Source organism: Cucumis melo, chromosome 9 (genome assembly GCF_025177605.1).
Source record: "Cucumis melo cultivar AY chromosome 9, USDA_Cmelo_AY_1.0, whole genome shotgun sequence".
Taxonomy (NCBI): Eukaryota; Viridiplantae; Streptophyta; class Magnoliopsida; order Cucurbitales; family Cucurbitaceae; genus Cucumis; species Cucumis melo.
In genome coordinates this window covers 14,038,505-14,110,593 of record NC_066865.1, presented here as the reverse complement: position 1 = coordinate 14,110,593, position 72,089 = coordinate 14,038,505, and the positions used below count along the sequence as shown (strand labels likewise).

The window sequence follows — 72,089 nt, the reverse complement described above, 5'->3', positions numbered from 1 at the left end:
CCTAAACGGTCTATAGTATATGAATAAAGGTTGGGTGCTTTATTCTAGGGACATTGTAGATGCGACCCGCTTTGTAGTTAGTATAAACGATGTGATCCTGAATCCACTAGTAGAAATTTGGGTTTTAATGACGCAAAATTTATGTCATAGAGACTTTCGACGACATTATTTTTGCGTCATTGAAGCTACTGTCAAGAAAGACTATTTAATGACACTTTAGAAAACATGTCATTAAATATGCTTAGATGACATCAAAATTGTGTAATTAATACCTATACCTTGATGCAATAAATATGTCACAATTATATATAACTTGACATTAATATATTGTCATCAATACCCTTACATTGACGCTTTATATGTGTCACCGTTACCTATACCTTGACACCAATATATTGTCATCAATACTTTTACATTGACACCTTAAAGGTGTCACCATTATTCAAATATATTGTCATTAATACCCTTATATTGACGCTTTAAATGTGTCACATTTATCTATAACTCGACATCAATATATTGCCATGTTCAAATTTTTCGTTACGCATAATTTTTGTCAAGAAATGTGATTTGATGACGCTGTTTTTGTTTAATAAAGACTTATATGTCAACACTTGTTTGGCATCATTATTTTTCAATTTCCATGCAACACATATTTTTCTATCATATATTTCTCCTGTAAAAAAAATAAATACTAAATTTCAACATTACTCACATATATTTAGAAAGAATTTTATATTGATAACAAAAATATTGTAAATTACATTGTCGGTAACAGTTTTTATAATAATCCAAAAGATAAATTAACTGTAATATTACATGTATGTGTGACCTAATCTAATCAAACTGACGTATAAATGAACTTGATCAATATCATGGTCCACAGATTCTTCAACTACCTGCAAATTTGAAAAAAATGAACCTTAGCCAACATTCATTACGGCAATCACGAGCTTCTAAAAAAAACTAATTAGCTCTATATCATCAACCTGGAATGTATGGTGTATCACTGTACAGAGAACGTCACATTATTTTAGAAAACATTTGGGAGAGAATAAATTGTTAGAAAATTCATGGTGCACTCCTTTCCCATTGTCTTTATTTGTAACATGATATCGTGCTACTTGTTACTAGTTGGAATGATTTTTGTAAAATTCATTGATAGAGGTTGTGTTCTTATCCTTTTCATTTTTTACAAATGAAAAGGTTTTCTGTTTCCTATCAAAGAATATATATAAATGTATATGCAACACACACACCAAGGTCGACGTGACAAGAGAAATAAAGTCATTAAAACATTATATACTCTTTATCCCTTCATCAAAAATCAACTGTATATGGTGGGTATCAATTTATTAGATAAATTGTGTGTTGAACTAAAATGGACATGTTATGGTTTTGACCATAAATTAAGTGTAATTATGTATTAATTATTATAATTGATCGGGGTTTTATGGCTTAATATGCATGATAAGAGGTCTACGCGATTGCTGAGCATGTAAACGATCGTTGAACGTCAGGGTTTTTAGGTGAGCGATCGTTTATAAAGGTGGGCGATCGTTTAAGCGCTAGCAATACGCGTACCTTACGCGATCGCTTAGCGGGTATACAATCGTTTCAGCGCTTAGCGTTACACGTATCTTACGTGATCGCTTAGTGAATGAGTGATCATTTAAAAGGTAAATGATCGTTTAAGCGCTAGCAATACGTATACCTTACGCGATCGCTTAGCGGGTATATGATCGTTTCTTATGCAAACGATACGCGTACCTTACACGATCGTTTAACATATAAACGATGTCAAACGATACGCGTACCATACGCGATCGTTTAGCTTGTAAGAGTGATGTTCACTGGTCCATTCGATGGGCGTACCATATGCGATCTTTGAGAGGGTGAACGATAGGCTTGATACATCTCCTTCTAAGCTTCAAAACAGCACCTTCTTCTTCCCGAAAGAAATAATTACAGCCTAATTCAACTCTAATGACTTCAATAAAATACATACTCTTTGCAAAAAATAAATTAAGCCACCAAGAGGGCTAATTACAATAATTAATGCAAATTTAACAACTTAATTTAGAGCCAAATCCAAAACTAATCCATTTTAATTCAACCGTAGCAATTTATCATATAAATTGTAAGAACCCACCATATGCATATGAGTAAAACTAAACATGATCTGATACCACATGATGGAAAAACATTAAGAGACATGTTGCAGCGGAAGATTTAGAATCATGTTTTACTCTATATGCATCTAAACGATTTAGAAATTAACATCCATATGCTATGCGATGGACCTAAGCGAAGAGCATAAGAGGTAAACGATGAACTTACCTTTTATAGTTCTGAATTTCTTCTTCAATCCAAAACTTCTTTTTTGCCTGAATTCACGAGCAAGGACAACCACTAAGTTGACCTACTAAGATTTTGACCAAGAACGGAGTTGTGAGACTCGGTTTGTGAAGTAAAACTTTAAAAGAAGGAAGGAAGTGGTGTATCGTTTAGGTAGTTTTTTAGAAAAACATCATCCTTTCTCATTTTCTAATGAGAAATGTTTTATATGAAATTTACATGCAAATTATTTCATACATTTTCAACACCTAATTAATCCATTAATTCTTAATGGAATTAGTGGCTTCAAATTCATAATAATCTGCCACATTTCTCATTAACTATTAATTAATAAAGTAATTAGTCAAAGGGGCATTTTGGTCATTTGACCAATTAAGTCAAAGTCAAACTTTGACTGTTCATAGTCAAAAGTCAACTTTTTGACTTTTTATTCTTTTTTTCGTCTTGACTAATTCTTACCTCCCGAGTATGAATCCGCATTCATTTTCTTAAAATTCAAATCATATTTGAATATAAATCCAGTCAAAGTTTTGTTTTTAAAGTTAAAAGTCAACAAGTTGACTTTTACATCTTTGACCGTTTCAAAACTTTTCAAGCTTTTAAATATGAATCTATATTCATATTTATTTAAATCATAATTAAACATAAAGCTTAAGGTTTATTTCTACCGACTTATATCTTATATATTTGTCGGTTTCTCTCTCTTTTCTTAATTCGAATAATTCGAGTTACTTCAACATTTTGTTCTTAGTTGAATCCATATAAGCTATTAGGGGAACCTAATGGACCTATAGATCATGGACTCCAACGATTCGAGATTAACTGACTAAACTCTTTTAGACCAAGCTGAATCAACATTCGTTAACTAAAGAGTCATTCCACTAAATACTCTTAGTTGCACTCCCCTCACTATAAATATATTTATGTCCACCTGATATAACCATGATGAGTAAGTTGATCCTTCACAGGTTGTTCGTAATTTTGGCTGGGTCAAAATACCATTTTACCCCCAAGATTACATCTTGTTCCTTAAGACCCACTAATCCACTATTGAACAATTGGTTTAAGGTCCAACCTATAAACCTGAATCCTTTTCAGGCCAATGAGAAGGTGGGGTCCCTTGTTCAAAACTTGGATTCAGTCCTTAAGAGAGCAACTTATCTACTATCCCAGAAATGGGTAGGAGTGAATTTCATCTTGCACCCTATGTCCCTAGCTATCCACTCGGTCTTATCCCTGAAATGTGAGGCTTATTGGGCCAGCGATGATGAGCTGCCTTACCTATACAGATCTAAGGACACTACCGAATGAACAGAAGTTCATAGTTAGCTCAGGTTTAAGATCAAGTTACCTAGGTCATCATAAATGAAATAGTCAGTTTATAGTTTACGGTGTTATAACAAAAAGTGACTATTTCGTGGTTCCAGTTTTATGCAAACAATTTACATAGGATGCCCCCACTCCCATGTCTCTACATGAAAGATTTAGGATTACATCATTTGTACTAACTACGGAGTGGGCCGCATCCATAGTGTTTATCCAGAATAAGGCGCCCAACCTTATTCATACACTATAGACTATTTGGGCTATTAACTTGAACTTAATCCATGTTTATGTCTCTACATAAAGTTCAAGTGTATTTGACAAACTCAATAAAATAGCCTCGAGACCTTTACTTATTGGTTTTAAGATTATAACATTTAATTTCCAACAATATGGTACAGTGACCAAAGGCCTAAATTCTTTAATACATTGCAAGTTTACACATTTTCAATCCATCATGCCTTTACTATTTATGTGTCAAAGTGTTATAAGTAGTTTAGGGTTGTGATTAAGTTCTTGATAAGAGGTATAACTTATAAGGTTATGCTTCACTTATAAGTTTTTGTATTTGTTCATTGTAATGTATCATGTTTATATGGTACAATGACCAAAGGCCTACATTCTTTAATACATTGCAAGTTTACACATTTTCAGTCCATCATGCCTTTACTATTCATCTGTCAAATTGTTATAAGTAGTTTGGGATTGTGATAAGTTCTTGATAAGTATAACTTATAAGGCTTGTCACATTAGTTGAGCTATACTCCATTGCTTGGTTAGTGATTGTCCTCAACTACTCGAGAGAGTAAGTAGCAACGACATAGCTAATGCGCGCAAGAGGGAGTTTGGAGACAAACTCCAACTTGGGGACTAAACCTCCATTATTTGTATCTTGAAAGGAGAATAGGTGTGGTGACTTGGCACTAAGAGGTTTCCACCCTTAAAAGAGCGGTCATATGAGCTTTATAAGCAATAACTTCTAGATAGATGTCAATTAATTAAGTTTTATCATTTGCATTCCGAGAGGCAAGCAAGTGTGGCATCTAAGGTATTGAGAGGTGCTTTCTATCGCATCAAGGTATACTTAGTAGATTAATCGCTTACAACGCAAAGATCTTCCTTCACACATTCTTAACAGAAGTTAGTTCACTTTCCAATCTTATCCCACTTTTTGCCACCTTTTATAGAATCTCTAATGTAGATAGTAGATTTAGTTCATCACCTTTACTTTATACTGTATAGAGTTTATATACCGCTTAAATGAGAAGTAAGCTTTATAACTAACATTTGATAGTAATTCTTTCTGTTTGACCCTAGCTTACCCAAGAAACCTATTGTTTTGCTTATACTTGAGCAAGCGATAAGAAAACTTATACTTAATAAGGATTTAGTAACTACGTAAGCATAGGAGCTTGTACCTTTTATTGCATAGCTCTGACCTAGAGACATAGTGAGCATCTCGCATGTAATGACCATGACTCGCCGTAAATCAAAACAAATTCAAACAACAAGCAGTGTCCCAAATTGCGAGAAGATGTTCTTTTTCAAAATTTGTTTATTTTCCTCACCTCGTTCTTCACACAGGAGATGGCTTCAATCCATTTTGAGACATAGTCCACGACCAACAAGATGTAGATGTGGCCACCAGATTGAGGAAATGGTCCAATGAAATCAATTTCCTAAACATCAAAGAGTTCAATCTCCAGATTAGCTGTAGAGACATTTCGTCGCAATGAGGCATATTTCCTATCCTTTGACATCAGTCACAATTGACCACAAAATTAATTGCATCTTAAAATAGAGTGGGCTAGAAATAACCACTCTACAAGACCTTTACAGTGGTTTTCTATCCACCAAAGTGTCCTCAATACGGTGCTTCATGGCACTTGGCGATGATCTCTTTTTTTTTTTTTATATTCAGAAATGGATCTTCTTAATTTCTACTCTGGCCCTAATTTGTATAAGAAAGGTTCATCCCATCTATAGAATCTACATTCATGAAACAATCTCTTTCTTTTCGAGTTGTTAAAGTCTTGGGGCCATGTTTTACACACCGCATAGTTGATTATGTTCGTATATTAGGATTCCTTTTCTTCAATACAGAATAACTGCTCATCAGGGAAGTAGTCTGTAATTTTATTTTTCTCACATTAGAAAGGTTCATTGCTCGGATGTGATAAGTGATCTGCCACTTGATTTTCAGTACCCTTGCAGTCTACAATCTCCAAATCAAAATCTTAGAGCAATAAAATTCAACTAATTAACTACGGCTGGGCATCTTTCTTCACCATCAAATATCTGATCGCAAAATGATCAGAGTGTATCGTGACTTTGGAACCAACAATGTAACTCACGTACTTTTCTATGGCAAATACTACTGCGAGTAACTCTTTTTCCGTAGTTGTGTAATTCTCTTGAGCTTCATTTCAAGTCTTACTCATATTGTATATTGGGTAGATCACTTTATCGTTCTTTTGACCAAGCATAGCCCCTATCACAACATCACTTGCGTCGCACATAAGTTCAAAGGGTTGTAACCAGTCAGGGTAATGAGGATAGGCGTTGAATTCAATGAGTCTTCCAAAGTCTTGAATGTCTGGTGACATTTCTCATCAAAATCAAAGGGCGGATGGGAGCCAAGTAGGTGATAACTTGCAGAAATACAAGTTGTTATGGGCTTTTAGGTAGAACAATGGAGCCAAAACGCAGGATAATGTGTCAAAATGTGTAGCTTCAATCACAAATTCATAAACATTAGAGAATATAACTTGCATAAGTTTTTATGCCTATTTTACCACACATTTAATGTTTTATCGCAAGATTATAAAGAAAAAAATAAAGACACAGTGAATCTTATCAGAATCAAAGGGCGGATGGGAGCCAAGTAGGTGATAACTTGTAGAAATACAAGTTGTTATGGGCTTTTAGGTAGAACAATGGAGCCAAAACGCAGGATAATGTGTCAAAATGTGTAGCTTCAATCACAAATTCATAAACATTAGAGAATATAACTTGCATAAGTCTTTATGCCTATTTTACCACATATTTAATGTTTTATCGCAAGATCATAAAGAAAAAAAATAAAGACACGGTGAATCACAAAGAGGAGTGGGTGCAAAAGCTATGTGATAAGAAGATTGTCTGACGACTAAACCTCACCAAGCGATAAGCCACATCATCACGCGATGGAGATTCACTAGTAGACAAGAATGGTAGTTGAAGTTGATGTGACTTGACAAGACTGCAATCAGCATTGACATGTTCAGAAGAATAGCAGCTTGCTGCCTAGAGTAGCCTATATAAATCCTCCTTCTTGACCATAAAAATAGCTAGTTTGAATGGACCAAAACCTAGAGAGCCTCATGTGAGCCGACGAAAAGGACTCTAGTCTTTCAGCCTTCTATAAAATCCCTTTTACCTCTTCTTCGATCAATCTTATGAGCGAGAGCTAAGAGAGAGATTAGAGAGAGAAACTATCATCTTCTTCCCCCTAACTTGTAAAAGAGCCAAGGAATGCATTTTTATGCATTCTGCAGCTTGGCTCCCCTTTTTACTTTCCATTTTGCATTTTCATTGTAATATTTAACTTTTATATTGTACAATGACCAAAAGGCCTACATTCTTCAATACATTGCAACTTTATTCTCTTTCAATCTATCGATTCCATATTGTTCATCTGTTAAAGTGTTATAAGTAGTTTAGGCTTGGGATAAGTTCTTGATAAGAGAACTAGCTTATAAGGTTCATTGCTTTTAGTTGAGCTCACTCCATTGCTTAGCTAGCACTGGTCGTCAACTGCTCGAGAGGGTAAGTAAGGATATGGCTAAACATGCACAGAAAGGAGTTTGGAAATAAACTCCGTCCTGGTGATCAAACCTCCATCATTTGTTTCCAAAAAGGAGAATGAGTATAGTAACTTGGTGTCGAGAGGTTGTCACCCTTAAAAGAGAGGTAATGTGATCCTTACAAGTAAATAACTCTAGATAGCTATCACCTAATTAATCTTTATCATTTGCATCCTGAGAGGCGAGCAAGTGTGTCATTTAAGGCACTGAGAAATGTCTGCCTTAATTAGAAGATGATTGAGTAATCGCTATCGTATTAAAGCCCATCGCATGGATTAATTGCCTACAACATGGCGACATTCCTTCACACTTTGTTTAACACAAGTTAGTTTACTCTCCATCTTCCTACCACTTCTTGTCACCCTTTACAGAATCTCTAGTATTGATAGTAGGTTTAATATACACACACATATATACTTTACTGTATTGTATATTGTATACTGGCTAGATTAGAAGTAATCTTTATAACTAAGGTTTGATAGAATTTTCCTATGTTCGACCCTTGCTTACCTAAGAAACCTATTGTTGCGCTTACACTTGGACAAGTGATAGAAAACTTGTACTCAACATGGATATAGTAGTTATGCAGGAAAGAGTGGTGCCTTTATTACACAATCTTAACCTAGAGATATAGTAAGCATCTCGCATGTGATGACCATACTCCCCGCGCAATGTAACTGCAAAGTTAGAACCTCGATGATGCACTAAGGAATTAATTTATTCTACGAAGAGAGGTTTTCGATAGGATAATTAAAGAATGAATCTTACACATCAATCGCACAAACCCATGTGATGAAACACACATAACCAAGTTCAGCAGGCTACGCAAAGGTTTGGCAATTTGGGAAAAGCCTTTGATGAATCTGCATGGAACCCAACATGTCTCAAAAAGCTCCTTAACGGCTTCAAATCAGAAGGTGATGGCAACTTACTCACCACATCAATCTTCACAGGATCCACTTCTAGTTCTGCGTGGGAGATTTTGTGCCTAAGCACAATTCTCTCTGTTACCATGAAGTGATACTTCTGCTAATTCAGAATAAGTCGTGTCTCTTCACATCTCTTTAGCACATCTTCCAAATTTTTCAAACATTTTTTGAAAGAGCCTCTAAAAATAGAGAAGTCATGAAAATCTTAACTAATCTCTCTAAGAAGTTTGAGAATATACTCATAATGTACCTTTGAAATGTTCATAGTGCGCTGCATAAGCCAAATGGCATACAGAGAAATGAAAACATTCCACAAGGACATGTAAACATTGTTTTGTACTGGTCTTCAGGTGCGATTGTAATCGACTTATAATCAACACAACCATTTAGAAAGCAATAAAATTTCTTTCACATATGCCTGTCAAACATGTGATCAGTAAAAGGTAGGGGAAAGTGGTCCTCCTTGGTTGCCACATTCAGCTTGCAATAGTCCATACAAATTCACCACCTAGTGACTATTCACGTTGAGATCAATCCATTTTCTTCATTCTTCACAACAGTATCCCCCTTTCTTTGGAATGCATTGGACTAAACTAACCCATTCACTATCTACAATAGGATAAATCACCCCCGCGTCAAAGCCATTTCATAATGTTCTTTACAACTTCTTTCATCGTGGGGTTTAATCGCCTTTGATATTGAAGATACCCGTCTACCCCTCGTCCAACCTGATCTTATGCATGCAATAGGATGATCTTATTCCTTGAATGTCCTCCAGGGTCCATCATATCGTCTTCTTGTGGCGTTTCAGCATAGTCAATAACGCCTTCTCTTCAGCAGTATTTAAGTAGTCGGAGATGATGACGAGCAGAGTGTCATTGTCCTCCAAGTATGCATAATTTAGGTGGTTAGATAGTGGCTTAAGCTCTAATTCTTGTGGCTCTTTAATTGATGGCTTATTCTTTCTATCACCTTTAGGTACTTTAGTTAATTAATATTTAATTAATTCTAATTCTACAAAAGAATCAATTCTAAATAAAAATATCTCAAAATAACATTCAAAGAGTTCAACATAATTAAATAAAATTAAGATAATTAAATTTAAAATTACTTTAATTTTTAGGGTATTACATAAACCATGCAATTCTGACACGATTTGGCCCAACTTAGGCTTAGAAAGAACCAACGACTTGGTCCAAGTCAAACCAACTCACTCAGTCTCACCTAGCTAATTAAGGCCGTACCTACTAAATTGAGTGGTTTTTGCATGATTTGATTGAACAATAAAAGAGACGAATTTCTTGAATACCGAGAAAGGCCTAAAGATTTATGTTAGAGATTCTGAAACATAGGTGTTGTCAAAACTATGTTTGTCTAATAAGATTTATTTATAACACCAAAATCTTAACTATTAACTAAAAAGAGTAGTAATAGTGACAAGTTCGGGTTCAAACCTAAAGAAATCTTCTTAATGTTTTTGTCAATATTTCAAGAATTCTATATAAAATGGGAGGGGGGGGGGGGGGGTCGAGCCAATTTTTGCAAGAAAAGTAAACTACAGATCAAAAGAAATTTGTTTAGTTTGTAGATGAAATTTGATAAAGGTTTTCTCTCAATTGATGTAATTGAGAATAGGGAAAATCTAGACTAATTTTCTAAGAATTTTGAACAAAGGCATAAACCACAGCTAATTAGTCGATTAAGAACTAATTACCCCAGAGTCTTACACATGAATCACTTCACATTCAAGCTAAAATTTTCTTATGCATTTTCACCTTAGTGGTTTCCATGTCTATGCATAGTCTAAATTTGCATTAGGTTCTTAAGGTTTATTGCTGTGATATTTTTAAGTAAGGAAGTCTACATCTAAAGAATGATTATCGATTGAATTCAACTAGATCATGCTAGAAAAGATTGAAGGAGATGTGCTTAAATTCTAAGAACCACCAACTTTTCAATGTGAGACTATGTTGCAACGCTTGGCACACCTTATCGAAATGTAAGGTTGCATCAGGTTGGGCGTTGTGGTGCTTGAGGTGTAATCGTCATAAAGGTTGTGGTGCGACGTTGAGTGACACGACACTTCTCTCTGACGTGTTCTCAGAAATTTGCGTTGTGCTCAAACGCTGTCACATTTGGGCTGCACTCAGTGACATTTTCGTAAGTATCTTTAATTTTTGCCATTTTGTACTTTTTTGCTTGGTTTTGAGTTGTTGTTGCATTGTTTGACTCTTTTGCCCCTCTTAATAGATATTCTCTACAAAACAAGGGAATTGGTGCATAAACTTTCACTATTTTTTTTTTTTGGTACTTTAACATAAAAACTGTAGCTATTCACTATTTTTTGGGTACTTTAACATAAAAAGTAAAAACCATAGCACCTTTATCGTGCTATCCATTGGGATCACCCAACCATATAAATACACACGAAATTTTCCAAAATAAGAAGTCTAGACTAGAAATACCATAATGAATCTATTTTGTATGTTTTTCTTCACTTAAGCATCATAATATGTGTGGTCTACAATTAACACAAAAAAATGTGTTATATTGTTCCGTTTAATTCAAGATCGTTCTTATATTTTATGTGCTTATTTGATGATCTCATAAGTTTTGAGCACCTTAAGAATAGAACGGTGTGTTAGTGATAAGATGGCTTACATGCATTAACTAAGGAAGAGAAGGTGGGAATTATAGTGTTGCTCCTAGAAGTAGACAGCCAGCTCAACATTGAGAAATAGAATACCTCATTTTTGTGCAAAGTGGACATCGCCCTGATGCTACCATAGAAAGTCATGGTGCTCTGAAGTGATGTTACGCACATACATCCGTTAGCGTTGTAGCACAAGTTCGATAATTATAAAAACATCATTAGCCGCCAATATATGGCTTTTATCGTTTGATCCGAATAGATTTTGAGACTTTTTCTCTCCATTTTCTTTTGGTTTTTTATCCTTTCATGCATCCAAACTTTACTTTCTTTATCTTTATATTGATTATGGGCCAAGGAGGTAATTCTAGCTTATGCATAAAGTTAATTTTTCTGAGAGTGTAACTTTTGAGATTTTGACCATTTAATTTTAATTTCGATCAAAACTTACCTGTAGTTTATTTTTTCGTATTTTGAATGTTCAAGATTATATTTTTGCTTGAAATTGTATGATCATTAACTAGGAATTGAATTTAGAAAAGGACCCTAAATTGGCTGATTGATGGTATTACTCAAATCAACCATGGAATGTGTCTTCGAAGGAACATCTTTGATAGAGAAATTGGAGACATGGGTAAGCTTCTTCATTTTCTTCACTCTTGGATACCATAGGGGAATAGGGGTATACTTAAATGAAAGGTAGATGCCCTAGGGAGTTTACTACTAAAGCTACTTTCATAAGAATTATTAAGTAGCCTTCTAACACAACCTTCCCATTGGTTAATCTTGTTTGGAAGCAGAAGATTCCCAAAAAAACAAGTCAGATTCTTTCTTTGTTCTCTTGGTTATAGAAGTTAAGCGAAAACTTAAAAAGACCCTATTTATCTCCTTTCATATGTTATCTTTGCTTGAAATATTAAGGGGATATGTTTGGAGCAAGAAGAACTTATTATATTCTTAAATTATTATAGTTTGAGTAGAATAGTTTATATTTGGGACATACATAATTTTGTTTTGAGTTATAATAGTATGTGTTTGGTGCATAGACTATTTTAATTTGATAAGAAAATAGTAAACACTATAGCAAAAAAAATAAAGAAAATGATGAAAGTTAAAAATAGTAAAAACCATAACAAATAACAAATACGGTAGCAAATTGAGAGTTTTGAAATAGTGTTTACTGGGGTTAATTAGAGACTTTTAAATAGTATTTACTTTAGCAAGCGGTGGTTATTATAGTCCAGGAGATATCTTTATCTCAAATGAGCTCTAAAAGTCTTTGGACCACCTTTGTTTTTACCTTGTGATTTTGCCTATAAAGGTTGGCCAAACTTGTTCAAAAATATTTTGGGCTGAATTGTTGTATCCTTTACAAATTGGAGGAATGGTTTTTTTTTAGGGTATTGATAGCAATCCTTTTAGCAGAAGAGGAAAGGTTTTGTAGTCGTATGCCTCTCAATCTCTTTTGTGGTACCTTTGGGAGAAAGAAATAGTAGATTTTTTTAAGATAAGTTTGCTTCTTTTCGGGCTTTTGTTCAACATACAGCCTATTGGTGGTGTATGAATTACAATAAATTCTTTTGTAATTACAACTTTTAGATGAGTTTTGACATTTGGAAATTGCTTTTGTATTAGTCGTTTGGGAGGGGTCCTCTCAACCTCATGTCTTTGAGATGTATTCCTCTTTTCTTTTGTTTGGAATATCGTGTCTTTTTATTTTCTTGCACCAAATCAATATGAAATCCCCCAATTACCTCATAGCTATAAGCACTTTAATAGAGAAGTTTGAAGGGTCCATAAGTTTGACTCGTGGTAAATTAGGTAGAAGCGGTTAATTTATTGGGTTCAAAATTAGGTGACAAATTCCATCGATCACCTACACCACATTGGTTAGCAATTCTTTTCTTTTTTGTTATTTTAGGAGCTATGTTCTTCTCTTGAAATAAAAATTTGTCGTTGTTGTCATGTGAAAATCAGACCACTTTGTCTATCTAAATTTAGATATTAACATGACTTGTCATATAATTTGTCATAGTTTTATTACTGAAGAGACGATGTCTATTGTACATGAGGTATGATCGATGTTTTCTTCTCATAGGTGAGACTTGCCACAAGCTATTATCACAGTTCGTGGCTTCAAGTTGAAGATTTATCATAGTTTATCTTGTTTGTGACTCAAAACGTTGTTATATAGTAATTTAAATATTTACCCTTTTAAAAAACTAAAAAGTAAAAAGGTTTTCGTTGCTATTTTACTCAACAATAAAACCAAAACAAATGTTTTTTTTCCTTGAAACAACAACCAAATCATATACTTAAATTTGTGCTCAAAACAAAAACAAAAGGTTCTTATACTTAAATTAAATTAAACATCACCTAATAGAAAGTATCTGAAATGCAATTGGACCGCATGTTATTTATAATTTAATCGTTGTAAAATGTGTCGTTTTGGATCCTCACCTTTGGACAAGCGGACAGTACACGGATAGAACATTTTGGCTATCGAGGTTTACCTTGAAGAATGGGTCGCTCAAGTTTCTGTCTCTTCTTCTCCGTTACTCATCCTTTTCGTCTATGAACATTTCTTCTTCTTCTTAATATACTTCCAGAATTTCCATTCTTTCAGCTCCTTTTGTTGATCAGTAATCAAGAGTTCTTCACACTTCCATTCATTCATTTCTGGAAATGGGTTTCTTCGATTCCATCCTTAATTGGCTCAGGAGGTACGATTTTGTCTTTCCCCAAAATTTTCTTGTTCTTGAATTGTGGGATTTTATATTATTTATTGATCCTGTTTGTTTGGTGGCAGAGAAAAAATTAGAAATAGTTTTACTTAGTTATTTGGGATTAGTTGGTATTAGTTTGTTGAACGAAGAAATTGTCGGTGAGTAGGGAAAGCTGCGTTTTAATTTTAAATTCGAAAATGGACCTCTTGTTTGACATTCATCTATAGTGAAGTTTCATTAGAAATTCAATATTATGGTGTTCCTTGGCCCTTCAATTGAGAATTATTATGTTAATTTGAAGTTTGGATACTCAATCATTGGAGTTGAGCGCACCGGCCGTTCAAGGTTTATAGATTTGTTTGTTAAAATTGGCCAACTGAGTCCCTTACGGATCTTATACTTGTCGCCATGTTTTTGTGATGTCACTGATATCACTCTGAAGTTCAGATTGCTTGTAGGTTTAAGTTTCTAATGCCAATACTACCTTTTTTATTTTTTATTTTTTATTTTTTTAAAAATGTCAAAAGAAAGAACAAAGTAGAATTGACTCTCGAATCATTCAAAATTTCATTTTTTTAACAACTAGGTTCATTGAAAAAAGAGAAAATATAAGGGCATACAAAAAGTCAAGCCTACGAAAATCCCACTAAAGATTGGGGGTTCCAACCAAGTAGAATGGTGTCTATAGAGTAATTACAAAAATCCATTGAAATTGAACCCCAGATAGAAACATGAAATCTCACTAGGGTCTCTCGACACGTCTGAAAACTCCAATATTTCTCTTCCAAAGAAACCATTACAGAGCACTCATCCCCACAAACAAAGAGCCCTTGGCGCCAAAGTTTTAATTGGAGTAGGAACTCTTCAATCAAAACTCTAGCATCCCTTGTGATGGTAGCCCGAGCGTAGTCCGTGTACATCATTATTTAGGTCAACAGGCCAACCACTCACAACATAAAGAATATCTGATATTAATACTACCACATCAGAACAACACAAATAATAACAGAACAAGTACTGAACTCATTTAATTTCCGTGGAGGTTGGTAGGTTGGATTTAGGCGCAGAAAATACTGGCTAAACCTTTCTTCCTTGAGGCTGGCCATAATATTGAGAGTCTTTCCGCACCGATTGAAACCATTCTTAGATACCCCCTAAAATTATAATGTTGAAGACACATTTGAGTATGTTGTTGTAGGCGGATGTTCTCTAGCAAGGATCTTATTTTGCATGTGATCTTGAAGAACAACGGAATGCAATCATTACAATTATTTTTGGTTGTTTTCTGCCTTGGATCCCAACTTTTATATGTTTGTGGGTTTTATAGCTTAATTTTTTATGTGCATATTTTGTTTTCTTTTCCATACTTCTCAAGTGCCCTTTCCACTGTTATTGCCTTTTAGTTTTGTAATGGAATCCCAAGTTTTAGCGAAGTCATCATGTTATTCTACCTTCCATTACCACGGCTTTATTGTTTTAACTTTCTTGTGAAGAAACAGAAGTCCTCTCGTCTCTGGTTTGATCTTTAGTTTGCTAGCTCTGAAGAATCATGAATTGCCTGTTGCTACTTAAATTAACCTTTTAGTTCATTCATAAAAAAATGTTTCAAAGAAATGGAGGAACCATTAATGCATGGTATTTCAGTTTTTCATATGCCTAACATTGTTGACCATCTGAAGTAAGCTGTTTCTTGCTACTACTTGAGATTTCTAGAAATTCTTTTCAAGTTAACCATCCTGAGTGCTTGTTTTTCAGCCTGTTCTTCAAACAGGAAATGGAGCTCTCACTTGTAGGACTCCAGAATGCTGGGAAAACATCTCTTGTCAATTCTATTGCTGTAAGAAAATGCAAATTTTCACATCTGTTTCTTTGTGTATGAGAATAGCCTTCTTGTTCCCTGATGGCTTTCAAATTTTGCAGACGGGGGGCTACAGTGAGGATATGATTCCAACTGTGAGTATGTTTTCCTATCAAGTTTGCTGTCGACACTCATTCAACTGAATGTATCTTGTCTCCTTAGAACTCAATGATAGAGACGTACAACCTACAGAATATCCTGTTCAAGTAAGGTCATATTCTACTGAATATATCTTATGATCTTCATTTCATATTCTGATTACCAGGTTGGGTTTAACATGCGAAAAGTTACAAAGGGCAATGTAACAATAAAACTTTGGGACCTTGGAGGGCAGAGGAGATTCCGTACAATGTGGGAGAGATATTGCCGTGGTGTGACTGCAATTGTGTAAATATCCCAAGTCTCTAATCCTTTTTCTCGTTCCATTTTGAGCTATGTTTGTTACTTTTGCTTACTACATGGCTGATTATTTTTTTTTTTTTTGTTTAAACACGTGAACTCATCAAAATTTGAACAACAAACATATAATTCACTGCATCTGGATATGCCCCCTTGGAAATAAGGGGCTAGTTGAATGTTTCTCAAGGGTATTTTTGTAATTTACTATATCCTAGTTTTATTTTCTTGTGTGTTAGGGCTTATTGTAGCATATATTCTTTCCCTTGTAACTTTTGCATTATTTGAAAACAATAAGAAAGACTTCTATCGTGGTTTTTTGTCCCTAACTAGGGTTTTCCACGTATACCTAGTGTTTCGTATTCTTCCTTTTCAATATGGTATGAGAGCATGGTGGCAACGAATAACTCTAGCTGTGATTGATGAAAATCAATGGATGGAAAACCCTATCATGGAGTCCATGACCGTTGATGATGTTATCAGTACTGCTGCCTCTGGATCTTTGGCCAGAGTTGCCAACGTTATTTAAGTCGCTGTCGACCAATACCTCAGTGCCCTCTTCCATCGCCCACGCTACCCATAGACCCTTACGCCTCTATCCTTCCTTCGCCACGTGGACCTCTCCAGTGTCGGTAGTCTAGCCGATCGACCTTCCCTTTTTATCAATCGGCCTTTAGTAGCCAGTAACTTCCCACTGCATGGCTATCTCTCAGCCGCCGCCAACCACACCTTCATTTCGACCAGACCGAAGAATATCTTTAATCCGACTATTGACAATTATCTCGAGGTGGAAAATGGTGAGTCTTTTGCCCACCACAAAAGCAGATCTACTTGCAATTGTTAAAGAGGTATTTCCCCAACGATGGTTCAATAGCAACTAGTGAATCTTCAAATGAATTTTTAGAAACAAATAGCTGCTCTCGGGGAAGCTTTTGGTGCTTCCACAAACCTAGACTCCACCTCCATGAATTCTGCCACTCCATTAGTCTTACCGATGTATTTGGAGAACTCGGTATCTGACCCCATAGGAAATTCCACATGTTTATTGGAGGGGAGAAATTGAATGACTGAAATTATTTCATATGGCCTTAATCCATTAAGATGGCTTTTATGGGGTGCCACAAATTTGGGTATTTAATAGGAGAGGTACTAAGGCCTAGACTAGGAGACCCTCAAGAGCGAATTTGGAGAGGGGAGGAGTCTTCTTCGGTTTATGTTAATTAATAGTATGGAACCTTAAATTGGGAAACCTTTGTTGTATACAGCTACTGCTTGAGACATATAGGATACAGTTCAAAAGTTATACGCAAAGAGGTAGCATGCTTCTCGCCTCTATACTTTGTGTAAGCAGATTCACGAGTGGAAGCAAGGGACAATGGATATTGCTAGTGATATATAATTAAATTTTCCTTCAACCACTAGCTTAAGCTTTTGGGTGAATTGGTGGTTTAATAGATATCACTTCATATTTTAACAAAATGTCCCTGATTTTGCAAGAGATGGATCTGTGTCGAGAGATTGTCAGGGACTACTCTCGTGAAGGTGTTCAGTACTCCAAAATTGAGGAAGTTGATTAAGTACATGATTTTCTTGCTGGCTTGAATTCCAAGTACGACTTACTTCGTGGTCGTATACTGGGTTAGGGGCCTATCCCCTCATTGATGGAGGTGTGTTATGAGGTTTGTTTAGAGGGAAATTGCCCAAGTGCAATGATCATTATGATTGTTCCTACACTGACTCTGCAGCCTTCAATGCGAAGTCTTCCAGTTTTGACTGTGAAAAGCAAAATGGGAAGTCTGTCCTAGTGTGCGAACATTGTAAGAAACCTTGGCATATGAAAAACGACTGTTGGAAGTTGCATGGTCAACAACTAAATGGTGGAGAAACGTCCGCCAAATGACAAGCATAATTTTGATAGTGCATTTATGAGTGAATCTATCGGAACTTCACAAGGCTCAACCCCTGCAGGGAATTAAGGTGATCTTAGTACTTATTTTGGAGCCATTGCACAATCAGCTAACTCCTAATCATTTAGTCTTATTAGCGTTGATGGGAAGAAATCCTGGATACTTGATTTAGGTGCTACAAAGCATTTACCTGGATCCTCGAACATTTTATATCAAATTTTACCAGTGCTGAGCTGACAATGAAAAAGTTAGGATTGCATATGTGTCCTTTGTCCTTATTGCGCAAGGGTCATATTTCCCCTTTTGATGGTCTCACTTTCCAAAATGTGCTCGATGTGCTTAAGATATCTTACAATTTATTGTCTATTAGTAAGATAATTAGGCATCTATATTGTCAAGCTGTATTCTCATCTGATACTGTTTCTTTTCGGGACTTAAGCCCAGGGAAGATGGTTGGCACTGCTCGATACAATGGGAAATCTATTTCCTTGGCAATCATGATTGAGGGATTGTAATAGAATTAGTTTATTGTCATCTTATTTTTCAACTTCTGAAGAAAGATTGTATGTTGTGGCTTTCGTCTTAGCAACCCAAATTTTCAACATATAAGATATTTATTTCCTATTTATTTGCTAAAGTGTATGCCACTTCCCTATCTTGTATTATGTATATTCGTGCAAAACAATATAGAGTCTTGTTTTCATCTCAGCCCTATAGACCTACCCAACCTTTTACCTTCATTCATAGTGATGTTTAAGGGCATTCATGAATCACTACTACTTCGAGGAAATGTTGGTTTTTGACCTGTATTGATGATTATACACATCTGACATGGGTCTTTCTCCTCATTGATAAATTTGAGGTCTCATCCTTCGAGGAAATGTTGGTTTTTGACCTGTATTGATGGTTATACACATCTGACATGGGTTTTTCTCCTCATTGATAAATTTGAGGTCTCATCAATATTTCAACAATTTTATAGGACTAGTGAGACATAGTTGAATGGTAAAATTGCTAATCTGCTTTTCGATAACGGTCGTGAGTTCCTGAATAATACCCTTCATGAATCTCTGTCCTCTAAAAGGATTGTCCACCAAAGTTTATGTGTTTGTACTCCTCAATAGAATGGGGTGGTTGAACGAAAAATCGTCACCTCTTTGAGGTTGCTTGCTCTCTCATGTTGTCTACTTCTCTTTCCTCCTACTTATGGGGGATGCAGTCCTCACTGTGGCTCATCTTATCATTGAATGTCATCTAGCATCCTCCGCCTCCAAACACCTCTTGAATGTCTAAAGGAGTTCTACCCTACCACATGGTTCATTCCTGATGTTCCTCTCTATGGGTTCGAGTGCATTGCTTTTATTCACAATCATGACCCTAACCGTACTAAGTTTGCTCTTTGTGCTCAATCATGTGTTGTCGTGGAGGATCCTTTACACTAGAGAGGTTATAAGTGTTACCATCCTCCTTCTCGAAAGTATCTCATGTCCATGGATGTGACCTTCCTTGAGGACAAACCATCTTTTCTTGTGAGCCCTCTTCAAAGGAAGAGTGTGAGTGAAGAGGTTAACGCTATTCCCTCGATTCCTACAGCTCCTACTGATAGTTTTGAACTCATCCTCCATTACACCATTCTACCAAGTCCCTTGGATAACTTACTACAAGAAGAATCTTATAAAGGAGATGGTGCAACCTATTGCTCCGCCAGGTCCGGTCTATGAATTTGAACCAACAGAATCTCAAGGTACTACTGAACTTATTAATAATAACTTGGGCGTTGAGGATGATATCGTTGATGTGGTTGAGGAGGACAAGACTAATATAATAGCTCCAGAAGAGAATAAGGTTGCCAGAAACTTTAGCAAAAAAACAGGTGGGTGAGATTAGCCCGGATGACTCAAACAAACTAGGGAGTTTGGTCCCTCTATTGACATGCCTATTGTCTCGAGAAAGGATACTAGGTCCTGTATGAAGGACTGTGTAATTACATGTCTTATAGTAATATATCGCCTACATTCATGCCGTTCACTACAAGTCTCGATGCTGCAATAGTTCCAAAGTACATACATGAAGTTATGAAGAGTCCTGAGTGGAAGACTATTGTCACGGAAGAAATTGGAGTGCTTGAGAAGAATAAGACATGAGATCTTTACTCTATTCCTAAAGGGTATAAGACAATGGGATGCAAATGGGTGTTCACTCTGAAGTACAAATCAGATGGGACCTTAGCCAAGTTCAAGGCCAGGCTTATTGGAAAAGGGTTTTCCCATACTTATGGAGTATAGATTATTCAAAGACTTTTTCTCCTGTGGAAAAGTTAAACATAGTTAGGTTTTGTGGTCTGTTGCAGTCAATGGAGAGTGACTTCTCCATCAATTTGATGTAAAGAATGCTTTCCTAAATCTTGATTTGGAAGCACTCCTCCCGTAGGTTTTGAACTTCAGTTTGACCAAGTTTGTAAGGTTCGGAAATCTCTTTATGGTCTAAAGCAATCTCCTAGGATGTGGTTCGACAAGTTTAACTACTTTTGTTAAATCTCAAGGCTTCTATCAGGGATGATCACACATTGTTCACAAAAAGGTTTGAATTTGGGAAGATTGTTGTGTTGATTGTATATGCCGTCGATGTTGTCTTGTTATGAGATGATATTGCTAAGATTACCAAACTGAAAAAGTAGATGGGCGACGAGTTTGAAATAAAAAATTTAGGGAATTTGAAGTACTTCCTTGGGATGGAGGTGGCAAGATCAAGGGAAGGAATCTCAATTTCACAAAGAAAGTATACTCTTGACTTCTTGAAAGAAACATGTATGACTGGATGCAAACTTGATAATACCCCTATGGAATTCAATCTGAAACTGGGTATTTTTGTTGAAAAAGTTCTTGCTAATAAAGAGAAGTATCACCGTTTAGTGAAAAAGTTGATTTATCTATCCCATACTACGTTAGTATTGTGAGTCAATTTATGCAGCACCCTGTGAAGAACACATAAAAGGTGTGAATCGTATACATATTTGAAAACTACTCCAAGTAAAAGTCTAATGTTCTAAAAAATTGACAGAAAATGTATTGAGATTTATACCGACTTTGATTAGGCAGGATTAGTTACCGATAGAAAGTCCACTTCGGATAATGTATTTTTGTGTCAGATAATCTTGTTACTTGGAAAAGGAAAAAGTAGGGTGTGGTCGCTAAGTGAAGTGCTGAAGCTGAATTGGAGCTATGAGTTTGGGAATTTGTGAAGAGATCTGGCAACAAAAAGTTTTATCTGATCTAGCGTGAGTTACCTATGAAATTCTTCTGTGATAATAAAGCTACTATAAGCCTAGCCAATAACCCAGTTCAACATGACAAAACGGAACATGTGTAGATTGATGGACATTTTATAAAGGAAAAATTTGACAATGACAATATTTGTATTTCGTGCATTCCGTCCAGTCAACAAACTGTTGAGGTTCTCATCAATGGATTACTCAAGTAGAGGTTGACTCTTGTGTTACCAAGTTGGGTCTAATTGATATTTACACTCTAACTTGAAGGGGAGTGTTGGAAATAAGGGGCTAGTTGAATGTTTATAGCCTCATGTAATTTATTGTACCCTAATTTTATTTTCTTGTTTGTTTGGGCCTATTCTAGTCTATATATACTCTTTCCCATTGTTGTAAGAAAGGCTTCTACCATGGTACTAGGGGGTTTTTCTCGTATGTCTTGTGTCTTGTCTTCTTCATTTACAATAATACAACATCCTTTTATCCTATTAGTACTATCTGCACCTCAAAAATGGTACCGCTTAATCATTTGCATTCAAGAAAATCAATTTTTTCCAGTTTTGAGAGATCCCAAGTTACTTTTTTCACTTCCTTTTCCTGTATTTATTGAATTAATCTCTTGCTCTTGAAGTTGAGTATCTATGGTTAGAAGAATGAATTATTCACATTTTGTTTGATGGTTAGAAGCACAGTTGAGCAAACAACACCCAACAAATCCATATTTTTTCACTCGACATGAAGAAAGTTCTCTGCAGCTATACAATCTGCAGGGGACTGCTAACTGGCTCTTGTTTTGAACTTTGTTCACACTAATTCAAAAATATAGAAATAATAGAACTCTTCGAATTTGTGAGGCCTGTAACTCGAGCGAATATTCTAGTATGCTATCAGTTTCTGACATCACTAGTTGGATTGACATGTTGATGAAGTTTTATTTTAGGGCCTTTGCAATGATAACGGTGATAACACTACAGAACTATTTAAATTGTAATTATGTGACATCTTTTGTTAACATTGTTAACTGATCAGTTGGTGACTTGATATATTTATTGGTTAAATACTAACTGATCTGAATCCGAGAAATGGCTAAAGGAAGTTAACTTGGTATAAATAGGTTCCATAGTCTATAAAAAGGATTCCTCTTCCAAAAGAGAATAGTGTATATGGGATTTTCTCTGTCTAGATATCCTCCTCTAGTTATTTGTCAGACTTATGGTTCTGGTATTAGATCAAGTAACATCTCTCTCATAAGCACATCATATCAATTTTCTTTTCACGTTAACAACAAAACAATATAGAATCACAATCAAAATTCAGTTACATTGAAAATTTTAAGAGTTTAAATACCAAACAGACAACTATCAAAGTCGAATAACTAAATCTGGATACTTTTCCTTTTTGGTTTCTTTGTTATTTGTTTACCCTTTGTCCTTATATATATTGTGGGTGCAAGGTCAGGTATATAGTTGATTCTGCCGATAGAGACAGTGTTCCCATATCAAAAAGTGAGCTCCATGAGCTCTTAACAAAACCTTCTTTAAGTGGAATTCCTTTGCTTGTGCTGGGCAACAAAATTGACAAATCAGAAGCACTTTCCAAGCAGTCATTGGTCGATTTGTTGTGAGTCTTGGATATTATATCGAGGATATTGTTACCTTATTGTGATCATTCATATTGAAATGTTATTTTAATGATAATCTTTTCGGTTGCGTGTTGCAGAGAACTTGAGACAATTCGTGACAGAGAGGTGTGTTGCTACATGATCTCTTGCAAAGATTCAATAAACATTGATGTGGTGATCGATTGGCTTATCAAACACTCGAAAACAGCAGGATGATTGGTTTTATACCTTGTATTTCTCTTGCTAAAGTGTGATGAAGGTTCAAAGCAAGCTGTAATGTGTAGAGGGTTTGAAGTTTATAAAGCTTAGCTATTCTTGTTTGTTTGTTTAAAAATATATTGTAATTCAAACATATTGTTCTTCCTTTATAAAGAACAAAAAAAAAAAAAAAAAAAAAAAGAGAGAGAGATAGTTTATGCTGTAATCTTTGTCATTATGGTTTTTGTCTCTAAACTATAGTTTTCCAATCATATCAAAATCATCGAACACTTCAGTCATTTCCCATGGTTGGAAATGACATCGAACATCAGTTACCTAATGAAATAATGAGTAGAAATCGATTAGAAGTGGGTTGTCGGTAGTGTAACTTTGCAAGTGCATTTTTTAAATTTTTTAATGCCGTGTTTGAATATGCAAGATAGTTGATGTTTGAAAGTCAAGAGAATGTATTTGATTTAACAATTTGTATGTAGGATGCAAAATTAAATAATTATTTAATGGAATGGAAGAGAAGTAATCTAGTAACAATTAGATGAATATTATTAACTAGGTTAATTTATAGAAATGTAGGTGCTTATAACAAAAAATTAAAGTTCATAAAATTTCAATTTTTTCTTCATAAATTTGGAACTTGGCTTTTGTTGTTTTTTAAGATTGTAAGATCATTTTGTTCACTTCACTTCTTTTTCTTCTTTTTTTTTTTTACAATTTATTCTTTTCCACTTCTTATTATTAATTTCTTCGTATTATTACTTCTTTTTCTTCATATTCTCACCTCTTCTTATTATTACTTTTTTTTTTCATATTTCCACTTCTTGTTTGCGATTTCTTCATTTTCTCTTTTAGAATTTCTTTCTTCTTCTTTTTTCTTCTTGGTATAAGATCTAAATGATATTAGTATAAGATCTAAATGATCGTTTTCCAATATCTAGACGATCAGTTCTAGATAGACAGAGATAGATCACTATCATTAATAGATCAATTAGACCAGGTACAATATCGTTTAGACTGCGTACAAAATCGTTTAGATTGGGTACAAGATCGTTTAGACTAGATACAAAAATCAGGTACAAGATCGTTTAGACTAGGTACAAGGGTAGAAGATCGTTTAGATTGGTACATTATCGTTTAGATTGGTACATGATCATTTAGATAGGTACAAGATCGTTTAGATAGGTACAAGATCATTTAGACTGGGTACAAGACAGGTACAAGATCGTCTAGATTAGGTACAAGATTGTTTAAACTAGGTATAAGATCATTTAGACTTGGCACAAAGGCGTTAGATCATTTAGATAAGTACAAAATCGTTTAGACTGGTACAAAATTGTTTATAATCGATTTTTCACGCGTGTGTGACTAAGGGGTATTTTTTTTATTTCACGCTGTGAGATTGTGGACTTGTGGGCTTTTTCTTTTTTCAAATTTGTTCTATACGGTGTAAATATTTTCATGTTTTTTATATTTTTGAAAAAAAAATTCTATTCATTAAGTATTAATTAAATTATTTGTTTACAAATAAAAAAGAATTTAATTAAAATATTAATAACTAATTATAGAATTTTATATTAAATACTTTTATATAGTTAACATAACATAAATTATCAATAGTAGATGTATTATTTAAAAATTTATTAAGTATAAATAATATATTTATATTCGATAATTGATTTATTAATTAATTAGACTTCGTTAATTTTTCAGGCATAAAAGTCTCAAAAGTTTGGAGATGTTAAAATACTCGTTTCAAGTGGATTTTAATATTTTCTGCATGATAATATCCTGAGTTTTAAAATCTAAAAGTCTGTGAAGCAAACAAGGATAATTAGTGTCTGATTGAAATCTCATGCCAATTCCTATGAAACAAAGTAAAAGGTGTTTGGGATGTCAGGGGTGTTTTGGACGTTCCATAGTCTTAAGTCTTTGATAGAACTTCTAAATATGTTTGTAGAATTAGAAAATCTATGTTTAAGGTTGAGAGTTGTGTAGTCTAGAATTAGAAAGTCCATGTGTTTGTGATTTTTTTTCCTTTTGTTATCTAAAAAGTATGTTCCTTTTTTGTTAAACTGCACATATACTTTTCAATTTTTTAATACACAATTGGGATGTCAACTTAAAAACTTTCACTTACATGTAACAATTTTTACATGTAACTATTGTATTTGAGGTGGATACTATGTTTACAACAAAATTGCAATGCATGGAGGTATTGTACAAAGAAAAAAAAAAGGGTTAGGTGATGAAGAGGTATAGAGCTTTTATGATACATTTTATATTAAATCATAAGTAAGGGTTTATTATGCATGAATGTTGATGTTGGTAATGCAACTAAAGTCTTGCATGCTAATGCGACCAAATTAAATCTCGCGTTTGTTAGATAATTGGATGATCATTGACATAAAGGGTGGACAATTGCTTGCTAGATTTAAGGAGGTTTGCTATGCGTTTATCATCTTAATCTTTCTATTGGCAAACTCACTGGTGCACATTGGGGTACACTATCGTTAGCGTAATCCTACACGATAGGATACACGATTTTTTTTACGCACCTCTCATCGACTTGATAATAAATTTGTTAATGTGGCATTAAGGTTTTATGTCTGCGACTACGCTCCATAAGACACGATCATCGCATACAATATGCTTTTTATGTCTCTAGGCGAGGATCATGCAATAAAAGGTACCCATCCTCCACGGTAACTACCAAATTTTCATTAAGTACAAGTTTTCCTGTCGCTTGTCCAAGTGTAAGAGAAGCGATAGATTTTCTGGGTAAGCTAGGGTCAAACATAGGGAATTTCTGTCAAACTTAGTTATAATGTTTATGTAACGACCCAACTTTCCGGACTAAGCTGAGGTCACTACCAAATACCAAAACTCGACCATTCAGCATAAAATTTAAAACGGACCAGTTACGATTCATTAAAAGCATTAGAAACATTACAAAAAGACAGTTTCGGGCCCTATTTTAAATCAATCATAAAAGTCTCAAATAAAAACTCAAGTTATCAGTTCAAAACCACAAGTCAAATATTCTGATAAAATACATAGCGGAAGCGATAAGAAAACCAGACGCGTCCATATGGCCTTCACGCGTCCTTCCTGCCTCCCGTCGGTCTGCCCCTCGCTGTGCCCTTACCTGAAAAGTTAAAGAAGAGAAAAGGGGTGAGTATAAACATACCCAGTAAGGGACCCACTACTGGGCCCGTTAGGGGACAACAGTTAACTTCCTATTCGGGGATACCCTACATAACAGTCTAGTGGTTCCGTAGAACGCACATATCAGTCTAGTGCTCCCGAAGGATGCACATATCAGTCTAGTGCTCCCCAAGGATGCACACATCAGTCTAGTGCTCCCGAAGGATGCACATATCAGTCTAGTGCTCCCGAAGGATGCACATATCAGTCTAGTGCCCCCGAAGGATGCACATATCAGTCTAGTGCTCCCGAAGGATGCACACATCAGTCTAGTGCTCCCGAAGGATGCACATATCAGTAAGGCATACTACCCCATAGATGAAGCTAACCGTTACCCCTCAGTCCACACTAAACCGTCTACAACAGTCACACCCCAACGGCATTCATATTACAATTCCGCAATAGGCTTGTCAGTCAGATAGTGAAGGTTTAAATAACTGCACCTTCAGTTGCTATACGCATCACCAGTTCGCACACCATTAGGGAAAACCCTAGACCCCAATCAACTAACCAACCAAAACCGGACTCACTGTCCTTCCCCGTCCAAACTCCATGATCAACATCCAGACCAATGATTACTACATACTGAACCGTAACTTCAAGGTCCATCAACATAAAGTCCCAATCTACAATTAGCAGTCACTGTACCTTTACATCAGACAAAATATAATAACAGTGCTTAACAGTCAACACACATACAGTTATTCAGTACAGTCACTAACGTGTAATCCCCTGTGGATTACTACGTTTTCAGCCTCGATCCGAGGTCCAGTAGTAGGAAAACCCTTACCTGAATACTCGGTTATGTCCCTCGATCGAATCCACGCTCAACGGATTAACCTAAACGAAAACACAAAGGTTTTAGTTGATGACTCTAGTAGAAGTCGTTTTAAAAGGTCCGAAACGACACCCGTTGACTTACCCAAGGAAAGGAAAGCTATCTCCAAACAAGCCTGCCGCGAGATCCGAGAACTTAAGCGTCAACTCCTTACTACCTTCAAGGGAGAAAAGTAGGGTCATATCTTATTCCAACATTCAAACTCGAATCGGATGTGGTAACATTAGGGAATTCATCAAAACAATCCTTACCGAAGACTCACCGTGACCCGAAGTGGAGGGAGGAAGGCTTAGGTGGCTCGACTCGGCTCGGCTCACTCTCGGCTCGGCTCGGCTTGGCCTCGGCTCACGGCTCGGCTCACTCTCGGCTCGGCTCGGCTTGGCCTCGGCTCACAACTCGGCTCAACTCGGCTCGGCTCGGCTTGGCCTCGGCTCGGCTCGGCTCAACTCGGCTCGGCTCGGTCTTCGGCTTGTCTCGGCTCGCGGCTCGGCTCGCGGCTTGACTCGGCTTGGTCTTCGGCTTGCCTCGGCTCGCGGCTCGCGGCTTGGCTCGAATCGCTACTCGGCTCGGCTGGATTTGCTTGCGGCTCGCGGCTCGGCTGGAAATGGTCTCGGGTCGGGTCAGCTTGGAAATGGGTCCTCGGGTCGGCTTCACTTCACGGCTCGTGTATTCCTTCCCCCTTCCAGCGACGACGGCGCTCCCCTCTGTGTTCTGTCGGCGTCGGAAACACGAGATGAGAACGGAGAGGATGCCGGCGGTGGCAGAAACGAAGAGAGAGAGAGGGAGAAACGTCGGCTGTAGGTGGACGGCAGGCGGCGCGACTTGCAGATGGTGGCTGCGGCGAACGTCCGGCGAAGCTAAGAACGCCGACGAAGATGGAGATAGGGACAGAGGACGGAGACGGAGAGGATGGAAGAGAGGTGGTGGCGGACACGGTCGGAAGGAGAAGAGAATGAAGAGGAAGAAACGAGGCGGCGCGCGGGGAAGAAGGAAAAAAACGAAGGAAAAAATGGAGGGGGGGGTCTGTGTCGCGTGGTTTAGGGTTAGGTTTAAAAATAATTATATATATATATATATATATATATATATATATATATAACTCTTAATACTTATATAATATTAATAATAATAATATAAAGTAAAATAATAATATATAATAATATTAATATTAAATAAAAATAAATTAATATTATGTAATAATAAGGTTTATTGTTTTAAAATAATAATATTACTATAATATTAAATAATAATAATAATTATAATATTAATATTATAATAAATAAAATAAATATTAATAATAATAATATAATTAATATTATATTATTATTATATCAACTTACACCAACATTTTAGATTTCCGAATAATTTACATAAAACGAGAAAATTTTTACCTCGAATTTTCGGGGCGTTACATTCTTCCCTCCTTAGGGAACTTTCGTCCTCGAAAGTTTTATTCCTCGAACAGTTCGGGATAACGGGACCTCATGTCATCTTCACGCTCCCACGTAGCCTCTTCTACCCGGTGATTCCGCCATAAGACTTTAACCAGAGGGATTTCTTTATTCCTCAACGTTTTCACCTCTCTAGCAAGCACCTCAATAGGTTGTTCAGTATAGCTCAAGTTTTCATCAATCTCTAGTGGCTCGTGATCCACTACATGGGATGGATCTGGCACGTACTTCCTCAACATAGAGACATGAAACACATCGTGAACTGTCGAGAGTGATGGTAGCAACGCCAAGCGATAAGCTACAGGGCCAATCCGCTCCAGAATCTCAAACGGCCCAACAAAACGGGGACTCAGCTTTCCCCTCCTTTCAAATCGTAAAACACCTCTCATAGGTGCTACTTTTAAGAACACCTTGTCCCCTACCTCAAATTCAAGATCCTTCCGCCTCACATCTGCATAACTCTTCTGTCTACTCTGAGCGGTATGCATACGTGATCTAATCTTCTGTATCGCTTCGTTGGTAGACTGAACTAACTCAGGGCCCATCAATCTCTGCTCACCCACCTCACCCCAGCAAACCGGGGATCTACAACATTTGCCGTACAAGGCCTCAAATGGTGTCATGCCAATAGTAGCCTGATAACTGTTATTATAAGTAAATTCCATCAAATGTAAGTGGGAGTCCCAGCTACCTGGAAATTCCAATGCACACGCTCGCAACATATCCTCTAAAACTTGGTTCAGACGCTCAGTCTGACCGTCAGTCTGTGGATGGAAAGCTGTACTAAAGTCTAACCTCGTGCCCATAGCAGTCTGCAAACCCTTCCAGAATTTGGAAGTGAAACGGGCATCTCTATCAGAAACGATCGACACTGGCACTCCATGCAATCTCACTATCTCAGACATGTACAACTGTGCCCACTTACTAGCAGTATAGGTGGATTTACCCGGAACGAAGTGCGCTGATTTAGTAAGTCTGTCCACCACAACCCAAATCACTGTAAAACCCCTCAGAGTTCTCGGCAGCCCTGTAATGAAATCCATGGACACGTTTTCCCACTTCCATTCCGGTATGCTCAAGGGTTGTAATAAACCCGCTGGCTTCTGCCTTGGTGCCTTAACCTGTTGACACACCAAGCATCTACTAACAAATTCTGCTACTTCCCTCTTCATGTTACGCCACCAATAAACCCGCTTCAGGTCCTGATACATCTTCGTACTACCTGGGTGCATGGAAAATGGGGAACTGTGAGCCTCAGATAATAATTCTGTCTTAACCGCACTATCTGACGGCACACAGAGGCGTCTCTCGAACAAAAGTCCACCATCAGAGGATAATGAGAACTCAACCGCTTGCCCTGCCTCTGCTAGGCCACGTTTCTCAACCAGATAAGGATCGTTACTCTGAGCATCAATGATCCTTTGCCTCAAAGTCGGCTGTACCGTCAACTGGGCTAACTGCATAGTAACTGCCCCCACTGACACTGCAATCTCAGCCCGCTCGAGATCCCGATCCAATGGGGCCTGTCGGGTAATAAGTGCTGCCGAATGTGATACCTTTCTACTAAGAGCATCAGCTACCACATTTGCCTTGCCTGGATGATACAGTATCTCACAATCGTAATCCTTCACTAACTCAAGCCACCTTCGCTGTCTCATATTCAATTCTTTCTGAGTAAAGAAGTATTTCAAGCTCTTATGATCTGTGAATATCTGTATCTTTTCACCATATAAATAATGCCTCCATATTTTCAAAGCAAAAACCACTGCTGCCAACTCTAGATCATGTGTAGGGTAGTTCTGCTCATGACTCTTCAACTGACGGGACGCATAAGCGACCACCTTACCCTGCTGCATCAAAACACAACCCAAACCCTTCTTGGAAGCATCACTATAAATCACAAAACTGCCAGAACCATCAGGTACAGTAAGAACCGGTGCGGTAACTAGCTTCTGTTTAAGGTTCTGGAAACTGTCCTCACATGCCTTGCTCCAAACAAAAGGAGCTCCCTTCCTGGTCAACTGAGTGAGAGGAGTAGCTATACGAGAAAAGTTCTCCACAAACCGTCGATAATAACCTGCTAAACCCAGAAAGCTACGAACCTCACTGACAGTGGAAGGTCGGGTCCAACCGGTGACTGCCTCTATCTTAGCTGGATCCACAGAGACCCCAGCCTTAGAAACCACGTGACCCAGAAAGGACACCTGCTTCAGCCAAAACTCGCATTTCGAGAACTTTGCATACAACTTATTATCCCGAAGTGTTTGCAAAACCATACGTAAATGCTCCTCATGTTTGGCCTCCGTCTTGGAGTATATCAAGATATCGTCGATAAACACGATCACAAAAGTATCTAGGAACTCCCTAAACACTCTGTTCATCAAGTCCATAAACACTGCCGGAGCATTCGTCAAACCAAAAGACATCACAATAAACTCGTAGTGTCCATACCTGGAACGAAATGCTGTCTTCGATACATCCTCATCCTTAATCCTCAGCTGATGGTATCCCGATCGAAGATCAATCTTAGAGAACACTGTGGCTCCCTGTAACTGGTCGAATAGATCGTCAATCCTGGGCAAGGGATATCTGTTCTTTACGGTTACCTTGTTCAACTCCCTATAGTCAATGCATAGACGCATCGATCCATCCTTCTTCTTAACAAATAAAACCGGCGCACCCCAAGGTGACACGCTCGGTCGAATGAATCCCTTATCAAGCAATTCCTGTAACTGTACCTTCAGTTCTTTCAGTTCTGCGAGGGCCATTCTGTAAGGGGCTCTGGATATAGGAACCGTGCCCGGCTCCAACTCTATGGCAAACTCAACCTCTCTGTGCGGAGGTAACCCCGGAAGTTCTTCAGGAAAGACATCCGGATAGTCCCTCACCACCGGTTCCGACGACAGGGATACATCGACCTCTCTAGTATCCACCACGCACGCTAAGATACCCCAAGTACCCTGACTGAGCAGTTTACTGGCCCTGATGGCTGAGATTACCTGAGGCAACGACTTTGACCCTCCTCCCTTAAATTTAAAACTGGCCATCGAGGGAGGGTTAAACGTTACCTCCTTACGTGAACAATCTATGCTGGCGTGGTTAGCGGCCAACCAATCCATACCCAGGATTACATCAAAGTCCAGCATATCCAGGACTATCAGCGTTACTTCAATCACATGGCCTGCTATCTCAATCTGGCATGCTTTCACCTTTTCCTTCGACAACATACATTCCCCGGAAGGAGTAGATACTGATAGAACATGGTGTAAGGGCTCTACCTCTAAGCGGGCATGCAACACAAATGCGGAAGAGATAAAAGAATGTGACGAACCCGAATCAAACAAAACTAAGGCGTAATGCCCCAACACTGGGAGCGTACCTGTCACTACTGTGCCTGCCTTCTCAGCCTCAGTCTTGTTGGTAGCAAAGACTCTACCCTGATGTGGAGCACCTGCTCCCTGATTCTGCGCGTTCCCCGTGAGTCTCAATGGGCATCTATCTGCTGTATGACCCTCTTGCCTGCACTTAAAGCAAGTCCTGGTCCTGAATAAGCAACGGCCCAGATGGTGCTTCCCACAAGTGGTACACAACGGCTTCCCTCTGGCAGCCTCCCCTGCCTCAAAAGGTTTCTGCTGGAAGCGGCGAAACTCACCACCTGATCTGAAATTCCGCTGTGGCACTGGAACAGGCTGCTGCTCAGCCTTCCTCTTCTGTCCCGATGTCGAACCTCTACCAGCGGTCTTAGACGAGTTAGCCCTCTCCTGTAAACTGAGATCCACTGCCAGGCGCAGTGCATCGGCATGAGAAGCGGGTCGGAAAGCTCGGACCAAACCCTGAATGTCCAGTCGGAGGCCTCTAACAAACTTATCAGCTCTGGCCGCCTCGGTCGCTATCATCTCGGGGGCGAAGCGGGACAACATGTCAAACTCCGCATCATACTGCTCCACTGTCATGTCATCCTGCTCTAAGTTCAGGAACTCCTGCCGCTTGGCGTCTCTCAAACTAGCAGAGAAGAATTTCGCATAGAAACTCTCCTTAAACTGCTGCCACGTGATCTGACTCACATCACCACCTAGCATTCTCTCTGTAGTCTCCCACCATGCAGTACCTCTGTCAGTCAACATAAAAACAGCACATTGAACTTTCTGATCCTCAGGGCATTTCATGTAACGGAATATGGTCTCCAAGGACGATAACCACATCTGAGCCCTGGTGGGGTCCTCCAAAGACCCATCGAACGTCGTGGGATTATACTTCCTGAAATTCCTCAGGTGCTTAGCCTCTGCTGACAACTGATCCGGCACAAACAGGGGCGCAACTGGTACTGGAGCCGGAGCTGGAGCAGGAGCTGGAGCAGGAGCTGGCGCTGGAGCTGGCGCCGGAGTTGGCGAGGCAGGCTTTTGCTGCTCCCGCATCTGCATAATCAAATCTCTAAACCTCTGCTCCATGGCGGCTAGGTCCGCATGAGTAACTGGCGCAGCCGGGTCAGGGGCTTGGGCTACAAGCTGCACCTCAGGTTGAACGCGTCCTGCTCCCCTTCCTCGGCCTCCTCGGCCACCCCTACGTGCACCTCTCCTTGGCGGCATTTCCCTAACAACCACCAACGATCCCTTTAGTCATAAATGGTAATTGAATTTGCAGTTTAACTTAGGTAAGGTAATGCATGTAGAGTTATACATATACTTTCATGGGAGCGTACCTGACGAGTGGCAAGGATCGTTTCAGCCATAAGGACACAAAACACAGACTCACATTATAAGCCAGTCTACAGAACCTAAAACTTAGGCTCTGATACCAACTGTAACGACCCAACTTTCCGGACTAAGCTGAGGTCACTACCAAATACCAAAACTCGACCATTCAGCATAAAATTTAAAACAGACCAGTTACGATTCATTAAAAGCATTAGAAACATTACAAAAAGACAGTTTCGGGCCCTATTTTAAATCAATCATAAAAGTCTCAAATAAAAACTCAAGTTATCAGTTCAAAACCACAAGTCAAATATTCTGACAAAATACATAGCGGAAGCGATAAGAAAACCAGACGCGTCCATATGGCCTTCACGCGTCCTTCCTGCCTCTCGTCGGTCTGCCCCTCGCTGTGCCCTTACCTGAAAAGTTAAAGAAGAGAAAAGGGGTGAGTATAAACATACCCAGTAAGGAACCCACTACTGGGCCCGTTAGGGGACAACAGTTAACTTCCTATTCGGGGATACCCTACATAACAGTCTAGTGGTTCCGTAGAACGCACATATCAGTCTAGTGCTCCCGAAGGATGCACATATCAGTCTAGTGCTCCCAAAGGATGCACACATCAGTCTAGTACTCCCGAAGGATGCACATATCAGTCTAGTGCTCCCGAAGGATGCACATATCAGTCTAGTGCCCCCGAAGGATGCACATATAAGTCTAGTGCTCCCGAAGGATGCACACATCAGTCTAGTGCTCCCGAAGGATGCACATATCAGTAAGGCATACTACCCTATAGATGAAGCTAACCGTTACCCCTCAGTCCACACTAAACCGTCTACAACAGTCACACCTCAACGACATTCATATTACAATTCCGCCATAGGCTTGTCAGTCAGATAGTGAAGGTTTAAATAACTGCACCTTCAGTTGCTATACGCATCACCAGTTCGCACACCATTAGGGAAAACCCTAGACCCCAATCAACTAACCAACCAAAACCGGACTCACTGTCCTTCCCCGTCCAAACTCCATGATCAACATCCAGACCAATGATTACTACATACTGAACCGTAACTTCAAGGTCCATCAACATAAAGTCCCAATCTACAATTAGCAGTCACTGTACCTTTACATCAGACAAAATATAATAACAGTGCTTAACAGTCAACACACATACAGTTATTCAGTACAGTCACTAACGTGTAATCCCCTGTGGATTACTACGTTTTCAGCCTCGATCCAAGGTCCAGTAGTAGGAAAACCCTTACCTGAATACTCGGTTATGTCCCTCGATCGAATCCACGCTCAACGGATCAACCTAAACGAAAACACAAAGGTTTTAGTTGATGACTCTAGTAGAAGTCGTTTTAAAAGGTCCGAAACGACACCCGTTGACTTACCCAAGGAAAGGAAAGCTATCTCCAAACAAGCCTGCCGCGAGATCCGAGAACTTAAGCGTCAACTCCTTACTACCTTCAAGGGAGAACAGTAGGGCCATATCTTATTCCAACATTCAAACTCGAATCGGATGTGGTAACATTAGGGAATTCATCAAAACAATCCTTATCGAAGACTCACCGTGACCCGAAGTGGAGGGAGGAAGGCTTAGGTGGCTCGACTCGGCTCGGCTCACTCTCGGCTCGGCTCGGCTTGGCCTCGGCTCACAACTCGGCTCAACTCGGCTCGGCTCAGCTTGGCCTCGGCTCGGCTCGGCTCAACTCGGCTCGGCTCGGTCTTCGGCTTGTCTCGGCTCGCGGCTCGGCTCGCGGCTTGACTCGGCTTGGTCTTCGGCTTGCCTCGGCTCGCGGCTCGGCTCGCGGCTCGCGGCTCGCGGCTTGGCTCGGATCGCTACTCGGCTCGGCTGGATTTGCTTGCGGCTCGCGGCTCGGCTGGAAATGGTCTCGGGTCGGGTCAGCTTGGAAATGGGTCCTCGGGTCGGCTTCACTTCACGGCTCGTGTATTCCTTCCCCCTTCCGGCGACGACGGCGCTCCCCTCTGTGTTCTGTCGGCGTCGGAAACACGAGATGAGAACGGAGAGGATGCCGGCGGTGGCAGAAACGAAGAGAGGGAGAGGGAGAAACGTCGGCTGTAGGTGGACGGTAGGCGGCGCGACTTGCGGATGGTGGCTGCGGCGAACGTCCGGCGAAGCTAAGAACGCCGACGGAGATGGAGATAGGGACAGAGGACGGAGACGGAGAGGATGGAAGAGAGGTGGTGGCGGACACGGTCGGAAGGAGAAGAGAATGAAGAGGAAGAGACGAGGCGGCGCGCGGGGAAGAAGGAAAAAAACGAAGGAAAAAATGGATGGGGGGGGGGTCTGTGTCGCGCGGTTTAGGGTTAGGTTTAAAAATAAATTTTTTTTTTTTTATATATATATATATATATATATAACTCTTAATACTTATATAATATTAATAATAATAATATAAAGTAAAATAATAATATATATTAATATTAATATTAAATAAAAATAAATTAATATTATGTAATAATAAGGTTTATTGTTTTAAAATAATAATATTACTATAATATTAAATAATAATAATTATTATAATATTAATATTATAATAAATAAAATAAATATTAATAATAATAATATAATTAATATTATATTATTATTATATCAACTTACACCAACATTTTAGATTTCCGAATAATTTACATAAAACGAGAAAATTTTTACCTCGAATTTTCGGGGCGTTACAGTTTACTTCTTTTGATGCGGTATAAATATCTATTCAGTATAAAGTATGAGTGTATGTATGTATTAATCCTACTTTTTACATTAGAGATTTTGTTAAAGGAGACATGGAGTGGTGAATATGGAGAGTGAACTAACTTGTATTAAAGAATGTGAAGGAATGTCTCCGTGTTGCAGGCGATTAAGCCATGCAACGGTCCTTGATGTGATAGGCATTCACTTCTTAACCTTCTTTTAATTAAGTCGAACAACCTCTCGGCGCTAAGATACAACACTTATTTACCTTTCAAATACAACTGATAAAGATAAATTAAGTGATAGCTACCTAGATTTCCTTATTTATAAGAGTCACATTGCCTCTTTTTTAAAGTGGACAACCTCTCGGTGTTATGATACCACACTTGTTCTCCTTTTGGGACACAAATGATGGAGGTCAATTGCCAAAATGGAGTTTGTTTCCAAACTCCTTTCTGTGCGCTTTTAGCTATGTCTTTGTTGAAGGAATGGAATTCCCAAAGCGGAAGCATATGAACGTCGTGCAAATGGAATTCAATTTGTAAAACAAAAAAAAATCAGAGAAAACAAAAGCATGCTTCTATGGAGGAAAAGGGAAAAAGAAACTAACCTTTGTAGAACTTCTGAGAAATCTTCTTCGAATCTTTTAAGAACACCATGAAGTCTTCCTCGTCATTCTCAAGGAAAGAATCAACATAGAGTTGTGGGCTTATGTAATTTTGTAGGAAAAATTTTGAGAGAGAATTCTTTTTCTTTTTGGAACAGAGGGATCGTCCAAAAAAGAGAGAGCAAAGAGATGAGAATACAGAGTGATTCTTGTATATCTCAACCATCTTAAGAGAGATGGAGAGAAGTTATTAAAATAACTCCCTCACTCTCTCTACACATAAAATATGGGAGTTATTTTATTAATTAAATATATATTAATAAAACAAAAATAATATAAATTTAATTCATATTATATCTCATATAATATAAACTTTATATTATATCATATATAATATAAGCAATGCTTTAAATCTCTCATATAACCTATAGTTTATTTATGAATCTTATTCATATTATTATTATTATTTAAATCATATTCAAATATTAACTTCTCTCATAAAAACTTTATATTATAATGTATCAAATACATTCTATTCATTGTATCATATACAATTTATTTCCTTTAATCAATTTGAACAATTCAAATTAAACCAAAATAAATTTGATTCTCATTTATCCTTATTGAGCTAACAAGGGGACCTTATGAACCTACAGATTGAAGCTCCAATGATATAAGATTAATTTATTAAACTCTTTAATTAAATTAATCTTCATTCATTAACTATCAGTCATTCCACTAAAGACTAATAGTTGCACTCTTCTTACTGTAGATACATTTTTGTGTCCATTAAATATAACCAATCAACAGTGCAATAACCCTTTACAAATTACTCGTAAGTACAGCTAGGCCAAAAATTACCATTTTGCCCATGTAGTTACATCTTTCCTTAAGTACCACTAATTCCTCTTAGTGAACAATAATTATAGTCCAACCATAATTAAACTTCTCTTGGGTCAAGAGACCCAAGAGAGGGTATGACATCACATTGTTCAAATCCTGGAATCAGTCCTTAAGAGAGCAATTTCTCTACTTACTCTATCTAAGAGAATAAGTGAATTCCTTCTTGTGTAACTGTAGTCCTAGCTCTCAAATCAGACGAATCTCCAAAATGGTAGGCATATTGAGTCGGCAACATAGGTCACTCTCACCCATGAAAATCAAAGGACCGCCTTCATAGGCATGAGTTCACAACTCACTCAGGATTCAGATCAAGTCACCTATGGTCATCTTGGTGAAATGTAGTCTCAACTAGTAACGGTGTTAATAAGAGAGACTATTCATTTCATGGTCCGGTCTTATACAAACTCTTTGTATAGAATACCCCCACTCTAATGTCTCGACATGAATGATTAGGATCAAATCATTTGTAGCACTTTAGAACAATTGTAACAACTACAAAGCAGGTCGTATTCGTAGTGTCATCAGGATACAGTATCCAGTCTTATCCATCTACTACAGACCATTTACATTATCACTTAAACATGATCAACTTGCATGTCTCCACATACATGTTTAAGTTACAGAAGATAACCTTGGATGTTAGTTTATTAGTTTTGTGAGTTAATACAACTAAATGCCAAATAAAATAAAACACTTTGTTTTATTAGATAAATAAAATTTTTGTATAATATATACAATTACAAACTACAAGACCACGAGATTTAGGGCATCAATCCCAACACTTGCTACTTACTCTCTCGAGCAGTTGCCGATAAACGTTGGTTAAGCAATAGAGTCAAGCTCAGTTGAATGCAATGAACCTTATAAGTAAAGATCTCTTATTAAGCACTTATCATGAACTTAAACTACTTATAACGCTGCAACAAGATGAACAGTAAATAAGTGATAGAAAGAAAGTGAATAAAGATGGAATGTATTGATTGATGTAGGCCTTTCAGCTATGAAGTATAAAAGTCAAAGCATTACATTTAAAGTACAAAAATGGAAAGTAAAGAAGGTAAGTCGAGCCATAAAGCTTAAATGAATTACCAAATGTGTCATTATATCAAAAAAACAAAAATGATATAGGAAAATACCTTTTAAAAAGACATAAAATGTCAACCACTTCTTTTTCAGGCTCTAACATGACCTCTTTATCAATTATACGTTGGCAAAGTCTATTGAAATATGAACATAACCTATATATTGCATGTCTTGGACCTTTTGGGAGCAAACCACTACACACCAAGATAAAAGTTGTTGCATCAACATATGAAAATCAATGAGACTTCAACCCCAACACTTTGCATTCATCTAATGATACACACTTTTAAATGTTTAAATTGTATCCTAGGCAACCTTAGCTTGTACAACCTTGAACAAAATAATTTCTTCTTAGACTACGACAATGTGTATGGCGGAGGACATACATAGGTTCTCCTTCCACATTCTTAAGGATGTAGGTTAGGACAAATTGTCAAAAGTTGTAAGTCCTTTCTTGCATTAATTCCATCTTCTGACTTTCCATTTATATCTAGTAATGTACTTGTAAGTTTTGTGTTCTTATATCGTATGGAAAGTTCTTAAGGGTTAGGCATTCTAACATTCTCCTTCAATAAGGTTCAAGTTTAAGTTCAAGTAAAAAGCTAAGTTTAAATCCAAGCGTTCTGGAGCTTCGTTAGAGGCATTGGTGCTACCAAGTCGAATTCACGTCTAGGAAAGCAAGGGAGGGACACGTTCCCGGTGGGGACATGACAAGAATTACCTCCCAAAACTGCAACAACTAGTGCAATTTATGTCCAACTTGAATATTTTGATAATTTTTGTGGAAAATGGTGAAAAGAGAAAGAGCAAGAGTCATTAAGAATCGTCAAAGGACGGAAGACTAGCGATCAATTTTCTTCAATCTACCATATTGGAAGGTTAACGAACTTGAAGTTTATGATGTATATTATTAAGTCTCAAATTATTATGGTTCAAACTATGAATATTAACGAGTTGAAACTTTGATTGTTTAGAAATTACTAATACGACACAACTTGGATGTCAATTAGCAACTAGCAGCTGTAGGACATGTTCAGCACAATGATCACTACCTGAAAAGTGAGAAAACATTTGAAAGAATAAGTTGAAAGACTTAGTGAGTGACGGTTTTATAAAACATACTTTTTTAAATATTTATGCATAAGTCCTTGGCTTATAGAAATATTGTATAATTGGAAACCATTTCAGAAGCATGAAACTTGAACTTATAAACATTTGAAAAAACATACAATAACCTTTACTTTATCATAAATCCATAAGTCGTTCTTAATATGAAATATGGGTGTTGGTATACCACGCCGTCAATGATGCACTTCTCTCAATATAGGTACAATTTTAAATGTATCCTTCTCCACATAGGCACAATGAATTGCATCTTCAGTGATGTACAAGGAATGTCATAGGCTCGTCAACCTTCACATCAATAACGAAAAACCAGTATGTGCACATAAGGTCATTGAGAGTAGCATAAAACATACGGGTATAGAATCATAAAATCATGCATAAAAACTTAGCTTGGAATACATACTTACTTTAAATCTCTTTAAGAGAATATGCTTAGAATAGTTTATAAATCATGCTTTAAATATATACTTTTGAAATTAAGCTTAAACTCATGTTTTGCTAAACATTTGCTAAATGAATAAAGAAATATCATTTTAGAATTCTCAAACAAGCTAAAAATATCATAAACTCAAGTTTATAAATAAACATTGAAAATCATTTTGATGAAAGTCACTCACAACCTATTGCCTATGCAGTTTGAAATCCAACTTAGAAATCTTAAGTATTTAGGTAAAACGTTTTAATACAAGTCACTCACAAACTTGTGGTTCAACTCCTTAGTTTGAAAAATTCTTCAAACTCCTCTTGTTTTGAAATATCCGTATTTAAGCCTTACTTAACCACTTAACTTTAGAAAATATCCGAACCTTACTCAAAGTTGACAAAAATATCATAAACGACTAAAACATGTCGATTTAGAGTCAGATCAATCAGAGAAGAAGAAGACTGAAGGGAGAAGTACGAAGGTAAAAGAGGAACTTCCTCATTGAATTGTTGAAGAAAATCAAGTAGGTTAATTTTTGAACATTACATGACTCTAGGGTTTGGTTTCTATTTCTGTTTTCTTTTAATTTTGGGTTAAGGCCGTAAATAGGCTCCTTAGTTCTGAAAGGGACACACGTATCAAATGATAAAGAAAAAAAATCATCAAATTTGCATAATATACGTATTTAAGAAGTATTAGGGAATATTAGTATCTAATATGCACCGATATTGACTCCCGACGTATATGTGCTTCATAGAGATCATGAGAAAAATTAATTTGGTCACATCTAACATTAGCTTTTGGTTGCGTTGTAAATTGTAATCGTTTATAATTTGGGCTTTTATAGTTTGTTTTTTTCATCGGTGCAATGTCATCATATTCCTTTAAAAAAATCAAGTTTCAAATTAACATTACAAAGACATTAACAACTGAATCTACTTCCTCGGAAGTCCCTTCATGTGTTTCAAGAGCATGAGCTAGAGAGCTGAACTAATAGAACCCTACGACCTCGTTTGGTTTCTAACATGGAAATTGTTATGCAACTGCAATATAAGCAAGTATATTAGCTGAAAACAAAGTCAATAAACCCAAAATAAGTTTAGAAAAATAATTCTTTTAAAAGAAAAATCTTGATTGTTATTAGGTTGATTTCTCATATCTAATGCAAACTACATATGGTATCATGAGGTAATCAAGCTACCTATACTTTTTCATTCCCTTTCTTACTTTACTTATTTGTATTTCGTACTTTTCATGAGGCGTAAGTCTTGAACGAACAAAAAATTGAATGGATCATTTTCATTATTTTATATGAATATATCTATTGCATCGTTCATCCTTGAGGATTCTCACTATAAAAAGATAGGGAGTGGAATTTTTTTCGTTATTAGTATTGTTTTTTTTTTTTTTTTTTTGTAAACTTTTCATTTATATAAGCAAAGACAGGACCTTTGTTAGGAAATGGAGACAAAACTCCATTTATTTGTGTGGAGCCCAAATTTTAGTTTCCTTTCTTTATTTAACTTGTACAAGCCATATTTTCTAATTGATTAATCAGGTGGCTTCATTGAAAGAAGAAAAATGGGCAGTGGCTATGGATCACGATCATCTAAATAGTGCCCTAGGTTGTTAAATATAGTGGGTTTGGATCATATTGAAAACCTAAGTATAGTTGAAATTTACTTTGTCTAAATATTTTATTATTTTAATAGGTTCGTGTTGCCTATTAATATTTTCTCTTTTCTACCTTTATTATAATAAGAAAATAATAAGAAATATCAGCATCATGGTTTTTCTCCCCGTACTAGAGTTTCTACGTAAATTTATGTCTACATCTCTACTTTCAATATGGTATTAGAGCAAGATATTGAAAAATCTCATGCTGTTGCTTTAAATCTCTTTAAGAGAACATGCTTAGAATAGTTTATAAATCATGTCTTAAATATATACTTTTGAACTCAAACATAAACTCATGCTTTGCTAAGCATTTGCTAAATCAATAAGAAAATATCATTTTAGAATTAATTTTCAAACAAGCTAAAAATATCATAAACTCAAGTTTATAAATAAACATTGAAAATCATTTTGATGAAAGTCACTCACACAAGCTATTGTCTGTGCAGTTTGAAATCCAACTTGAAAATCTTAAGCATTTGGGTAAAACGTTTTAATATAAGTCACTCACAAACTCATGGTCCATTTTATGTACCTTACTGATAGATGTCATGTGATTCTTTATTTTCTAACTTCAAATTATTAAAAAAAAAACTCTTAAAATTAATACAAAAATGTATAGACCAAAGGTTGCAACTGAAAACATGGATAAGCTTATTGTTGAGAAGAGACCAAAGAGACAAACAAAATCAACCAACGAAATTTGAGAGAATGCAAAAATCCAAAAAAGACAAAATAAAAGTGTCTTCAAGCAAAGCTACAAGACATTCTCCAAGGTGGAATAATAATGCTCCAATCTTTAATATCTTTGATATTAAAATATCGCAAATGTAATGATTATGTGTTTTTTTAACATTTGATAGGTTTTTGGTTGACGATAAATTGTTATGTTTATACTTTTGTTTGACATTAGATAGTTATGCTTAAGCTTTTATAAATCACAACGTTAAAAATATATAGTTGATATAGTTTTGAAATGAAATGTATATCGTTGCAATTTTTGTTGAAATAAATTATTAATTTGAGGTTATGCTATTGACATATTTATCATTTAGAAATTCAAAGTTAAAGTTATCAATGATATATAGATTTATGAAAAACATACTAGCATATTAGCATGATGTTATGATAGAAGTCATCACTGATAGTGTAGCACGATATCAACAATAAGGAAAGTCTGAGAGAAGAAAATTGAAGAGCAAAAACAACATTTTTTAAAAAAAAATTACAAATCAACCAGTAATTTTTTTTTTATTTTGCAAATATTGTTTCCTTGTGCTATATATTTTATTTATTTTCTAAATTTGGATAACCAAATCTAAACGACCGTGTACAAAAAATAGCAAAATCTAAAAGATCGTATGTAAAAAATCTTGAAAAAATCATTTAGATTGGAATAGCTAAATGTAAACAATCATGTAAAAAAAATAAATCATCGTGTATATAAATCTAAAATGATCATGTACCAAAAAAATTTAAAAAAATTGTTTAGTCAAATCTAAACAATTGTGTAAACAAATCTAAACGATCGTGTAAAAAAACAATCGTGTAGCAAAAGAATTAAAAAAATCATTTAGCCAAATCTAAACGATCGTGTACCAATTTTTGAAAAAAAAAATCGTTAGATTTGAGTCCAAATCTAAACGATCGTGTAACCAAATTTAAACGATCGTGTAACAAAATTAAAAGATATGATTGAAAAAATAAACTGTAGTCATATCTAAACAACCAAATCTAAACGATTGTGTACCAAACAATAGTCAAATCTAAACGATCGTATACCAAATATATTACGCGCGCGTCGTTGACGGCGTAATTGACGGAGCATTTTTAGTATTTTCCATGGTGAACCTGTGGACTTTTTCCATTTTCAGAATTATTCTATACAGTGTAAATACTTTGTCGTTTTGTTAATTTTCAAGGCAGGGGTTCAGAATTTCTCATCCAAAATTTGGTTCAGAATTTCTCACATTCAAAATTAGAAGTATGGTATTAATTCCATCTCGAAATCAACTTTTTATGTGGAATTCTTAAGCAGTTTATTTAGAACACAGGAGTAGATATTTAGTAGTCATTATTAGGAGTGATACCAAAAAGAAAAACCAAAAAATCAAACCAATTCAACCCGATCGAGTGGTTTGGTTTGATTTTTAGTATCAAATTAGACTTTTTGGTTTTTGTTTTTGGAGAAAACCAACAAGTATTGGTTCAATTCATATTTTTGTAGGAAAAACCAATGAAAACAAACCGAACCAAATGGTATCTATATTCCCCTAAAAGTATATTCTTCATTCGATATCTTTTTATATTATAATTATTATGGTACATGTATATTCATTGTTTAGAAAAAAAAAAAAAAAAAAGACTAATTGTTATGTAATATGATTGTTTTTTATTTAGAAAATTACCAAAAAGTAAAAAATAAAAATAAAAATGTCAAATTGCAATACATAAAGAAAGAAACAGACCGATTTTAATTTAAAGTTAGCAAAAACCAAATAATTGGTCTTGTTCTTAATTGGACATTGATTAGGATCCCTTAGTATAAAACGGTTCTTGGTTGGATCCAAAACGGCAGTGGTCAGAGTTGGTAGTAAGTTATTTGAGAGTGATTTATAAGGAAGGCAGGTAGGTTCCAACATTAATGCAGTGAGTTATAGAAAGAGGCACATAGAAAATTAAAACACACACCATAACATAACATGCACCTTTCACCGCTTTCACTTTTAATCCTAAATAGAAACGATTTCAAATTCATCCCCTTTAACGTCGTTATAAATATAATTTAATTTAATCACCAAATTTCTATAAATAATCACTCTCATAACACTCAAATTTATTCAAACTTTTATATATTATAACCCACAAAATGGCACCCTCTTTCACCTCCTTCTTCTTTCTCTTCTCCATCCTCTTTCTTCTCACTCTCTCTAATCTGCATTCGGCTGAGGTATTTATTCTGATTTTATTTCTTTTACTATTCCTTTTTCTTTTCTTTTTTCCTTCCAAAATGTATTTTGAATCCACAAAATTGTAGGCCTAAGTTGTGTTTTTCGTGCCAATTAATTCCAGGTTAATTATAATAAATAACCATCCTTGAGTATGTAACAACATTTTAATAAAAATATAAAAATAGTAATATTTATTCGTGTTAGATTTCTTATGATCTGTCGGTGATGAAATTTTATCATTGATAGGTTTTTAACGGACTTTGTTATATTTGCAATTTGTTTAAAATGTTGTTATGTATGCTAATATTTTGAATTTAATTACTATATTTGCAACCGTTTTTTTTTTCCTTCATGTAATGGGTTTTATTTATTTATTTTATTTCTTCGACAGGGTGCTTCAAACTTACGTCCTTCAGGTACTTATCATAATCTTTTTTTTCTTTGATTTTTTGCACCATTTAATGTAATTTAAATGCATATTGTTGATCAAAATCAACCTTGAATAATGTTCATATATGATAATACTGTTGTTGAATTAGTTTTCTTTTTTCCAACAAGACGAACCACTTCGGATGTCTTTTGAAAGTATTACTTTAAAGTGAACCATATTCTTTTGAATAGATACATTATTCAATGGAATAAGTATAAGTTTGAAATGAGTTTTGAGATTATTAGTCTTGACAAGTACTCAAATTTATCAACACAAGTAACGTGAAACCATTTGAATGATGTGTGGTGTCAAACTCACTGTTTTAAGTACTTTGGGAGAACAGATTGCAAGCCGAAATGCAGTTATCGATGCTCGGCAACATCGCACAGGAAGCCATGCATGTTCTTCTGCCAAAAATGTTGTGCAAAATGTCTGTGTGTACCTCCAGGGACATATGGAAACAAGCAAGAATGTCCATGCTACAATAACTGGAAAACTCAGCAAGGAGGTCCCAAATGCCCTTAAGAGGCCAAAAAATATAAGACCTTTTCTTTTCTCCTACCTTCATTTTTAGTTTCATTATTTCTTTCTTTGTGGATTTTATTTTCTTCCTTTGTCAGAGTGGGAGATCGGAGAAAAAAACTGCTCAAATTTGACCCGTATGCATTTCCATTATTGATGGTCATACTAGTGACTTGAAAATAATGTTTCATAAAAGTATTTTTATGCTCTAGTAGAAAAATTATTAACCACAATGAGTAGACCTACTTTATTTACACATTTGAAATCACCATAACTATTGAATTTATGAGGTTACATACATTCTAAAATCAATACATTCTATACTTTTGGTTTTAGTTTATTTTTGTAGATCCTATATTTAATCAAATTCATTTCAATCAAAGAAGAAAAAAGGTCTACTTACTTCCACACTATCGTACACTCTTATTTTAAAGTATATATACCAAAATGAACATTAAAAAAGTGTTAAAGACAAAAACAAACATTTTAAAAGTACAAGATCAAAAAGATCCAAATTTAGTAATTACATTGATCAAATTTTTAGACCTTATAGCTCAAATTTTTTCAAAAGGAGGAAAAAAATAAATCAATGTATAAATAACTATGGCTCAAGCTTCAATAACTTTTCTTAAACATCTCTGACCATAATTCACCACCATAAATAAACACCCTAGAGTGCTTAAGAAAGTGTACAACCAAAACATAACAAAATTTTGTCATTAAATCTCGTAATTTACGTAATATACTAAAAGCAAATTGGCTAAAATGACAACTTTTAATGCTAAAATTGTTTTAATTTAATTGTTTTAAAAGCAAACTCAAACACAACTTTAATAAACAACCCCAACATAGGTAACAGATAATGCCACATTTGAGAATGATGTGATTCTACTGCAAAATATATGCTAATTTGTTTTGATTTTCGGTTGTCATTCTGAGAAGAATACACTACAAAATTTAATAGATATCAACACCATTAATATACGAGGGAAAAAGTTCCAACCAAAACTAACATTGCTATAATTCTTCGACTTGAACAGAAAAACCACAATGACAGCGTTTTGTCACTACCAAACTTTTCTCGTCAAAAATTCGATCCTCTAACAAGAATACATGCTTGTGATCTTCTTGATTGATAAAAGATGGAGAATCCATATTAGGGTTACTTACGTTATCCTGCTGGCCCTTGAAAGGTTCTGCATCCTCTTGACAAGAAGGAACATCTGCATTACCCTCATCATGCATGCCCTGGATGCCACTCACCACTTGGGATGGATTCTCACTATCCCCATAACGGCTGTTCAACCTTTGCCGAGTTATGATGGAGGAAAGAAGCTGATACCATCTTGAAATAGCTTGTTTTTCTCTCTGTCTTCTCTCTTCAGCCTCCATTCTCTCTGCTTCCTCATTGTATGTCTATATCAAACATGATATGAGTTGAGAAATATACAAGAAGAAATGGTCATAAAACTTGAGCTATAATAATGGGAGATTGGCCTGTCTCTAGATATGATGGTTGAAAATTAGAACATGGAAGGAGTATAGTTAGCAGTGTAAGAAAGAAAAATACAAATTTGTACAAGGAATAAGCCACTAAACTGTTGAACGTAAATGAACCTAGAAATAATTGATTGCATATCGTAAAAAAATGACCATCCTTATTATCTTGGGAACTACATTGGGAAATACCAACCTCCAATATTACATCTTTAAACTCAGAACAGACCACAATCCCATCATAAATAGGATATGATCGGCCATTTCGAAATTCAAAGCCAACCAGTGCAGGTGCATAATCAATTTCCAGCTTCTTGGCAACACTGAACACCCTGGGCAAACTGATGTGCACAGTTCCTGGTGGAAGGCACTTCTCAGACCACACATCCACTTGACCACGTTCATTCTGTAAGGTAGAATGCAATAATTAGCTTCTGCTAAACGAGTAACAACATAAGGAGTTGTGAACAAGCAAAAATGGGGAATTTTAGGTTCAACAATTGTCTTGAGGTTTTATACATATCTGAGTGAAACGCACCAACAATAGAACATAATCACAGAAATTTAGCGAGGGTAAATTGCTAAGAAATGTCCATAACAAAAGAAAGCTCCCTGCCCCTTTAAAGTATAAGATAACCCAAGTAGCATAAAAAATTACTAACCAATGGGATTGAGAGAATTGTGTAATTCTTTATGAAGCTAGAGTACTTCCTGGCCTGTACTCCAAGTTTACTTCTTATCAACAAGAAAGAAACCTTGATAGTATTAATGTTGAAGATTACTCCACACCAAATTCTCATGGGTGAACATAATTAAAAGACGCAGGAAAAAAAATAAAATGCATGGTCACTCTTTTTGGTCCCAGGATTAATATCAACAATTTCTTATAGAAACAAATGTTATGAAATCTCTCAGAAGGCAGAAGTTCTCGTCCAATGTCTTGAGCACCACAAGCAATCAGTTCATCCAAAAGGCTAAAATAAAAATAAAATAAAATATAAAACAGCTCACTTTTGGTACAATCCCATCAACAGCATGAGGCAGTTGCAATGGTTCTAACTGCCACTTCCCATAGAGTGGAATAGTTCCCTGGGAATCACCCTGATCAAAGTCATCAGCTTCAGATTCAAGTACTTTGATTTTCTTTATGGAACGTTTCAACTCCTGAAACATTCAATTAAAATATAAAGATAAGAATAAGAAAATGACCATGTGATAATGAAGTGAAGACTAATCAAACCTTCACAGGTAGTTCATTAGATTTGACTTGCAGTCCCTCACGCAACCACTTTTGCTTTGTCTTGAGCACTTGGACACAGGTTCTAGGGTAAACTGGATATCCAGAACAAAAACCCAGAACAGGACCCTTTGGATGAAGTATCTGATACTTGGTTAGCCATTTTTCAAGGGCATATAACCGGTGGTTTTTGTAGGCCTGCAATTCAAACAGTATTTTCCAAATTAAAGCTTAATAATCTAGATATCAGGCATAATTTGAAATAAGTCATCCACCTGCTGATTAGTTGGAAGAGGTTCAGTAAGTGCCCGAGTTTCTAATTCTATATCCTCGAGATGGTCTCTAGTAGCAACAAACTGATTACCCAAAGAAAAGTCTCGGTCAGTGTCAAGCCCTTCTGAAACATTGTGATCAGACTTCCCTGACTGGTTACCATCATCTAGAAGATTTTTCTGCTTCAAGTTATCTGACAAGTCTGACATTTTCAATTTATCTTGTTCCCTCAATCCATCAATGCAGCACTTTTCCAAGTGTCCAGTGCCCCCCACTGCCTGTCTTTCAAGTATCCTTAATGGGGCCAATACATTATCCCACCAAAGAGTATTAACTCGTTTTGCTTCAATCTTGTACCACTTCATACAATATCTGCATAGAAGATGACAATAAAATCCTTGAAGTCAAAATAATTATCCTCAAAAGCTGGAGTAACGTACGTCCAAAAACCAAATTTTCATGTCATAACATTGGAAAACTCCTCGTCACTCCTCACAAGGGAAAGATAAAAATGGGGGGACATGAGATGTACTGATAAATGACAGCATAATAGTCACTGACACGCCTATTTATACCCCAGAAACAAATACAAAAAGTGTCCATGGAATTCCATGAACCTTTTATAGGAAACGATATTGATCATTTTGAACTAAAAGTCAACTTTTTGGTGGAATAGTGACCTTATGTATAATATCCTCACTCTCAATAGTTACATACAAGTCTATATAACATAAAAAAGCAGGATGCCCATGGCGTGTACGTGTGGGATGAACCAAATTCTTACCGTATCGGAAAAGATAAGAGAAAAGGCCTGAAGCTCAAAAGAAAGAAAAAGGGTGAGAGAAAGAGAGGAATTAGAATGACAGATGCCATGTCTTAAGCAAGGAAATTTCTTTGTGCGCTCGTCTAAAGCGACCTCTAAGAATCAGTCTGATATCGCTGAATTTCTTCTTTATGCTATTCTTCTATTTCGTAGTCTGATCTTTCCTTCTATCCAATTTCATACCCGTTCACAGTAATCCCCTGAAATTACTTAGTTTGAGGGCTGTGGAAACTAGCTTGATTTCAAAGCTCTTATTAGAATCAATGAACAAGGGCCCTCAGTCAAATGGAAGAAGGAAATGGAATGGTCTCTTTGACTAACTCGAATCGACGAAAGCCTGACCGACCGGTCCGAAGACCTGATATGGACAATAACAATCCCTAAATATAAATTGCTTATTTTGCTGTCATGGGAAATCTCCTCTTTATAACGGTCATGGCCAATAAACAAATTAATACAGAAGTCTTCTGATCCAATAGAAAAGAAAATTTTTATTAGGAGGAAGATATAAATAAGCATGTATTATAGCATTTGGTTAGTTACAAAAACCTGGCATCGCATTACAAAATGAATGCACAATGAAGTTACCATCGTTATCCTGTTTTCGCCATTTGAAGAAAGTAGCTGCAGCCTAAGTACGTGTATTGCAAATAGAAGAGCTTACGTGCACGTATTGTTGAAGGATACAGATCTCTCACTAAAAAATACTTCCATTATCCACCCCACATTTCAAACTTCTAACGACAAAGCATAATGGCATCCAGACTACCAAGCATGATAACATCTTTGAAAAAATTGCAGGTAATTTTAAATTTTAGTCATCTCTCTTTCTGGCTCAGTGGCTTGTTACAGTTAATCATACAAATCCAGGTATGCAATGCAGTGTTCCATCATCTAGCATACTAAACAAACAAATCCAATTCCTATTTCCCCCTTCAATGATGCCTTGCCTCTTGGTATGTAAATTGGTATGAGCAAGAAAACATGAATAAATTTCAAAACATAATCGAGAATAAAAAGAACATTTGCTCAGTTCAATCATCATCTTGAAAAAAGAGAGTAAGGAAAGAAGACCTGCGAGTCACATCTTTAGCACCAAGCCCAGAAAAAGCAACCACATATCTCAAAGATGTTTTGCATGCAGCAGCTAAGTCCTCCACTTTGTGCTCTCCATCAACAACCATATTTACAGCATCAATGTGTACCCACTTACCTGTCAAGTTCTCTGCATTGCAGTATACTTCTGCCCAATACAAGGGAGATCCCTCCTTGCTTGAACCAACAGCAGTGGAGATTCCATGAGAAGAAGAGGCAGATTCTTCATTATCAATTCTTTTCAGTTTTTTAGGCGAAGTAAAGTTCAAAGGAGGCTCGTTTGAGTGATTTATGCTAGAATTTCTAGGCATAGTCTCAACTGCTGTAGCGGAGAGAGCCATTTGTAACTGCATTTCAAACTCAATATCCCCCTTCCTCTTCTGTACCTGAGAGTTCTTGAGGGGGAAGGTTTCAGAGATATCAGGTTTTGAGTTGCAATTAGAACTTGTGGTGCTAGACAAATCGTCAAGGACGTGAAGTTTCTTGCCTACTAAATTGACTGCATTGCTTTCACGATTATCACCAGAAGTTCTTTTCCGGGGATTATCCTTCTTGTCAAGACAATGTGACGTAAGAGAATCTTTATCAACAGCTTCTGCTTTATCCACCATCAAAGTTGAGTTCTTGAAAATGTTTCTACTTGATCTGCTTGTGTCTTGGCTAAAACATTTAGATCTTTCGGCCTCTGGTTTTATAGGAGCCACATCCAAAATAGATACAAACCTGGAAATTAACAATATGGGATCTTATTGATCAATTAGTTCTTTAAAATGCAGCACCGTTACAAAAAATAATAACAATAAAACAAACTAGCAGTTCAATTTTTAAAAAATATATGGAATGGAATCTAAAAGTAACAGAAAATAAATCAGTTTTCCTTTCTTTTTCTTGTTTTTTTCCTTATGGAAACAAAATTTTACTCATGGAAAAGATTTAGAATGAAGGCAGAGAACAACAAAAAAACCATCTAACCTAAAATCAGATTGCAAAAAGATATCAAACTAGAGAACTGACAAGGAAAAGTACAGGATTCTAAAGCCATGGTGCTATTTAATCAGTACTAAAATGAAAAATATTTGCCCAAGAAAACTCAACATCATCAGCTGATGACTATTTCATCCAAAGCAAGTAAAGCATTTGGTAATTCAATCAACTTGCACAACACTATCTGCAACATCAGTGTTAAGCCTTCTCCACATTTGCTTGGGCAACAACCCACCCGAATTTTAAGTCAAGCTTATGATGAAAATGCATTTTCATATAAACCATCATGGGTTGGCCTAGTGGTAAAAAGAACACATTGTCTCAATAACTAATTAAGAGGTCATAAGTTCAATCCATGGTGGCCACTTACCTAAGAATTAATTCCCTACGAGTTACCTTAGCACTTAAATTGATGTAAATAATGTAATAAGAATAGCTGTTACACAGCCCATTAAACAGTCTGTTGATAAATTGTTAAAAAGACTGTTACAAGCTGTTAAAAAGACTGTTAAATAAGCTAACTAATCAGCTGTAACTGATTAGTTATCCAGCTGCCTAACCACTAGTAACTACCCCTAGTAACTACTCAAAATTCATCAATAAATACATACTCTCTCAGCAATTAAAGGCAGAGAGTTCTTTTGATAAAAAATTACCATTGAATCCACACCAAATTGGTATCAGAGCGGCCCCGATCCTCGGACGAATGGCTGGCCGAAGAGGAGGAATCCTTGCCGCCGGAGACAACCGTGAGCAAGAAGAGGTGGAAGAGATCGCCGCCCTCTCTCCGAGGACATCCACGGTGCGCTTGCTGGCCATCGAAGACTCCTTGGGAGATTTACATGAGAAGTTTGATAGAATGATGGATAGTTTGGAGACACTGACTCGAAGGATGGATGGACTACCAGCTCCGGCAAGAATCGAAGCCAATGTAAACAATGACCGGAACGATGGAAACAGAGGAGGCCGACGACCTCGAAGGAATTTCAGAAACTTGCCCAATCAAAGAAATGACCAGAGAAGAAGGCCAATGGAGATTCCGCTGCGATATGCCAATGATGATTCTATGGAGGAATATGGAGCTTGGCAAAATGGGCAAAGAATGTGATTCTGCCAGCAGCGATGAACAAGGAAATATTTGTAAAGGAGATATTCGAATGAGAAAAGCTTATAGAGGACATGAAGCACGAAGGGAAGTTCATCATGATTACAAGATGAAAATTGATCTTCCAACCTATAACGGTAAGTGTGATATTGAATCTTTTTTAGATTGGATTAAAAACACTGAAAATTTCTTCAATTATATGGACACTCCCGAGAGAAAGAAAGTGCACCTGATGGCTCTAAAGTTACGTGGAGGAGCTTTGGCATGGTGGCTTCGGCATGGTGGGATCAGCTTGAAATAAACAGACAAAGATATGGCAAGCCACCTATTTGTTCATGGGAGAAGATGAAAAAACTTTTGAAGGCACGTTTTCTACCTCCAAATTATGAACAAACCTTGTACAACCAATATCAAAACTGCCGCCAAGAAAGCAAATCGGTAGCAGAATATATTGAAGAATTTCATAGACTGAGTGCTAGAACCAATCTAAGTGAGAACGAACAACATCAGATTGCACGGTTCATCGGTGGCCTAAGATTTTATATAAAAGAAAAGGTAAAGTTACAGCCATTCTGTTTTTTATCTGAAGCTATTTCTCTTGCAGAAATTGTTGAAGAAATGATGGCTGCAAGATTGAGGAGTAATTAAGAAAGAGTATATGGGAAACAAATTTTTCCAAGAAGCAATCTTACAGCAGTAAAACAAATGAGCAGCCTTCAACTTCTGCTGCAGAAAAAGGCAGAGGTGTTGAAGCACAGGAAGCAGCCAAGAAGAAAGAAAATGCAAGCAAGGGAAAAGTTCAGAATAATTACAATCGGCCATCTAAACTTCTGCTTTAGGTGTGGCCAAACAGGTCATTTATCTAATACTTGTCCTCAACGAAAAACGATAGTTTTGGCTGATGAAGAAAATGATTCAGCAATTGATGACAGCAGAATGGTAGAAGAAGAAACCGAATTGATTGAAGCTAATGATGGTGACAGGATATCCTGTGTTATACAGATAGTCCTAATTGCCCCTAAAGAAGAAACCAATCCTCAGCGCCACTGCTTGTTCAAAACCAAATGCACGATTAATGGGAAGGTGTGCGATGTGATTATTGACAACGGAAGCAACGAAAGTTTCGTAGCAAAGAAGCTTGTAACCACTCTAAATCTAAAGGTAGAAACACATCCTAACCCCTACCAGATTGGTTGGGTAAAGATGGGCAGAGAAACTCTAGTGAGTGAGATTTGCATCGTGACACTTTCCATTGGAAGTGGATACAAGGATCAAATAATTTGCGATGTAATAGACATGGACGTATGTCATTTGCTCCTAGGAAGGCCATGGTAACACGACATTCAAACCCTGCATAAGGAGAGAGAAAACACCTATGAGTTCTATTGGATGGGAAAGAAGATTGTTCTACTTCCTTTATCGAAGAATAATGAGGGAGTAAAGCATATGAAGACTAAGGGGCAGCTATTCACCACTGGCAGTGGAAAGAAATTGATCAATGAAAGAGAAAGAGACATCTTGGGGCTGGTTGTTGTTGATAAGTCTAGGAGAACAGCCGGGAATCCCGGAACCTAAGTTACAGCAATTACTTGCTGAATTTCCTCACTTGAAAAAAGAACCACATGGCTTACCACCTTCTATTCAGCACCAAATAGACTTGATTCCAAGAGCATCTTTGCCGAATCTGGCCCACTATCAAATGAGTCCTCATGAATATCAGATTCTTCATGACCATATTGAAGAACTGTTGAAGAAAGGACACATTAAGCCAAATCTAAGCCCCTGTGTTGTACCAGCTCTACTCACACCTAAGAAAGATGGAAGTTAGAGGATGTGTGTAGACAGCATAGCAATTAATAGGATAACTGTAAAACATGTTCCCTATTCCTCGAATTGGTGATCTTTTAGATCAATTGGGCAAGGCTACTATCTTTTCGAAGATTGATCTAAGAAGTGGCTACCATCATATACGTATTAGACCAGGAGATGAATGGAAAACAGCATTTAAAACTAATGAAGGCTTGTTTGAATGGATGGTTATGCCATTTGGATTATCCAATGCACCCAGCACCTTCATGAGATTGATGAATCAGGTGCTCGATCCTTTCCTCAACAAATTTTTAGTAGTCTACTTTGATGATATACTCATTTACAGTGATGGAAAGGATGAACACATGTTGCATCTCAGGAAACTGTTTCAAGTGCTGACTGAAACAGAATTATATATCAATCAGAAGAAATGTGTCTTTCTAAAGGAAAAAATTTCTTTTCTTGGGTTCATCATCAAAGAAGAGAAGATTAGTATGGAACCTAAGAAGACTGAAGCAATTAGAACTTGGCCAATCCCAACTTCTATTAAAGAAATCCAAGCCTTTCTTGGATTAGCTTCTTTTTACAGGAAGTTCATAAAGAATTTTAGTTCTATTATTGTTCCACTCACCAAATGCTTAAAGAAGGGGAACTTTAAGTGGATTATACAGCAACAAGAAAGCTTCGATAACATCAAGAAGAAACTGAGAGCCTATATTACAACTTCCAGACTTCACTTCACCTTTTGAAGTTGCAGTCAACGCTTGTGGCATGGGAATAGGAGCTGTTTTATCTCATAAAGGGCACCCAGCTGAATATTTTAGTGAAAAGCTTAGCATATCTAGACAGTCATGGAGCACCTATGAGCAGGAATTGTATGCCCTTATTCGAGCATTAAAACAGTGGGAGCATTACCTACTGTCTAGAGAATTTGTCCTCTTAATCGACCACTTTTCACTAAAATATCTTCACTCCCAAAAAAGCATCAGCAGGATGCACGCTCAATGGATCTCTTTCCTACAGAGATTTGATTTTGTTATCAAACATCAGGCCGAAAAGGAAAACAAAGTGGCCCACGCCCTTAGTAGAAAAAGTTCTCTCCTTACATTACTATCTTCAGAAATTACAGCCTTTACACATCTTCCTAACCTCTATAAGGAAGACATCAATTTTGCAGAAACTTGGTACAAATGCAACAACTATCTAAAGGTTGATGATTACCATATTTTAGAGGGATTTCTCTTTAAGGGGGAACAACTGATCATACCGCACACCTCCCTTCGAGAAGCATTACTTAAAGAAGCTCATTCAGGAGGCTTATCCGGCCACTTTGGCCAAAAGATACTATTGGCCACAGCTAAGAAGGGATTCCAATAATTTTGTTAAGAGATGCTCCATCTGTCAAAAGGCAAAGGGATCAAGCACTAATGCTGGCCTATACTGCCCTGACCTATTCCAAAATCCATATGGGAAGATCTTTCCATTGATTTCGTGCTTGGCCTCCCTAAGAATCAAAGAAACTATGACTCTGTGATGGTTGTAGTAGACCGGTTCAGTCCACGATCACCTCATGAAAACTACAGATTCTTACAAAAAGGCAGCTGATATGAAAAGAAGGCAAGCTAAATTTGCTAAGGGAGACCTAGTAATGGTGCACCTAAAGAAGAGTAGATTCCCATCCGACACATAGAAAATTGAAAGATAGAAAGATCGGCCCAGTACGAATCCTAGAAAAATATGGAGAAAACGCTTTCAAAGTGGAACTACCACTAGATATGAATATACACCCAATATTCAACGTTGCCGATTTAAAGCCTTACTATGCACCAAACAAGTTCAAGCTTGCACGCTAATGGACTTCAGGACAAGTCCATTCTAAGGGGAGTGGAATGATGTAGATAATGCAATTAGAATAGCTGTTAAACAGCCCATTAAACAGTCTGTTGATAAACGGTTAAAAAGACTGTTATAAACTGTTAGAAAAAACTGTTAAATAAGCTAACTAATCAGCTGTAACTGATTAGTTATCCAGCTGCCTAACTACTTGTAACTACCTCTAGTAACTACTCAAAATTCATCAATAAATACATACTCTCTCAACAATTAAAGGCAGAGAGTTCTTTTATAAAAAGTTACCATTGAATCCACACCATATATGTTGTAGGGTCAAGTGGGTTGTCCCAGAAGATTAATCGAGGTACGTGTAACTGATCCAAACACTCACCGATGTCAAAAAAAAAAAAAAAAAGAAAAAAAGAAAGTACATTCTCATATTGTTCGAGTCTTTTTCCTGTCCTGGTGTAGGTTGACCGATCCTAATTTTAGCCATCATTATTCTTATCTTTGTGGTATTGGAAGACCTTTCTATAACTTCTTTAGCACAATTTGATACTTTATGCCCATCTTTTTGCATATTTTATGTTTTTTTTCATTGAAATGATCTCTTGTTATAAACAAACAAAAATGTTATAACATGCATGTGCATGAGGATATATAAGCTCCAATCCTAGCATAGCAAGAAATACAAACAACACAAAAGAAAGAATATCCAGATTGCCATGAGCAAAATATGTAGGAATGACGTGTCAAAAGAGGTGATATTTAAATGCTTTCTAACTAGATAGGGACAACAATAATTAATTAGTATACGCCATAACATTTTTGGAGGTATGAGCCAAAAATACATTCGTAAGACAAGAATAATTAGTAAACAATCATTTCAAAATTGAAAGCCTACCGAGCTGTTATATCCAAAGCTCTAAAAAGCACTACGGTCAATGCAGCAATCTGAAGGGGGAAAAACACTTGTTGAAATGCTTATCACAGTAATAGCATGGGTAATTATTAAATATTGCACCAACAATAAAGAAAAAGAGATTAGAGTGCATCAGCATTAGGGTGAGAGAAGTTACAGCTTTGTTCCCAACTCCGGCTACCTCTGCAGTATTTGTCAATAGCTATAGAGAAAACTTTACAATCAAAGTAGATAGAGCATATGTGGTAGTTTCACTCCACCACAGGAGATGGGGCAAGATTGGAAAGAGCAAGTGCAATAATAGGTTAGTAGCCATAAGTTAGGAGGAAGGAAGGAGCCTTAGAACAAGAAAAAAAAAGCATTCTAACAGGGATACTAAAATAAGATACATATACGACGATACGTCAATTTCTAGAAAAAACAAACTACGGATATGTTGGGAATACATTTTTTTAAATCATGATACATACATAAATTTAATATAAAGATACTAAATGCAATCCACTTGAAAGAAAAAAAGATTAACTTACAATGGAAAAAATACAACACAAAAGGCAACATCAGATACATTGAAATACAGTAGTCAGTAAACTATAATAGAGATGGTTAGTGGCGCCCTGGAGTCGGATAATCAGAGAAGAAGAACATTGAAGGGAGAAGTACGAAAATAAAAGAGGAACTTCTTTGTTGAATTGTTGAAAAAAATAAAGCAGGTTAATTTTTGCATGCCTAGGCGGGAATATGAACATTACATGTATTCTAGGGTTTCTTTTCTATTTCTATCTTCTTTTGGTTTTGGGTTAGGGTAAATAGATTGCTTAGTTCTGAAAAGGACACACGTATCAAGGAAAAAAGATCATCAAATTTGTATCAGATAACTATCTAAGAAGTATCGGGGAATATTAGTATCTAATACACACCGATATTGATTCTCGACCTCACATGACGTATATGTGCTTCATAGAGATCATGAGAAAAATTAATTTGGTCCCATCTAAATTAGCTTTTGGTTTCGTTGAAAATTGTAATGGTTTCTCATCTGGGCTTCTATAGTTTTTTTTTTTTCATCGGTGCAATGTCATCATATTCCTTTAAAAAAATTCAAGTTTCAAATTAACATTACAAAGACATTGATAACTGAATCTACCTCCTCTGAAGTCCCTTCATGTGTTTCAAGAGCATGAGCTAGAGCTGAATTAATAGAACCTTCCGACCTCGTTTGGTTTCTAACATGGAAATTGTTATGCATCTGCAATGTCAGCAAGTATATTAGCTGAAAACAAAATCAACAAACCCAAAATACGTTTAGAAGAATAATTCTTTTAAAAGAAAAATCTTGATTGTTATTAGGTTGATCTCTCATATCTAATGTACAAACTACATATGGTATCAAGAGGTAATCAAGCTAGCTATACTTTTTCTTTCCCTTTCCTACTTTACTTATTTGTATTTCGTACTTCTTATGAGGCGTAAGTCTAGAACGAACAAAAAATTGAATGGATCATTTTCATTATTTTATATCAATAAAATTATTGCATCATCCATCCTTGAGAATTCTCAATATAAACCAAGATAGGGAGTGGAATTTTTTCGTTATAGTATTGTTTTTTTCTTTTTTTTTTTTTTCTTTTTTTTTTTATAAACTTTTCATTTATATAAGAAGAGGCAGGACCTTTGTTAGGAAACGGAGACAAAACTCCATTTATTTGTGTTGAGCCCAAATTTTGTTTTAAGCGCACTTCCTTTCTTTATTTAACTTGTATAAGCCATCTTTTCTAATTGATTAATTGGGTGGCTTCATTGAAAGAAGAAAATGAGTAGTTGTTGCGGATCACAATCATCTAAATAGTGCTCATTGAGGTTGTTAAAAATAGTGGGCTTGGGTCATGATGAAAGCCCAAGGGTAGTTGAGATTTACTTTGCCATAATATTTTATTATTTTAATTAGGCTCGTGTTACCTATTAATATTTTCTCCTTTGTACCTTTATTATCATAAAAATATAATAAAAAATATCAGCATCATGGTTTTTCTCCTTGTACTAGAGTGTCCACGTAAATTTATGTTTGATCTACATCTCTACTTTCAATATCGAAGAAACCCTAGACAATCAAACACCTGATGGAACCCTAGCAGAAGGGACAACCATCGACATCAGTGCAGCCGTCGCAACCACAATTGATGCCTGGATCAGCGCTACCATGGATGAGTGGTTATGGCGTCTTCAGAACCCAACGACCAGCCTTCCTGCCCAGCTCCGGCAACCAGCAACCAGCAACCTTCAGCTACACAGGTCCCTCACGCGCCACTGGTCAGGATTCCCTCATATGCACTGCCTAGCCCTCACACACTGCAGCAGCCCGCACCTACACCTTCACTATAAGTACGACCGCACACGCCGCTGTCAGGACTTGCCAGCCGCCGACTTTGGTTCAGTCTTCTGCTGTTGGTGTGATTGTGTCGCCTCCTGCTGGGCTAGCTGCAAACCCTAGTTGTTGCCCCCAGGTTGGAAATCCAACCCACTCGACCTTTGAGGTACGTGAGTCCTCAGCACAGTCAAGGGCCCATGAGCAGGGTCTGAACCCCAATATTGATTAAGATCGTCTAGACATGCTACGATAGCAAATTGCAGTGATTGAGGCAATGCTAGAGGCTTCGTCCAACAACTATTTGACCTCACCACTATATTCAGAAAATCCAGTAAGCTTGCTCCCTACTTTGTCCTCTTCTTATGTGTCTAATCCAGTGGCACAATCTACCAGATATTTTCTTAGGGTGAAATTGAAAGGTCAAAACTACTTTTCGTGGTCCTAGTCTATTAAAATGATCCTTGAAGGATGCCACAAGTTTGATTTCTTGACAGGGGAGATATCTCGTCCTACTGAGGGGAGGACTCTCATATTCGGTCCACATTGATCGTATGAAACCATAGATCGGCAAGCCCTTACTGTATGTTGCAACTGCTAAGGACATTTGACTTAGCAATTGTATTCCAAGCGTCAGAGTGCATCCCGTTTATACACTATGCAAAAAAAAATTCATGAATGCAAACAGGGGACAATGTGACATCCTTCTTCAATAGACTTTCCCTTATCTGGAAGAAAATTTGCCTATGTAGAGAAATTGTCTGGAAATATCCCAGCGATGGCATACACTCAGGATCGAAGAGGTTGACATGATATATGTTTTTGTTGCGGGACTCAACCCTAAGTTCGGTATCGTTCGCAGACGTATACTGAACCAAAGACCTATACCCTCCCTGATGGACGTTTGTTATGAGGTTTGTCTCGAGGAAGATCGTACCGTGGTATGAGTAGTCTGACAAACCCCGCTATTGATTCCATTGCCTTCAGTGCGATGTCCCTAGTCATGACAATGAGAAGCACAACGGAAAACCAATCCCTATCTGTGAGCACTGCGAGGAACAATGGGATACCAAGGAGCAGCATTGGAAACTACATGGTCGTCCCCCAGGAGGCAAGAAATGTCCTTCAAATGACAAACAGGACATAGGGCGAGCTTATATGAGTGAGTCTGCTAGCCCTTCTCAACTACCTGGGGATCTCAATTCGACTACACTAGGAGCTACTGCCCAGTCAAGTATACCTCAGTCTTTCAGTCTTATTAGTGTTGATGGGAAGAATCCTGGATGCTGGACTCTAGCGCCACTAATCAGGACAGGATCTTCATAACATTTTGTCCTATATTCCATACGCTGATAATGAGAAGATACGGATAGCAGATGGTTCTTTAGCTCCCATTGTGGCGAAGGGGATAATTTTTCCTTTTGAATGATTGACTTTACATAATGTGTTACATGTATCCCGAATTTCCTATAATCTACTATCTATAAGCAACTTACTCGTGAACTAAACTGCAAAGCAATAGTCTTACCTTATTCTATTTCATTTCAGAACTTGAGCTTGAGGAGGATGATTGGCACTACCCCAACTTTCAATATATGAAATACTTATTTCCTCATTTTTTTTCTTAAGTTGATATTTCTACCCTGTCTTATGATGTGTGCATTCGTGCTAAACAGTATCGAGTCTCTTTTCCCTCACAACCATATAAGTCAACCCGACCTTTCACTCTTGTCCGTAGTGATTTGGTGACCGTCCAATGTCACTACCTCCCCAGGCAAATGGTGGTTTGTTACCTTCATTAGTTTGTTACCTACATTGATGACCATACCCGCCTTAATTGGGTTTTCCTTATATCCGACAAATCCAAAGTCACATCACAGCGTAGAAACGTAATTCAATGCAAAGATTGCAATCCTACATAGTGATAATGGTCGCGAGTTTCAAAACCACACCCTTAACGAATTTCTGTCCTTTAAAGAAATTTTCCACCGAAGTTTCTGTGCTTACACGCCTCAACAAAATGGGATTGCTGAGAGAAAGAACCGTCACCTTTTGGAAGTTGCCCATTCACTTACGTTGTCTTCTTCCTTTCCTTCCTATCTATGGGGAGATGTTCTCGTTGCAGCTCATCTCATCAACTGAATGTCTTACCGTATCCTACACCTCCAAACCCCCTTAGAATGTCTCAAAGAATTTTATCCCTCCACCCGTCTTATTTCTAATGCCCCCCTTCGGGTGGTCGGGTGCATAACCTATGTTCATAGCCATGGTCCTAACCAAACAACCCTTCAGGCTCAAGATTGCGTGTTTGTTGGATACTCTCTACACCAATGAGGTTATAAATGCTTTCACCCATCCTCTAGTAAATATTGACTTCCATGGATATCACCTTTCTTGAGGATCATCCCTTCTTTCCGTTAGCCTACTTTGGAAGAGAGTGTGAGTGAAGAGTCTAACTATGTGGTTCCCTTAGAGTCTACCTATCCTACTCTAGTTACCTTACCTGACCCATATTCTCACACTACAATTCTAGCTACAGACCAAGTTCCCTGGAAAACCTACTATAGGAGGAATCCCAGAAAGGAAGTTGGGTCTCTTATTGTTCAGCCAGCTCCGGTCCAGGATTCTAAACCTTTAAGAGGTCAAGGTATAACCGATTTCATTGACTTGCATATTAATAAAGAATGAGTGAGAATGACAGGTCCGTGATGAATTCCCCTAATGCACACACCGACAGTTAGGTGGGTGAGAATGACAGGTCTGAAAATAAGGATCCGAAACATTTGTCCCTGAAGATATGGTTAAGAAGGCAGTGTTGAAGTCATTACAGATAGAGACGATAGGGTTGATGAGAATGAGGTCGTTGCAGAATCTATTGAAAACGAAACCAAGCAGGACCACCAAGGAAACATCAGTAAGCATGATCCTTCTTTGGATCTTCCTATTGCGCTAAGGAATGGTACCAAGTCCTGTACAAAGCACTCTATTTCTAACTATGTTTCTTACAAGAACCTCTCACCCCCGTTCAGAACCTTCACTGCCAAACTTGACTCTAATACGATATCCAAGAATATCCACCTTGCCTTAGAGTGTCTTGAGTGGAAGACTGCAGTCATGGAAGAAATGAGAGCCCTGAAAAAGAACAATACCTGGGATCTTTGCACACTTCCTAAGAGGCATAACACTGTGGGATGCAAATGGATTTTTGCACTCAAGTATAAAGCAGATTGTATCCTTGACAGACGTAAGGTCAGGTTAGTTGCAAAAGGATTCACTCAGACTTATGGAATTGACTATTCTGAGACATTTTCCCCTATTGCAAAGTTAAACACTGTTAGAGTCTTGTTGCAAGTTGTTGTAAACAAAGATTGGCCCCTATATCAACTCGATGTTAAGAATGTATTCTTGAAAGGAGATTTAGAAGAGGAAGTGTATATGAGTCCTCCTCCAGGATTTGATGCTCAATTTGATATTCTGGTTTTCCAATTTCGGAAGTCTTTGTACGGGTTGAAACAGTCACCGAGAGCTTGGTTTGACAAGTTTACCACTTTCATCAAGTCTCAGGGATACAATCAAGGGCACTCCGATCACACTTTGTTCACAAAAGTCTCCAAGATTGGGAAAATTGCAATATTAATAGTCTATGTTGATGACATTGTGCTATCCGAGGATGATACTGTTGAGATCATCCAACTAAAAAAGAAGATGGAGGATGAGTTTGAAATTAAAGACTTGGGGAATCTGAAGTACTTCCTCGGGATGGAGGTTGCTAGGTCCAGAGAATGCATCTCCGTGTCCTAGAAAAAGTACACCATTGATTTATCAACTAAAACAGGTATGATGGGATATCGTCCTACTGATACGCTTATTGAGTTCAATGCAAAACTCAAAAATTCAAGTGACAGAATTCCTGTTGATAAAGAGAAATATCAACACCTTGTGAGAAAGCTGATTTACTTGTCTCACACTAGGCTTGACATCTTCAATGTTGTGAATTATGTCAGTTAGTTCATGCACACTCCTTATGAAGACCACATGAAGGCAGTTAACAGAATTCTAAGGTATTTAAAAACAACTTGCACGGTGTATTGGCCTATGCTGACTCTAACTGGGCAAGGTCTATTATTGATAAAAAAAATCCACCTCAGAATACTGCACCTTTGTGTGGGGCAATCTTGTTACTTGGAGAAGTAAGAAGCAAGGAGTTATGGCTCGAAGTAGCATTGAAGCCGAATACAGGGCTATGAGCTTGGGAATCTATGAGAAAATCTAGCTCTAAACGATGTTGTATGATCTTCGTCAAGACTAAGAGGTACCTATGAAACTATTCTGCGATAGCAAGGCAACTATTAGCATTGACAATAACCTGGTCCAACATGACAGAACAAAACATGTGGAGATTGACAGACACTTTATCAAAAAGACTAGACAGTGGTAGCATCTGCATCCCTTACATACCCTCGAGCCAACAGATTGTTGATATACTCACAAAGGGGCTCCTCACACAAAACTTTGATTCATGTGTTAGTAAGTTGGGTCTTTCCAACATTTACGTCCCAACTTGAGGGGGAGTGTTAAAAATAGTGGGTTTTTGTCATGTTGAAAGCCCAAGGATGGTTGAGATTTACTTTTAATTTTTTATTATTTTAATTAGGCTCGTGCTGCCTATAAATATTTTTCCCTTTGCACCTTTATTATCATAAGAAAATAATAAGAAATATCAGCATCGTGGTTTTTCTCCCTATACTAGGGTTTTTGCGTAAATTTGTGTTTATTCTACATCTCTTTTTTCAATAAAGGTTTCTATTTATTGGTAAACTTGGAGGTGGCTCCACAATTAATAGAAAATGGAGTGGTTACATTGTCTTTAAAAAGAGAAGTTAGAATGAGGAAATGGCAGCACATATGTGTGTGCCGTGAGGCACACAGGTCGTGGGCCTTTGCAATTGAAGTTGGCTGAGAGGCTTTGTCACCGGAAAGAATGAAGAAAAATACACCAAACGGAATTTTATTCCAGAGTGTTATTTTAGAGTGTGGCAGTGAGGAATTAGGTTAAGAATTTCTCTAATTGTTTATTTCATGTTACCGAGGCATGGTACTTGAATTCAAATAGTTCTTGTTAGGCTCTTTGAGCAGAGAGATTTGTACCATGGATTTGGGTGTCTTTTCAATTTTCATTATGGTAGAACCTGCAATTGCAAAAGACTAGACATAGTCCAAAATTTGGGGCGAACAAGTATAACTTTCAATGTCATTCTCATTTTTTTCTTTGCTTTATTGTTTACAATTTTATGATTGATTGCTTATCTGGCTCTAACCTATGAAGTGTGAGTTTGAGATATAATTTAGTTTATTCCACATTTATTTATATCTCACGTAAATTCCCAACAACCTTTTCTGGTAAAAAATTAATCTTACTTCTCAATATTGGTCAAGATAGGGAGGGATATTGAAATGAATCGCATGATAGAGGCATAAAAGCATACCCAAGCAACCAGGGGTTTCAAAGAGCTAGCTGTCAGTTGCTTGGCTGGTGAGATCTTCAGTAAGTGTGCTGGAAGAAGAGAAAGCAAAGCAGCCTGTAATAACAAACTAAATGTCCTCAGGACAAAATAAATGATATGATCTTGTATGTGTTCCACCAGCAGAAACTAAAAATTTAGAAAATTATGTTATGAATTTGTCTCTAAACTAAATTTTGCCCCCCAGGGGAAGCTATCTCTGATCAAATTGCTGCATTGTACTCATTGACATCGTTTGCAACGATCATCATAAATTATTTACCCCTTACAATATAATTATAATATTCTGGCAACTTCTTCACGGTGTCTATAGCGATGAATGTTGCTGAGTTAGATAATAATTGTTATTATCTACAGCAAAAAACCTGAATAAGAGGGTCATTGCAAGCTCGGTCAATTAATCTACCCCGTCCAAGTAAACAAAGCAAATGAACTTTATGCACAAACTCAGTAATTTCCTGCAAAAGACGACGATCATCTTAAAATTTAAGCACATAAAGAATCTTTAGTAAGATGACAACGCCACTACTTCAAGTTCAGAAATTCACCTTATCAGCAGCAGAAGCTCGACGAATAGGTTTCCTCTTGGTAGAGTCAGGGATCTCCTGTATCTCACTAATTTCAATAGTCAATGGTTGAGACTCTGTCCCATCCGAAGTTTGAACACAACCATCTTCCCAATCGGAATCATACAAATCTTCTAAAACTTCTGATACAGAATTCTGTAAATTTACTTCATGAACATCAACGTCCTCAGAACAGCTCGCTGTTACATTTTCATTGCACCTCTCAGCCTCCAATGTCACCTTTTTGTCCATGGCAAGATTTACATCTTTTCCAATGGTAGATTTTGACTATGAAATAAACAAATGAAAATTTTTCAAGAAAGATATTTTAACCAACTGAACTTGCAAAGTCAGCTAAAGTTCTACTACAATTTAAAAGTGATGACACTACTTCAAAGCACAAATATTTTATAGATCTAAATCAACTTGAAAAGCCTTTCTGACCAAATCACATGGACGCAGAGCATGTTTCCTCATTCCTGACAAGCAACGTCCAGATGCACGACTTAGAAGCTTGCTCACTGCCACCCTTGAAACATTGGCTAAAGTTTCTAGAAAAAAAAAACATAAATGATGACGTAAACCCAGCAAGAATAATTTTTCAAAGAACAAAAAAAATAGGCAATTTATGGACCAAAAGACACCTCTGTCTATACTGGTCTGTGAACAGCTTCCTCCTGGATCTGGTATGGCCTCACCAGCATCTTTAATACCTATCCCCAAAAAAGTTCCATAGTATTGTAAGAGCTATACACCAACAAACATTCCGTTCCAAATTCATTTCTGCCAACTACAGTTGTTGGGAGAAAATATATAGTGAAAGCACGAATAAACTAAACTTCGACTACGCTAAAGCAATTTGAAAGGATATAAATAATTCAGGCATTCAACAAACAGAAAAGATCAAGATAGAAGGGTAAAAACAAAAAAGAAAAGAAACACAACAATCAAAATTATTAAACTGCCAATTCACCCAAAAGCTTAAGCTGGTGGTTGAAGGCAAATTTTAATTATATATCACCACCACTCCCCCTCACTTGTGGGCTTGAAATATTTGAAAGGCCCAACAAGTGGAAATTAATTTTAATTGGGGAGGAAACGACAATGCAGGGATTATATATCACCAACACTCCCCCTCACTTGTGGGCAGCCCAACAAGTGGAAATTAATTTTAATTGGGGAGGAAACGACAATGCAGGGCAGGACCTCCCTGGACTACCTGATACTATATTAAACTGCCAATTCACCCAAAAGCTTAAGCTGGTGGTTGAAGGCAAATTTTAATTATATATTACCAACAAAAATAAACTAGTTCACCCCTAATTCAACACTCTGTCTAGCCTAATGCACCTGCAAGTTCTACCCATAAATCAAAATTACAAATGATTCTCAACTTACAATACAGATCTCACTTTAAAAAAAATGGTTGCCTAGGATTACACAAAGAATAAAAATCTCAACCCCAAATAGGATAGTTGCCAACAAATTTGACCCCAAGCTCTCAAAATCACTCAACTTACAAACCCTAAAAAAATAATATATTTATCAAAATCATTGTAGCACCGCAACTGTTGAGTGGAAGTAGAGTGCATTTTCAGTTGGCGACTCCAAGTGGTAGCACAGAGATGCTACACACAGCGTCTCAACTCTCAACACTATCACTATAGATATCGAAGCACGATTTTTCTATCTATTCCAACATCCTCAAGCTCTCCACTACATCACAACATTTTCCTCCATGGTATTCTAGCTTTGTAGCATAAGTTTGATTCCAGAAGTCCAATAACAGGAGTTCTCATGTACAAGAATTTGTCTAGCATAGGAGACCATCATCAGGACGATTTACAAGAATTTGTCTTACCATTTGGTAATATACTTTCCTGTTCTCTCATTTGGTACAGTTGTTTGGCAAAAGATATGAAAACTTGTAGAAATACAAGTTATTATGGCCTTTTAGGTAGAATAATGGGACCAAAACGCTTAGTAATTGTGTCAAAACGCGTAGCTTTTATTGTAAATTCATAACTATTTGAAAATACACTTCACATAATTCTACATACCTGTTTTACTCTTTTTTCAGTGTTTTAACGCAGGATTATGAATTAAAGAAGAAACTAATGAATCGCAGAGGAACTCGCGCAAAGGCTACGCAAGACGAACCCATCTGGCAAGGCCTATTTTGATACTTCTTTGTAATGTATATGTTCATATTGTACAGTGGCCTAAGGCAAGGCCTATATTCTTCAATACATTGCACATTTATCCACTTTCATCCAATATTCCTTTACTGTTTGTCTGCCAATGTGTTATGAGTAGGTTAGATTTGTAATAAGTTCTTGATAAGTAGTTTAACTATAAGGCATATCATGTTAGTTAAGCTATATTTCATCAATGGCCAGCGCTTGTCGCCAACTACTTGAGAGAGCAAGTAGCAAGCACATGGCTAACACGCGCAAGGAGGAGTTTGGAGACAAACTCCACCTTGGTGAGATAACTTCTATCACTTATGTCTCGAAAGGAGAACAAGTGTGGGTATTTAGCGCCGAGAAGTTGTCACCCTTAAAAGAGAAGTCCTATAAGGCTTATAAACAACAACTCCTAGATTTATATCCCCTAATGAAGCTTAGTGATTTGCAACCTGAGAGACGAGCAAGTGTGGAGTTTAAGACACTGAGAGGTACTCGCCTTAATCATAAGCTAGTTAACTGATCTTTATTACATCATGGCTTATCGCATAATTTAATTACTTGCAATGTAGAGATTTTCCTTCACTTTTTCTTAATACAAGTTAGTTCACAAATCCACCTCGCCTCCATTCTTATTCCTCTTTTTTAGAGTCTCTAGTGTAGATAGAAGAATTAGCATTAGACACACCTTTACTTTATACTGTATAGATAGAAATTGTTTGTCGCTTGGAAGAAGAGTAAGCCTTAGAACTAAGACTTGATATCAGTGGGCGTTCGACCCTGGATTACTCAGGAAACCTATTGGTTCGCTTATACTTGGGCAAGCAATAGGAAAACTTGTCCTCAACAATGACTTAGTAATTACGCTAGGACAAGAGACATAGAGAGCATCTCGCATGCAATGACCATGCCTCGCCACGTAGAGAATATATATATATACACACTCGAACACACACAACACTAAACACTAAGTCCAAATCCACCAAGATACTTCAGGAAAATTGAGCAAAGGCCCCTTTATAGGAACCCGAATCAAAACTAACCACAAGGTTGAAACCAATGAACTTTGGCCATATGCTTATGTCAACACCATGAGAAATTACCACTTAACTCCAAATGCACTTCTTCCTACTATGTTTCTTATTTCTTCGTAAAAAAATCCAATCTCACTCTGCAATTTTTTTCCTTGGTCGCTCCACTTACAAAAATCTCTCACCATTTTTTTCATTTTGTTTGTTTTACCGGTCTGTCTTCCCTCCACTTCCGCCTTCACGCTTTGTACATTTTTCCCTTCCTTCTTCTTTTGCAATTTTTTTACTCTTCTTTCTTCATTCTGCAATTTTTTTTCGAATCAATGAGCTAGAGGAAGAAGTGAGTGAGACCAAAGAACAAGCGGAAGAAGCAAGAGTGAAACCAAGACGAGTGAGGAAGAATCTGAACAAAAGCAAAAAATCGAAACAAAAAAATCGCAATTGTGTCTAATGAGGAACAAGAGGAAGAAATGTCAGGCCCTCAAGGGCCTTTTGGGGTCAAATTTCAAGTTTCAATTGAGTAATACAAAACAAAAATATAGTTAAAACAAGTTTGGATAATTAGCCTTTTCTCTTTATGTAATTTCACATATAGTTTCTTTGTTGTTTGTTTCAAAGTCAAAAGTCTATGAATAGAAGTTTCAATGCGCACCATAATATTAACTAGTGCAAGTCATCAAATCATAAAATCTTGAAAACAAAAATATAAAGCCATTCTGAAAACAATGTCCAAAACAAGCCTCCAAGTTTTTTCTTCATTATAGGAAAATCTTGATTCTTGACTGATGACATCTCAAAAAGACTTCCTAGATCACATTTCTCACTAGTATATATTGTTTATATGTCTGCAACTGTCGATCATTTTGGTGTTATATTATTCCTATACTAGATGCAATGGAAAAGGCCTCTCAAGATTGTTTTGGTGCATATGAAAGGAGAGGTATAACGAAGCTCTTAAGATAGAATAAATATTTTGATCCAAAAGGGTTGGAAGCCAGTTACTAACATCACTTAAGCCTACGAATTTCAAATTATTCTTCTTTCATAGTCCATCTACCTCGTTTAAATAATCTGCTTGTGTTATACATATGTTATATATTCTTTCTTATGGGCGTTTGGTCCAACAACTTTATAGAGGAGAATCTTGTATTCTACTACATAGAATCACAATTAAAAAGTTCGACAATGTAATTGAAGTTTTTAAAATTTTATGGACTAACTGAACACCACGAGAACCCCATAATCAATGATTGCTGACCAAATTCAAAACTTGAACGCACCTACTCCAACAAATCCAACTTATTCCGGGACAACTTTCAGGGGAAATCTCGAACCCTGTTGATTAATACCGACAATACTTTGAGTCTCACTACTTCCGAGATATAGTATGATAAAATATCTACAAAGATTGTTGAGGAGGATGACCTCGTATTATAGTAACTTGTTACAATCTCCTTTGGCATTTGTTGCTAGCGAGTTTACATTACGAGAAACAGTACCCCCTTCTCCCCTGCAATTTTGTTATATGAATACTACTCTATTTTCCTCTTATTGAAAAGGAAAAAGTCCTTAAAAGGGGTCCCAAAATACAAATCAGAAAATACCCAGAGTAGGATCATTTTCCTGCAACAAATTGATAGGAAATGAAGAGGTAAAACCCAAGGGAAATCCATGTACATGTCTGTATGTTCCTATTGGCGCTATGAGTTGAAGTATAAAGAACAAGTGCAAGTAGAGGACGATTATCAAATTCTGTAATCATAAACAGCAGAATGAAGAAAGGTGAAGTAATCAAAAGCTACCTGAAGATTTTTTGGGTTGCTGTGACTGTTTTCTGCCTCGCATTTTCACGCCGTGTCTTCCGATTCGTCTACACCGCTCGTAGTTGAGAACTATAAAGAAATTGAAAACCAAAGACTATGGTCTCTTTGATACGAGGCGCGAAAATAACTTCTCAGATACGCTCGCAATTTCTTTTCCTTTTTTTTTTCTTTTTGGCGTTTTTAGTAATTTTTGTGAATAGAGAGAGAGAGAGAGAGGAGACAACGAAATGAAATGCTGTAAATTTATTGTGCTTTAGCTTTCGAGTTAGGAATTTGTTTAGTCTTATCCTCTATTTCCAACATTATGATTTTCGAGAATTTCAAATCAGGATTTAGGGCATAGTTATTTGTTTTGGTTTTTATTTAACAAATCGTCATTTAAAAGTTATATTTCTAATTTTTGGAGAAATGAGTCTACTCCATGTGTTTCACCTCTGAATGAGTTTTGGATCGAGAACTATATAATGACATACACTAAATATTATTTAAAAATCTTTAGTTAGCTACCAGAAATACTATTTCAAAATATCTCATTTGCTACAGTTTTTACTATTTTCTATAGTATTTATGTACTACTAGAGAGAATGAGAGTTGCTTGTTTCTATATAGGAAAGTTAGAATATTAGTTAAAAGGGTAGTGACCTTGTATTCATATTTCTCTATAAATACAACATTCTTCTCCTCATTAAAAGTTAGACTTTTGATTTACATAATTTACTATTTTACGTTCATCATCTTTTTTTTCTTTTTTCTTTTTTCTTTTTTTCTTTTTTTTTTTTTTTGTTGCTACAGTCTAAAATAGCTTACAACTCAAATACATACTATTATAAACCAAACTAAAATAATCTAGACTACGAACATAAACTATTATAACTCAATCATAACAACATAGAATTATAATGTTAGATTTATTTTAAATATAATATTATTATTAATGTGGGTCATGTGCATTATATGTTATTTTATCTCTTTCCGAACTATTATTCTATTAGATTCATTAGGTAAAAAGATAATGTTCTAATTAAACTGTCGTGTTTATAAATAGAACATTAGGGATTGGTCCTCCTACTACCTTAGTTATTCAAGTAGTTCATTCTTCCCCATCAAGAAACTTAATTAAGTTCTAAAGGAAAGTCAAGTGAGAGAAACACAATCCCTTAGAAGACCATTCATAGATCAAGTTTTGTGATTCTCTAACTAAGTTTAATTAGTGAAAATCATCTAGTCCAAAGATCTTGGTATTTATTATTTTATACAATGTTATGGTGCGTTTGGGGGAGAGAAAAGGATTATAATAATTTT

General features: G+C 36.7%; 3 protein-coding genes and 1 long non-coding RNA gene across 9 annotated transcripts; 2 read left to right on the top strand and 2 right to left on the bottom strand.

The window, feature by feature from the left end:
• Positions 1-13,522: 13,522 nt before the first annotated feature.
• On the top strand, positions 13,523-23,447 carry LOC103499330 (ADP-ribosylation factor-like protein 8c). The gene is made up of 6 exons (XM_008462310.3): positions 13,523-13,828; positions 15,587-15,668; positions 15,752-15,784; positions 15,955-16,076; positions 22,719-22,880; positions 22,980-23,447. The coding sequence occupies exons 1-6, from the start codon at positions 13,791-13,793 to the stop codon at positions 23,095-23,097; spliced, it is 555 nt and encodes a 184-aa protein (XP_008460532.1). The 5' UTR covers positions 13,523-13,790; the 3' UTR covers positions 23,098-23,447.
• Positions 23,448-26,191: 2,744 nt separating this feature from the next.
• LOC127150954 (uncharacterized) lies at positions 26,192-27,273 on the bottom strand. Its single transcript, XR_007823602.1, has 3 exons — positions 27,221-27,273; positions 27,089-27,138; positions 26,192-26,239 (listed from the first exon to the last, which is right to left on the bottom strand). It is a non-coding gene; the product is annotated as an uncharacterized LOC127150954 (long non-coding RNA).
• Positions 27,274-44,489: 17,216 nt separating this feature from the next.
• On the top strand, positions 44,490-45,980 carry LOC103499343 (protein RSI-1-like). Its single transcript, XM_008462333.2, has 3 exons — positions 44,490-44,763; positions 45,156-45,180; positions 45,538-45,980. Exons 1-3 carry the CDS (start codon positions 44,683-44,685, stop codon positions 45,717-45,719), a joined length of 288 nt encoding a protein of 95 aa, XP_008460555.1. The 5' UTR covers positions 44,490-44,682; the 3' UTR covers positions 45,720-45,980.
• A 606-nt stretch (positions 45,981-46,586) lies between these two features.
• On the bottom strand, positions 46,587-70,997 carry LOC103499332 (DNA repair protein RAD4). 6 transcript variants are annotated; one of them, XM_051090418.1, is made up of 16 exons: positions 70,767-70,997; positions 69,150-69,266; positions 66,392-66,460; positions 66,192-66,298; positions 65,730-66,035; positions 65,547-65,639; positions 65,146-65,238; positions 58,442-58,543; positions 57,452-57,496; positions 57,277-57,326; positions 50,621-51,364; positions 48,726-49,095; positions 48,454-48,648; positions 48,225-48,377; positions 47,410-47,619; positions 46,587-47,132 (listed from the first exon to the last, which is right to left on the bottom strand). In XM_051090418.1, exons 4-16 carry the CDS (start codon positions 66,222-66,224, stop codon positions 46,734-46,736), a joined length of 2,793 nt encoding a protein of 930 aa, XP_050946375.1. In that variant the 5' UTR covers positions 66,225-66,298; positions 66,392-66,460; positions 69,150-69,266; positions 70,767-70,997; the 3' UTR covers positions 46,587-46,733. The 6 variants fall into 6 exon arrangements, with proteins under 6 accessions (XP_050946375.1, XP_050946376.1, XP_050946371.1 ...); XM_051090419.1 differs by having other exon boundaries at positions 66,192-66,289; XM_051090414.1 differs by lacking the exon at positions 69,150-69,266.
• Between the last annotated feature and the right edge of the window lie 1,092 nt (positions 70,998-72,089).

Bases quoted from the DNA above. Each gene is read 5' to 3' on its own strand.
- LOC103499330 (XM_008462310.3), top strand. From the start codon at position 13,791: ATGGGTTTCTTCGATTCCATCCTTAATTGGCTCAGGAG. The intron at 15,669-15,751 runs GTAAGAAAATGC...CAAATTTTGCAG, and splicing joins CTCTTGTCAATTCTATTGCT to ACGGGGGGCTACAGTGAGGA. The intron at 22,881-22,979 runs GTGAGTCTTGGA...TGCGTGTTGCAG, and splicing joins CAGTCATTGGTCGATTTGTT to AGAACTTGAGACAATTCGTG.
- LOC103499343 (XM_008462333.2), top strand. From the start codon at position 44,683: ATGGCACCCTCTTTCACCTCCTTCTTCTTTCTCTTCTCCATCCTCTTT. The intron at 44,764-45,155 runs GTATTTATTCTG...TTTCTTCGACAG, and splicing joins CTAATCTGCATTCGGCTGAG to GGTGCTTCAAACTTACGTCC. The intron at 45,181-45,537 runs GTACTTATCATA...TTGGGAGAACAG, and splicing joins TTCAAACTTACGTCCTTCAG to ATTGCAAGCCGAAATGCAGT.
- LOC103499332 (XM_051090414.1), bottom strand. From the start codon at position 70,809: ATGCGAGGCAGAAAACAGTCACAGCAACCCAAAAAATCTTCAG. The intron at 58,544-65,145 runs GTATGCTTTTAT...CTGACATTGCAG, and splicing joins TGAAACCCCTGGTTGCTTGG to ATGCATAACAATTTCCATGT. The intron at 48,378-48,453 runs GTTTGATTAGTC...TGAATGTTTCAG, and splicing joins CTAATGAACTACCTGTGAAG to GAGTTGAAACGTTCCATAAA.